The sequence below is a fragment of the Gouania willdenowi genome, chromosome 1 (genome assembly GCF_900634775.1).
Source record: "Gouania willdenowi chromosome 1, fGouWil2.1, whole genome shotgun sequence".
NCBI classification, from domain to species: domain Eukaryota; kingdom Metazoa; phylum Chordata; class Actinopteri; order Blenniiformes; family Gobiesocidae; genus Gouania; species Gouania willdenowi.
In genome coordinates this window covers 11,074,597-11,141,348 of record NC_041044.1, presented here as the reverse complement: position 1 = coordinate 11,141,348, position 66,752 = coordinate 11,074,597, and the positions used below count along the sequence as shown (strand labels likewise).

At 38.4% G+C, this 66,752-nt stretch overlaps 3 protein-coding genes across 3 annotated transcripts; 2 read left to right on the top strand and 1 right to left on the bottom strand.

Moving 5' to 3' along the window:
- Window positions 1–1,804: 1,804 nt before the first annotated feature.
- LOC114467852 (hemicentin-1-like) lies at window positions 1,805–8,339 on the bottom strand. Its single transcript, XM_028454328.1, has 7 exons — window positions 8,064–8,339; window positions 5,345–5,549; window positions 4,825–4,900; window positions 4,268–4,406; window positions 3,861–4,190; window positions 3,549–3,779; window positions 1,805–2,374 (listed from the first exon to the last, which is right to left on the bottom strand). Exons 1-7 carry the CDS (start codon window positions 8,116–8,118, stop codon window positions 2,304–2,306), a joined length of 1,107 nt encoding a protein of 368 aa, XP_028310129.1. The 5' UTR covers window positions 8,119–8,339; the 3' UTR covers window positions 1,805–2,303.
- A 21,175-nt stretch (window positions 8,340–29,514) lies between these two features.
- gpr108 (G protein-coupled receptor 108) lies at window positions 29,515–47,457 on the top strand. The gene is made up of 18 exons (XM_028449460.1): window positions 29,515–30,110; window positions 30,359–30,478; window positions 31,993–32,043; window positions 32,701–32,792; window positions 32,875–32,939; window positions 33,028–33,233; window positions 33,759–33,821; window positions 33,905–34,006; window positions 34,088–34,221; window positions 38,130–38,205; window positions 38,313–38,386; window positions 38,457–38,574; window positions 38,648–38,778; window positions 40,118–40,161; window positions 40,247–40,296; window positions 40,569–40,652; window positions 42,166–42,287; window positions 46,071–47,457. The coding sequence occupies exons 1-18, from the start codon at window positions 30,015–30,017 to the stop codon at window positions 46,156–46,158; spliced, it is 1,716 nt and encodes a 571-aa protein (XP_028305261.1). The 5' UTR covers window positions 29,515–30,014; the 3' UTR covers window positions 46,159–47,457.
- Window positions 47,458–55,452: 7,995 nt separating this feature from the next.
- Window positions 55,453–66,376, top strand: soul5l (heme-binding protein soul5, like). The gene is made up of 7 exons (XM_028447856.1): window positions 55,453–55,553; window positions 58,997–59,056; window positions 62,116–62,197; window positions 62,278–62,398; window positions 62,469–62,608; window positions 63,353–63,516; window positions 64,090–66,376. Coding segments are annotated over exons 1-7 (1,158 nt in total). The 5' UTR covers window positions 55,453–55,551; the 3' UTR covers window positions 64,679–66,376.
- Window positions 66,377–66,752: the final 376 nt, after the last annotated feature.

Genomic DNA, 66,752 nt, shown 5'->3' with positions numbered 1-66,752 from the left:
TAGTCCTTCTTGCCTAGGGCCCCCAGGGGGTCTAGAAACGCCCCTGGCGGGGGTGATCGTACCAGGCGGGGACGGGAGGCGATTGACGTATTGGGAAATGGACTTCACTTATAGAGGCTTTAATACCAAAGCGTTTTCCACAGAGTCACATTTACCTGTTACACATTCACAATTTCACAGCCTGTTCAACGATCAGATGGAGACAGAGACAAACAAGGCTGATGTGTGCAATCAGATCGTCATATTTTGCTATTAATATTATCATTATTATATATCGCAGCATTTTCCATAATTTCCTTAATCCGCTTTCAGCCGACTATGTGTCTATATTAAAGTTTATATTAATTTCAGTGTCTTCACTGTTGAATCATCTTCGTCTTACATGATACTGTTTGTCTATTAATGTTTTTAAAAGATCTCTTCTTTCTTGTTACTGGTGGTAAGAGCACAGCCTTTTCTTGTCTAGCTGAGGGGAATCCTTGTGCTGATCTCGTTTAAATATAATTTGCATATGTAAATGGTGGCGTGGACATATGTGCGCCCCCATCCACGCTGATTTAGATGTTCAAAAGATAGGTGCATGAATCCAGTCCTACGCACAGATTTAATCTATAGATTGAGACGTACTCTTTTTTCACACCATTTTTCACGCGAATCTTTGTACATGAGTCCCCAGGTGTTTCCATGCAGGCAGACCAGCTGATACTGTATCATGTTTTTCTGCAGCTTGTGCTTTCTCCTCGCCCTTCTCTCTCTCTCTTCTGTTTCAAGTGTCTTGATGCTGGAGCTGGCAGTTCCTGATCTGTGGTTCACGGCCAGTGTTGGGCGGCAACGCATTACTTGTAACGTGTTACCGCCCCAATGTTACTTTTAACAGTAACTAGTACTGTAACGCAATATTTTTTTAAAAAAATAACGCTGTTATCATTACAATATGGTGCGTTTGTCCGTTACTTTGCTAGCTACAGTGTACTTCCTGTTTACAGTGGCGCTAAATATTTTTGCGGGACGCCGTGCCAACCACTGTAAAACAGAAGAATTGTCAGCAGTGTTTATGTTTATATCACGTGCGCCAATCATGGCGAGTCACATTTATTTTTCTTAGCATTTTCAACAGCAGAATGTGCACAGCTTACTTTATATTACTGGGCTAAGGCTGAAAATTTACTGTTTTAATTTTGGAGCAGCTGTTTTGTGCTTTATATGCACATCATTTATGGCTGTTTTATAGCAGTTTTTATAAAGCAGAGTTGGTAAAAAATGTATTCCTAATGTTAATTAAGATTGCTTTCATTTATTTTAGAAGGTTTTTTGTGTTTATGTTGAACATTATGCTAGTTTTTGTACTTGAGCTGTAAGGGAACATTCTAAGGCAAAACACAACCGTTTTATGACGCTGAAGCCACTTTAATTCTGATCTTTGATTTTGAATAATATTCAGGTTGTTTTGTGTTATTTATTTCACAATTACTTGTAACATTTTCAGTTTCTGCTGGTCTCAGGTAAATAAACTGGCATTGAAAGAATTCTTAGTGTTTCAGTCAGATTGGTGTTTGTAAAGACTAATACTGAGCAGAGTTTAGTACAGTGAATGTAAATGATTAGAAACTGTAGGATTGGATACAATAACATTTCATTTATCAGAAGCTTTTATCCAAAACAATGTTAATACAGGGGCACAGTTGATCAACAGTGGATTATTATATTAAAGTAGCTAGTAACGGTAACTAGTTACTTTTTTTCAGTAACTAGCACAACATTGTTCACTCAACTAGTCTGGGAAACTGATATTTTTTCTCTCTATTCTGTTCTCCTCTTTCAGTCAACTAACCCCAACCAGTCGAGGCAAATGGATGCCATCTCTGAGCCTGGTTCTGCTGGAGATTTCTTCCCGTTAAAAAGAGTTTTTTTCTCTTTCTACTGTAGCTGATGAATGTTCATGTGGAATTGTTGTTTTCTTAAGAATTTTATATTTTGATAAGCACTATGAGATGGCTATTGTTGTAATTGGCACTATATATAAAGTTGAATTGAGATAAATTAGAATTATTGTGGCAAAGACAGAAAAATTTAAATACAATTATAATTGTCCAAGAACAAATGGAATTTTTCTGAAGAGGCCATGCAACTTATCAGTTAACTGTTTATTTATGTATTTATTTATTTTTGGAAAAACATGTGGTTTACGCTAAGAAAACCCTCCAAAAGATTGAAATTCACAAGAGATGTAGAAATTACATTGTAGTGAGTCCACCTTGATGACAGGAGTTGTTCCTCTAAAACGACTGCTCAAAACTGTTGGTTTACAGTTGGGTAAAGATCTGAATGAGCAAAAGTGTGATTGAGAAATGTCCATTGTGGATGTTTGTTTTTCCTAAGGGGAAATAAAAAGACAACTTTATTTTGACAGAAGATTAAACTTGAGTCAGAGGATGGGTGAAGATAATTGTATACTGAACAAAAATATAAACGCACAAACCCAAAATGCTGAGTTAAATTGATCTATAGTTAAATATGCTCACAAATAAGTGTTTTATTGATGTACTGAATGATTTGTTTTGCTCAATTCTAGTGACCCACTTCCCATTGACCACGCCCTGCGAGACTATACACTCATTGAATGTTCCAACTCTGAGTTGCATAGAGCAGTGGTTCCCAAACTTTTTGTGCCCAAGGCACACCAAAGGACAAGTAAAAATATGAAGACGCACCTATTGTGCAAAATAGCCTTTATAAGACGTATTATCACTCATATCATGTACAATATCTGTAAATGTGCATAATTATTTACTAATGCCAAATAAAATGTGACAAAGACAATTATATTACTCACGAAATATTTATTAATGAAATATAAATGTAGGTAAAGAGTTTGCCTCTGTATTATGAAATTAGTTTATTACAAAGTTGTAAATTAAAAATATATATATTTTTGTGTAGTTGTATATTGCAATAAAATGATGTATAGTTGTCACAAAATCCCACGGCACACCATTTGGGAACCACTGGCATAGAGCATAACACAGAGTTGGTCAAGCAGCGTGGTTGAGAAGTTGATTCAGAGAGACTGGCAGCACTGTGAATTGTCGTGAAGAACTTTGGGATGTTCTGGATCAGCGAGTCAGACAACGTGTTGCGGTTCCAGGAAACAAGCTCAAGCTTGCAGGAGGAATGGGACAACATTCCACAGGCCACTATTGACAATCTGGTTAACTTTATGCGCCAGAGATGTACCGCTTTACGTCATCCCAATCGTGAACATACTTGGTACCAAGTACTGTGAACTCTACCAACTGACTGCTGGTGCGTTTAGGCTGTGATTACTCATGGATTGTGCACAGTAAATTGTATAAGAATAAAACAATTGTTCTGTTAAAATACTTCCAAATTGATAAAAAAAAATATATATAATTTAAATTTACGTTGTGCGTTTATTTTTTTGTTCAGTGTACATTTAAGACATGAGATTCTGTGACTAAAGAGTTCTGATTTCTAAATAGAAAATATTCTGAAAACAATATTCTGGTATTAATGTGACACAAACTTACCACTGTTCACAATGATCTCAACGTCCACTGTGAAGTTCTTTTCTCCAAACAGTCCTTTAGTCCAGGCTGTGTATTTCCCAGCATGTTCTATTTGTGAGTGAGCAGGAAGGTCAACCACCTGTCCATCTCTGATCCATGTCACCTGAGGATGAGGATTTCCCATCACCTCACACTTCAGACCCTCACCCTCTTTCACCTGCAGCTTTCTTGGACAAATCAAATGTGGGCCATCTAATGAAGTAAAATACACCAGTGTGAGCAGCAAACTTCAGTGTAAGAAAATGCATTGAAGACATTATTGGATTTACTGACATAGAACTTTGGCAGTGAGCTTTTGGGATGCCATGACTGGAGGAGGCTGTGGTCCTTCAGGTCCAAGCTCTAGCCTAGCTTCACACCAGTACTGAGCTTTATCATCATCTTTACTTGGTTGGATGTCTAAAGTGAAAACCTCTGTTACTGAAGACTTTCTGGTGTTGTTGGACTTTCGTTGTCCCAGTATCATCTGCTCTCTGTAGTAGATCACAATGAGTTTTTCAACAGGTGCCACATCATGAACTGTGCACTGCAGAATGTATTGATCACCATCAATCATCATTCCCCCATCATCACTAAAGCTGATGGACACTCTGAGTGGAGGCTCTGTAGAGACAGACTGAAGAATCAGGAGTAGGAAATACTCAATGCCCATTACAATATACAGCATAAGGTTAACTTACTGTATACTATCACAGGTAACTCAATGTCACACTTCCCACCCTGTTCAGATAAGGCATAGCAGGTTGGTTTGATGTTCCACTTATCAATCTTGTCAACACTCCAAACCAGAAATATATTCATTGTGGGTTGAGGAGCTGCCTGCAGTGTGAAAAGTAAAAAAATAAAAAGCTGCAAGTTATGGCAATTTAAGTGTGCAATACAAAATTTTCCTGTAAATGAAAGATTTTAATAAATACATTTGCCAAGCGTAAATACACTATTGTCCTCCGTAGCTCATCCCACCAGTACTTGTTTCTGACCAATGTTTTCAACAATGAAGAAAAAGGTCATTCAAGAATTTATTTGTATCAACTTACCACTAGAATGACACTCAAATGTAGGCTAATGTGTATTGTAAGCTGAATGTACGAGTAACTCTTCATATGTATTCAGAACTGCCTACTGTATGCTTCACTCAAACAGTTCATTTGGCAACACCTTTATCTTTCACTTGATAATTGTCATGTTTTTTCATTCAAGCCATATAAAGTCATTAATAAATGTGAGTTTTCATTACCATTGGAACTTCCCAGCCTAGAAGAGGAAAGCCCACCCCAGATAATGAGCAGTTAGCTGTTAGTGGATCTCCAAACCTTCAAAATAAATGAAAAGAAATGGACACGTTTCTGGACTTGTTGCAAGTCTTTCAGAGTGAGAAAAAACACATTTTACACACTCAATCACATCATTTAGATTAATTATTTGATTTAACCTACAAGACAATGGACAAAAAGAAGAATGATGTATTTAGAGAAAATCAAGCAAGACAAAATCCACTGTAAGCCCTTTAATATTTGAATATATTTTTACAGTATGGTTGCAAAGAAAGCCTTGGGATCCCTTGAATGATTATTAGACATAGGGTTATATGTACATTTTACATGATACCATCAACATAAGATGTAAATATTTACCACTATTATATCACTTCGAAAGTCCATCTCTAAACACAATGAATAAAATTGAAGCTTTACAGAATTTCTTTTTATTTTTCTATTTGAGTGGTTGCATCATCCCAAAAACTACCATTAACATACCTGATCACCATGGCCGAGGGAGATATTGTCAATGAACAGCTTGCATTTTCTCTTGGCTCTGCAGAGTTGCTGCTGTATGGAAGGATAGAGGATGGGATGCTGGCAGAAGGAGCAGGTAAAGATTTGTGGGTTGTTAGGAAAGGAGTTGAAATTTGGGATGGTATATGTGCAGCATGTATAAAAATGGAAACTGGGAATAAGGTGGCTGAGGTCATAGGAGTGGTCAGAGAAATAGAAAGGAAGTGGGACACAATAAAGTACTTAGTCAAGTAAACACAGTCATTCTCCAAGGGGGTATTCTCAGTTAAACTTTCAAATCAGCCTCTGGGCAGTTGGATTACACTTTCCGTTTGCTTTTTGGTAGAACATAATGTGAATTTTTAGCTTTATTTAAAAAATATAAGTATTTGATTAAAATTTTTTAGAGGGACAATATGAAGTGCTTAGCGGTTTGCATTTTATTTGTCGGTTTTAACTTTTTTTCAGCAGATAAATGACTGAGAACCAGTTCTTATTTGCATGTTCCCCTAGAGCCTGTTTTGGGTTACTGTACGCAGTTTTCCCCCCTTGATAAAAACACATGGATGTCAAATTCACTCGTGTTTCTCAGTTTATACAGCAAAATTGGCATGTTTGGGATGAGTTGTCTTTAAGTTTGTAATAAAGTCTGAGTTGGGCTCAGTTCTTAGAAAACCTCACAACCCCGGATGGAGAGAAAAGATGATTCAGATTAACATATGAAAGTTATTTCATAACATCAATATAATTGGTTATCTAGTGCATTTATAAAAATTCACATTAAACGTTTAAGTAACCATTTTTATTTTCTTTCTTCTGTATTAAAGTGTATGTGTGTGTGTGTGTGGGTGGGGGGTGGGGGGGGGGGGGGGGGGGGGGGGGGGGGTCAGGACAATTACAAATGATTCAGTGACTTGTGGGTCCTTTGGGTGGTAAAATATGTCCAAACTAAAACACAGGGAACAAAGCAGAGTACACATGGAAAATATTTATGATGATGATGATAATAATAATATAATCATTTTTAGAAGGGCTTTTCATGAATAATTACATAATTTATGCTACTTTCTTTTTGAAAACCAGAGTACTACCCCAAAGACACCCTTACTGTTAATCTGTAATATTCAGCTTTTTAGAAAAGTATCTTTATGTTTCAATCTACCTCCTGTAATAAAAAGCTAGACATGGGTGTGATTCATCGGCTACCAAAAAAGTTTGGTATTTTTCTTTTGCATTGCTAATGTATGGGTTTGCTTGGACTATGTAAATGATTTCCATAGTTTGTTTACAAGGAGAAAAAATGTCTCCCTTCATGTCTATAGTGGTGCATATAGAGAAACATGGGAGTCATTTCCCCCAATTTTACACAATACAGGCAAAGGCCAGTTTAATTGTGCCATCTTGTGAGATAATATTCCTTTCAGCTGATTTTTGTTAACCATTGTTTCATCGTGTACTGAATACACCCAGTGTGTTCCTTTAAGGAAGGAAGGACACCCTGCCCAAGTCAGAAGAACTCACTCCTCTTTTCAATTGACCATTGTTCCAATGAATTCTGAGGTCATTCTCCTGCCTATCAGATGATCTCATTTTCAGTGGGCACACCATCTGTCACAACTCAGTAAATCTTTCCCATGATGACCTGTAAAGTTGGAGGGCTGAGAGATCTGCTGTAAACAGTGAGTCAATCACCAAACAAATTATACCAATTATTTTATCAAAAGAGAATTTGAGGTCTGTTGCATAACCTTATCATCGGGACTAGATCATCTGATTCATCTTATTTTACTCTTCCCTAAATAAATGAGCTTGCATGATGTCAAGTTTAATTGAGCTTATCACGACTGAAATCTATCTGGCAAGTTTTTATATCTGAGTAAAAATGCTAACCTTGACCTTAGTAATATATTACAAAATCCTAGGACATATTACAGCCAGATTTCACTGAAAACATTTTCTTAATTGCTTGAGGGGACTGATTAGATTTTGAAGTACACTCATATAAAGTGTGTGACTTTGATTGCCAGGCACTGTGATGACATGCAACAAGTGATGAACTAACAATGAGTTGAGGATATACACAACCTAATGCTAATGACCAAAGTGGGAAAACATAGTCTCACAACCTGGAGCAAGCTTATATAGAGGATAGATGCCATCATGAATTAACAGTGAGACAATTTTAAATACAGCACATGTATTGCATAAAATGTATGTTTTTTTCCTCCTGAAAGCTTAATAAGATGAAATGATAATAAATCTAACGCTACTGTTTAGCAAATAACCAACTGGGATAAAGATGTATTTCTTTTAACATCTAGGAGATTGTTCAGAGTATCATCATGTCTGAACCAAAACTGTCATTAAAAAAATCAGAATAGTTTTCTGATTTGAAGATCTTAGGGAGAATAAACTTTTCTGCAGTTTTTGTGTTGATTTGGTTCCAACCACCAGCTTTTTAAGTCTTAGGTAAATCTTAAATAAATATAACTCATATGTACCAGTAGTTTTTTTCTGAGTTGTATGGGATAAACTTCCTGATTTTTACCTCTTCAGTCATTATGTCTTCATATCATTAATGCTATTTGATTGAGTTGTCCAATTATTAACATGTAGACCTAAAACCCAGAGCCTTATAGTCATTCCAGAAAATATTGTGTGAATTATTAGTTCAACATCAGCAGTTTCCATGTTTACTCACCTGAGCCAAAGAAGTGACCCATCAAAAGTGTGATTGGCCATCCAGGAGCCTGCATCCTTCCTTGGCTTCCCTGCAGAGTGTGACTCTGATGTGGTTTCTCTAATAGACTCACTGTGATCACTGTGTAATGTTGGTAGTGATACAGCCAGAGAATTCTGAGGAAACATAAGGTACTTTAGCTTTTTGTAGATGCATGTGCACGTGTGGGTGTGCATGCATGCGCGTGTTCAAAGCTGATGATCAGGCAGTTCCTTTGCTTTGGTCTCTAAAATCCACCATGGGCGTTTGCTGCTGGAATATCGAGGGAGGAAGGAAGGGAGGGTCAAGAATTATGTGGGTTGTCCTGGAGTGTGAAGGACCAGTACGAGTGTGGGCGTAAACACATAACTTTCAGCTTCTTAGGGAACAAGAAATATCTGAACCATGGCATTATCTCAACCTTTATACTTCTTGTTAAATTAGTATTTATCTGTTTTTTCAATGCCAGAAAAGTATGAAGCTATAGATTCACTACTATATTAACTCAAACTTTTCAAAACTGCTGTGTTACGCCCCTGGTCTAGAAGTTTAACATATTTCACGAAACACAGGGATTTGTAAAAACAACATACAAAACTCCCATATAAACTTGAACACAAAATTACTAAAAAAAAAAAAAAAAAAAGTGAATAAAATGGCAGCTCACCCCTACAGCTTCTTTACAAATAAAACAATAATTCCAGTTAAGGTTTAAAGCACTGGGTAAAACAGGTAAACCACACACTAATGCAGAACTGAAAATGCTTGATAAACAAGAAAATTACACAGCACTATGAAGCCAGATAATCAAAATGAGGACAACAAGCAAGGGAGAGCCAATGCAACAACTAATGCTCAATTCTCTTGTAGGGCCACCACTGGGGAGAACCAATCAGCTTCCTCTGCATTGGTCAGTCCCTGCTGACCTGCTGATTGAGGAAACAATGTTAAATTGTGGGAGAGCTCTCACTCTCCCACCAACACAGAAGACACACAATACGGCACGAGCCATAACATAAAAATTATGAATATCTTTCCAACTTCACCGTCAGGTATCGGACTCCGAGTTAAATGGAATTAATCTTCACCAGTGACTTCAATGCAGTCGCCAATTGGAGGGGTGGTACTTTCCACACTGATGGATCAGGACCTTTGTGAGCCAAACTTCATTGCCTTTGTCTCAATAATGAATGCACACACAGGCCGATGCTCAAACACACTTAAGACAATTCACAAGCAAAATTTAAGATTTACACGATAATTCATGATAAATACTCACACACAAATTATAAAACACGTAATTTGTGGATATATTTGTGGATCTGAAAAGCATGTGAAAATCTTAAAAACATGAAAATCTGAAAAACACATTTGAAAATTGTTGATATATTTGTGAATATTTTTAAGACAAATCTCTCCCCATAGTGAAGAGGGGCGAAGGCCTTCTTCGGTGCAGCTTGTTGGAAGTCCACAATCGGAAACAGACACAGCTCACCTTCAAAATAAAGCTGCACATTTTTAATTGTGTTAGCTGCGTATGTTTTCATTGAGGAATCTGAATCTGACAGCAAAATAAAAACTTACAGTAAAATGGTCAACACTGTAAATCAGTATTTACTTTGATATGAAATGCAAATATTCTTCTGTCGGCTAAATGGTTTATTAGCTTTATTAGTTTGTTTTAAACTAGTTTCCTGAAGCCTCGCTGACTTTAAGTTATTTTCATAATCAGTTAGCAATAATTATATCTACAGTAAAGGATGCTTGATCAGCACACCATCTGTTGTAAAAATAGGTAGTTAATTAAAAATAGCAAATTTATGCTAAATGTATAGGAGGTGTTCATGTAATGATCAGAACTTTTTTTCTATTAAAGCATCAAAATAAATAGTGCCAGGTGTAGTGGTTTAATAATAAGTTACCATTTATATCCAAAATAACCACATGTTGTCAGGTCTATCTGAAATTAGTGGTTGTCAGTAAAAAGGACATAATAATGGCGCTGTGCTGCGTTTAATTTTATCAGCGGATTGTATTTTTCTTGATGCTCATGTGGCCATACCAGCCTGTCTCATTCAATCTCGAAAGCTAAGCAGGTCTGGTCATGTGTACAGATCCCAAGCAAATTTCAGAAGTTTACTGATCTATACACTCCTTCAAACTCAGAAAGAGACTCACCGTCTCTTCTGGACAGCATAAAACACAAGATCCTACTCATTGATGCAAACTTTAAGGATATATGTGACTCAGACATTGAAATATCTGATCTGGTTTTTGCAGTAAAACAGCTGTCTCTCGGGAAATCACCCAGTCAGGAGGGGCTCTCATCACACTTTTACAAATACTTCTGGGAGGACATTAAATTTAGACAAATACATTTCTGAGGACCACCATAAAACAAGGCCTTATTTTGCTGTTTCCTAAAAGTGATAAGGACAAAAAATATTTGGACAATTTAAAACCTATAACTTTACTTGTGTTATTGCCAATAGACTGAAAGATGCCCTGTCACAGATTTTTGAAAAGGTTGTTCTATACTTAAATACATCAGGCTCGTACGAGATTTATTAGACTATAAAGATAAATAAGAAGTTGGTTATATTTTATTTTTGGATTTCTGTAAAACATTCAATCAGGTGGAACACCCATTTATGTTTGATACCATGACCTTACACTACTTTGGGTTTGAAGAGCCTTTCTGTGGAGTAATAAGGATGCCATATACCGATATTAACAGTTCTGTTTTGCTTCCCTTTCGAACACACACAAAATCAAACAGTAGCAGAATTTTAAATAATAAAAACAGATCATTTAAAATCAAAAGGACAAAAGTAAATAACATAAAGCCTGGCCTGTGTTCCACAATATCAGTAAGTATACTGTAAATGTAGTGAATATTGTATATTATTTCCTAAATGTGGGACAATCTTGTTATATTTCTTTCTTTTTTTCTTCGAACTTTCCTTCTGTTTTCTAAAATACAATAGATTAAAAATACTTTTTTTTATTATTGATTTAGATCAACAATGAACAGCAACCTTGGAGTTAAAAGCAGTGCCGTTTTAGAGTTACATCTCCGTTCACGCCAATGGACCGTTTTTTGGTTTTTTTGTAGCAGCTACAATTAGCATATTAATCAACATTTGAATAAAGAAACTATAAACATAAATATAAACAAACTTTATTCGTGGTTTAACAATGTAATGAGACCCTTGTTATTAATTTCTGATTCAAAAGTGTTACGCTGCAAAAGCTTCATTTCCTTTGTTGTAAACTCTTCATTTCCGTTGTCGCTGCCACAATGAGCTGGATCAGAGCCGTATAGAGAGAGAGTTGCGACAACAGAACTCCAAAATGCGTAACATCACGTGATTCATGTGAGACTAAATTTGCTCCCGGAAGTTAGTGGCGGGTCATTCGAATGCATTGATTCCTAGTGACATAACTAGGATTTTCAGTAATCTGTCATCAATAACTGCACTGATTGACAATATTTATACAGTAGACCGTCATATATATATATATATGCTTTTTTTGACATAGTTAAGGCAAACATCAATTTGGTTAAAAAATGTGTTCATATGTATGTAGCTGGGGTGTCCAAACACGGTCCTCGAGGGCCGGTAATCCACCAGGTTTTCACTGTGTTCGTGCTCCAACACTTCTGAAATCCTGAAGCAGATTTGCAGAAAGTCTGCTAATGAGCCTCTCAGCTGTGTTGGAGCAGAGACACATTGAAAACCTGGTGGACCACCGGCCCTCAAGGACCGTGTTTGGACACCCCTGGTATACAGGATGTATTGCTTTGAATTCTCTTTAATTTTCTATAAAAAAAAAAAGGGTCATCAAAAAACACCACATCCAGACAGGACACTGAAGACAAATTTATGATGTTCATACATATATAAAAATAGACATTAGATTTTTTACTATGCACTTATTTACCAAGATAAATTCATTAAATAAATGTTTAACAAAGTCAGAAACATGAATAACTTGTCATGCAGTTTGCTGTGCTGCATAGGGATGCTCCACTCGCTCCGAAAAAGGAGTGAAAATGTATGGCTTCCCAACTGAACAAGAGAGGAGAAAGAAAGTCAGCAGGAGCAATCTATAAAAAAAAAAAAAAAAATCAGGATTATAAAAGAAACCTGTGAGGCGAACATATTCAAACACTTCATTTGCACTTTTTCCACAAATAACACAATTGAAAAGCTTATTGTTTGATATAAAAAAAAAGAAGATTTGTAGCCTATGTAGGTAGATAAAACTGTGTGAAGTAAACACTGTATCTGTAAATGTGATGACATGTATAGCCGCATGTCATCATTTAACCGCTGGCTATCGAGGTGGTGTCCAGAAAACGAGGTGGGCTTCATTGATAATTGGAGATCCTTCTGGGGAAAACCGAACCTGATAGGAAGAGATGGAATCCATCCTACTTTGGAGGGAGCATCTCTACTATCAGAAAACATGGCACAGTCTCTGTTATGACATCTCATGAATGAGACCATGTTACAGAGGCGGAGTCCTCCACGCCCCTCTGCGCTTGCCTTAGGACAGTTTCCCTCCCATTGCTATTATGATAACTGTGTTCATCGCCATGACAACTGTTGTGATGGTGGTGAATATTATTTTATGGAGACGGTGTCTGTCCCCCGACCCATATTTCACAATGATTTTAACATAAAATCAAATAAAAGAGCTATCAATTATAAAAATCTGAAAAAAATTAAAATCTCAAATCTAGAAACACCAAAACATAAAACCATTTAGATGTGCTCTATTAAATATTAGATCACTGAGATCCAAATCTCTACTAGTAAATGACCTTATCTCAGAAAATAACTTTGATTTATTCTGTTTAACTGAAACATGGCTGTATCAAGACGAATATGTTAGTTTAAATGAAGCCACTCCTCCCAGTCATTTAAATACTCATATGCCACGAGACATAGGCCGTGGAGGTGGTGTAGCAGCTATTTATCATTCCTCTCTCCTAATCTATCCTAAACCAAAGGCCAACTACACTTCCTTTGAAAGCCTGGTTCTAAATTTATCTCATACCAAATCAAAAACCTGCCAGCCAGTCTTATTTGCGATAATTTACCGTCCTCCAGGCCCTTATTCTGAATTTCTATCAGAATTCTCTGAGTTTATATCAAACTTAGTCCTCAGTTCTGATAAAATACTGATAGTAGGAGATTTTAATATCCATGTGGACAAAGATAGTGATAGCCTGAGCTCAGCCTTTATGTCCCTAATAGACTCAGTTGGCTTTTTTCAAACTATTAATGAAGCTACTCATCGTTTAAATCATACTCTTGATCTTGTTCTAACATATGGCCTTGATATTAATGAACTAAAAGTCTACCTTGAAAATCCTCTGCTATCAGATCACTTTTTAATATATTTTAACATTATCCTAGAGGATCTCGCACTGTGCAATAAAATAGTTACGAGTAGAAATCTGTCCAATAGTGCTGTGGCTAAATTTAAAGAGGCCATTCCTGCTGCCTTAAACTCAGTGCACCATCCAATAAATAACTATGATATTAATTATAACCCCTCTCAACTGGATCTGCTTGTCGATAGCTCTGCTAGTCTACTAAAATCAACCTTGGACTTAATTGCCCCATTGAGAGAAAAAACTATTAAACGTCAGAGGAAAGCTCCGTGGTTTAGCTCTGAAACTCACACACTCAAACAAACAACCCGTAAATTAGAGAGAATGTGGCGCTCCAATAAAACAGAGGAGTCACGAATACTCTGGCAAGAAAGCCATAGTAAATACATGACAGCCTTACGACATAGTCGATCTACATACTATTCCTCACTAATTGAAGAAAATAAAAATAATCCGAGGTACCTTTTCAGCACTGTAGCCAGGCTAACACAAAGTCAGAGCTCTATTGAGCCCATGATTCCTCTAGCCCTCAGCTGTGAGGACTTTATGACATTTTTTAACGATAAAATTCATAAGATTAGAGATAAAATTAGCCACTCCCTGCCTTCACCTGGGCCTGCTGTACCATTAAATGTAAATAGGCCTAACCTAAACTGTTTCACACATATAGGACTTCAGGAACTTAACTCTATTATTTCATCCTCCAAACCATCGACCTGCCTTTCAGATCCGATCCCAACTAAGCTGTTTAAAGAAGTTGTTCCCCTAGTCTGCCCATCTTTGTTGGAGACAATAAATATATCCCTATCAATAGGCTACGTGCCACAGTCCTTTAAAGTAGCTGTAATCAAACCCCTTCTCAAAAAACCTACTCTTGATTCCAGCACTTTAGCAAACTACAGGCCTATATCTAATCTTCCTTTTATTTCAAAGATTCTTGAGAAAGTTGTGGCGGCTCAGCTCTGTGAATTTCTTCAAAACAACAGCCTGTTCGAGGACTTCCAGTCAGGTTTTAGAGCTCAACACAGCACAGAGACTGCTTTAGTTAAAGTAACTAATGATCTACTCTGGGCTTCAGATGAAGGACGACTCTCAGTGCTGGTTTTATTAGATCTTAGTGCAGCTTTTGACACTATAGATCACTATATTCTACGAGAGAGATTAGAGGAATTACTTGGAATCACAGGGACTGCCCTAAACTGGTTTAAGTCCTACCTATCTGATAGGTACCAGTTTGTACACGTGAATAATAGGTCTTCTGTGTACACTAAAGTAAGCTACGGGGTTCCTCAGGGCTCTGCGCTAGGTCCAATCCTCTTCTGTATCTATATGCTCCCCCTTGGTAATGTTATGAGAAAATACTCTGTTAACTTTCACTGCTATGCTGATGATACCCAACTGTATGTATCAATGAAGCCAGGTGAGACTAATCAGCTATCTAAACTTGAGGTCTGTCTAAAGGACATTAGGGCCTGGATGGACCAAAATTTTCTTCTTCTCAACTCAGACAAGACTGAGGTCATTGTACTGGGCCCACGACACCTTAGAGAAACCTATGCTAGCCTAACTGCCCTAGATGGCATTACTCTGGCATGAAGCACAACTGTTAGAAACCTTGGGGTTCTATTTGATCAGGATTTATCCTTCAACTCTCACATAAAACAAACTTCAAGAACTGCCTTCTTTCATCTCCGTAACATTGCTAAAATCAGATCTATCCTGTCTCAGGGCGACGCCGAAAAACTAGTCCATGCTTTTGTTACCTCTAGACTGGATTATTGTAATTCTCTTTTAGCAGGCTGCCCGAACAAGTCACTTAAGACACTTCAGCTGGTTCAAAATGCTGCAGCACGTGTACTGACTAAAACTAGGAGAAGAGATCACATTACTCCTGTATTAGCCTCTCTGCATTGGCTTCCCATAAAATATAGAATAGAATTCAAGATTCTTCTTCTCACTTATAAAGCCCTAAATGGACAGGCACCAGTCTATCTCAAGGAGCTTGTAGTGCCATACAATCCCCCCAGAACACTACGCTCTCAAAATGCTGGACTACTCGTTGTTCCATTTGTCTCTAAAAGTAGTATAGGAGGAAGAGCTTTCAGTTATCAGGCCCCACTTCTCTGGAACCATCTACCAACCACGGTTCGGGGGGCAGACACCCTCTCTACCTTTAAGGTTAGGCTCAAAACATTCCTCTTTGGTAAAGCTTTTAGTTAGGAACCAGCTCATAGCTCATAATTAAGATGCAATAGGCATAGACTGCCGGGGGGGGGGGTCTGGCATGCTCGGTTGGAGAGAGGTTGGAGAGGGCGTTAAGAGAGAGGTCAATTAGGTTAGAGAGGGACCGGAGAGGGTCCCATTCCTCTCTCAAACACTCCCTCTATGTCTGCTTCTTCCCTTGTGTGCTTGCTCCTGTACTCTTTCTGGCTTTTGTCTTGCAGGTCCGTGGGATCCTTAGTGTGGAGTTACAGAGTCTCAGCGGCTCTGTCTCCACCCTTTCCTCTGCACACACCCAACACAGCATAACGTGGATGGCTGTTCATCATAGGAATGGGATCCACACAAGGTTCCTGCTGCTTAACAGAAGGTTTTCCTTGCCGCCATGATGAATTCATGTTGGGTGTGGGATACATATGTATGTGTATATACGTATATATGCATATGTGTGTATCCATAAAATGAAGAGTCCGTCCTTAAGACTGCTCTACTGTAAAGTGCCTTGAGATACCATTGGTTATGATTTGGCGCTATACAAATAAAGATTGATTGATTGATTGAAATGATCCCTTAATTTTCTAAGAAGAATTTCGAATTTTTTTCTTTTGGACATAAAACAACAGTGTATTTCACAATGAAAAAAAATTATAATAATAGTAATTAAAAATGAATATAAAAACAAATTTACTAGTTTAGCGGGGGACAATCAACTAACATGCCTTAATGCACACGCTAATGGGTTTAGACGCGCTGATAATAACAATAATAATAAATATAACGTCTTACCGTTCAAAAGTGCATCACAAACCGTCTAATCCGCTCTAGCTCCATTGGCTACAATAGTAAACTGACCACTTCCGGGAACAATTGTGAGGCTCCATGAACCATTGCTGTAAAAAAAAAAAAAAACGAACCATTGGAGTGAACGGAGTTGTCCCAACTCTCTCTATATATTGCTCTGGATATACTGTTCATGAAGCCTCATGTAACCCTTGTCCCATATAGCTATGCTATATTTTCGTAGAGTGTGAAGTAGAATGGGACAGGGCCTGAGTTTGTTTAAACTGTTTGATTTTTTTCTATTCTCAGATGATTTAGTCAGTTAAAATAAATAAGGACACCACACAACCATACTTTAAATGCAATAATCCGCTTACAGATATTTATTTACAAAACAGAAAATAAATCTTTTTAAAGGTCTCTCTTTGGAAACAAAATACACACACTTAAAGTGTTCTCTAAAACAAAATAAATACCTTTTAAATACCTAAACTCAAAATGAGTATTTTTGAAATACTTCTAGAGAAAAAAAAAAAATTCACTCTAAATAAAACTAATAGAATTAGAAAAAATAAAATAAAAAACACAAACACACGTTTTACCCAATACAAAACTCAAAAGAAAAACTAAATGTGGGCGTGTGCACACACACGCACACACACACACACACACACACACACACACACACACACACACACACACACACACACAGCGCGCTTTCCCTCAGAAACTTGACCGATGCAGGCCTGAGTCGAAGCTAGGGTGCGTTGAGGCCTAAAACTAAAATGGCCGCTTCACTCGGACATGAGCATAAAAAACGGCACCTGCAACTCAGTTCAGTTTGTACTCACGAATCCCAAACGAATTATTAATGAAGATGTGCAGTTCACGCTGATCAGTAGCACACAATGTCACCAGAAATCCATGAAAAAAAAAAAAAAACAGCAGAGTCCGTTCTCAGGAAACCAGGGGGGAAACTGCTCCAATCTCTCTCTCTCCTCTTGCCAGTCTTCTCCTTGAGTTAACAGTTCAAGTTATTATCAGGACCACGAGTAGTCGACCTGCAGATAACTTTAGTGAAACTCCAGACACACGCTGCTCGTCTTTCCATCCTCCAGGCTACAGTCTGTCACCTCACCAACTCTGAGCTTCTCCACCTGCGCTACTTGTCCCCGCCCCTTTTGACTGGCTTCAGTGGGGAATGACATTTGATTGGCTACTAGTTTGCTAAAACATCCAATAACATTACAAGAACACATTGACTGACATCAAAACTGCAAACAGTTAGGTTACACTACTAATTTTATTGACTTTAGATTAGAAAAAACGCTGATTCTCCCATCAGATTTTTTTAAGGTGACATTTTACAGATACATTTCTTTAACATGTTAACCAAATCTGTAGTTTTATTAAATGTTTATTTTAATCAACTTCAGTATCATGAACTTATGGTTTTTATAAACTATTTATAGCAAATTTACAGCAAATTGCTGATTTTTATGCACTGTAGACTAAATGATTTTAGACAGGGCTACACTCTCCCTCTTCTGAACGTGTAGATGTATCACACCTTTTCCCTCTCTTGACGTTTGATGCTTTTTTCATTCTCTGAGAACCTCTTTGATAATTTATGATTTCTTCTTGGTTCACGACTCTTTTGATCTGGTGGATTTTGTTTAAGCTGAATCACCATACCATGATGCATGATGGTTATTGGTTCAATAGATGGGTAACCAGGTCTATCATAAGCCATTCTCATGGCTGGCTTTAGGTCTCTTTGAGATTTTCGCGTACTGGAAGATTTCTCACTCCAATTTTCACACGTTTAACTGAGTTTTCACTTCCATCTCTGCTTGAAGCAGTTGATCTTGCTCTTCCTGCCATCCATTGTTCTTCCATAGAGTCACAGTTTGTCTCTTGGGCATAATTCATTAAATGAGGTGGATCATCTCTGGAAGATCCTTCACTCTCAGTTTCTCTAACCGGTTGAACCTCCTCAGCTTCCATACTTTCCTCCTCTTCAGAATTATCACTGCTCCCATTCTCTTCTGGATTTTGATTCAATGCAGACAGTTGCCTCCTGATCTCATTTACATCAACATCTCTGGGATTATGGACAGTTTCAAACTCTGCATCTGAGGGCATACTGTCACTGTCTTCAACTAGTTCTGTAGGCTTATTTCTTGGACTTGGCCAAGTATGTTGTGATCTGGTGACTGGTCTTCGAACAGCTCTTGCATCATTTGGCAGGTTAGACATCCTGACCGGATAACCCTTAGACAAAAGGTGGTCTCGATGCAAGGTTTTAACTGTACCTGGGCCATGTTCTGGTTTAACCTTGTAAACTGGCAGATTAATCATTTTCACCATCACCACATACTGAGTTGACTTCCATCGATCTTGTAGTTTATGCTTGCCTTTCAACCCAACATTCTGGATGAGGACCCTATCACCTTTTTCCAAGGGCAAATCTCTTACTGAATGGTCGTAGCGGGCTTTAGTTTTCAGATGACTTTTTGTGGCAGCATCAGATGCTAGTTGGTATGCTTTCCGTAGCTCTTTCTTTATCCTGGCAACGTATTGCTGGTAGGACAACTCACGTTCACCGTTTGGTGAGATTCCAAAGCAGATGTCGATTGGCAGCCTTGCTTCTCTTCCAAACATGAGAGTAACCAGTGGCTTCATTCTTTGTACAATTGTACGCATGTACAAGGTGGGCAATATGTTGACTCTAGCGTTGTTTTTTTTTTTTACTGTGTTCATAGTACCGAGCATCGCTAGAAGGGTGCGAATGAATCTTTTGGGTTGTGCATCACCTTGCGGGTGGCAGGGGGATGTTTGTGTCTTTTGGACTCCCAGCATGGACAATAGCAATCCATCCTTTAACTACAGTTTGTTCCTTTCTCGAAGGAATCTCAGATGAGTCAGTTTTAGAGCAAGATAAACCTTTATCATTTTCAATTGCTTTCTTTAAGGGTCCAATGGTTGGGTCCAAATCTTGTGAGGTCTGGATATCCTTTGAACCTAGTTGGTTAAGAGTGTTTATGCTGAGATTTACTGGGAACACATAAGCTTCTGGTACGACTGTAGCAGTGGAATGATATGGCTACAATTAGCAGATATATTCATGCATGTTCAAAATGTATCTGAAATTAAACAAATACAATTCAAATGAAAACAAAATGGTGTCTGTTGTACAAAATGAAATTATCAATAAAAGTGCTGATTTTAACACAAAAAACATTCTCATCACCATGACAAGAGACAAAAAATAAATTGTCACCAAAATAAGACCAAAATCTTCTTGTCTGAAGATCAACTAAATCAAATCAACTGAGTTAATCACTATGAAACTTACAGCACAAAAATTTTACTTAACTAACACAGTGCACATTTTGTTGGGAAAAATAAAATGATGCAGATATGTTTGTGGTGTATTGTAAGCAGCTAGTTAACTGGCTGATAGTTGTTGTAGCGGCTAAACTATCATGTACTCAAGGCGATCATGTCTGCGCTGAGTTAATGCGTAAAGGGGCCCGCTGACGGCTAGGTTTGTTTTGCTAGTTACTGTGATTTTAAACATAAGTTGTTGTTCACAATGTGTTGTTTTTCATGGGAAAATTTAGGTGCGTCCCTGGGACGCATCGATAGTGGATTTACTGCGTCCTTTCAGATTTGTATGTGTTACGGATTCCAAGGATTTCAGACCACAGCAACAAAAGGATTTTGGTTTTGGTGTCTGGAAAACACAGGTAAAGGATTCAGAGGAATGAAGACACGAGCCGCACATTTTTCTTCCCAGGTTTTCTCTGACTTTATTACATGGAATTGTTAAACTTTCACTATTCAACTCAAATTGTCTTTTTAACAATTATATGTGTTTCAATATTCTTTTGTTTAAGTTACAGTCTGTTCAATACACTATTTATTTATTTATTTATTTATTTATTTATTTATTTATTTATTTATTTATTTATTTATTTATTTATTTATTCAGTACACTACAATATGGTCCTTCACACATTCACTCATCAATTTCCTCACAGATATTGACCAGATATTTATTTTATCTGAAAGTGTGTTTCAGTATCTATACTGACTTTATGGCTACTATGACATAGTGCCAAATATTGTGTAGTTCATACCAATAATCCATATTCTTACTGTTTAAAACTGTTTCCAGACTGACACATTTGACATAGAAAGATTACTATTAAACTCTTCACGGTTCTTACAAATTTACCTACTGCTTCTTTAAGCTCAACTTACTGTAACCTATTTCTGCAGTGAACTGAAACAGCGTTTTCTTACCAAACGTATTACAAAAATAACTCAGAGCAGAATATTTGTGTTCAGCATCTCAACATCCCAAATACTGTAAATACATTTCACAAATCATATTAATAACATGTACAGGAAGCCACAGAAACACAGATCACGGTATACGTTGCATTGTAAAATGGTGCGCCACGTGTGTCACTTCAACTTGCTGAACGGCGAGCTATCTCCGCTCATAACTCCTTATTCACTGACAAAACACACTCACAAACCATGGCTAACTATCTCTCTACAAGACATTTAGCTTTCAGTATTATTTCTGTGTGATTTTCAGAGCATACTAACCTGGAAAACACAGGTAAAGGATTCAGAGGAATGAAGACACGAGCCGCACATTTCTCTTCCCAGGTTTTCTCTGACGGAAGGGGCGGAAACCCCCACCTAAAAGGGACCGGGTTGAGCCATCACCTGCGCACATTAGTTCCGCTCTTTTTCCTTCCATTGAATCAGTTCACAATAAAGGTGAAATTAATTATTTTTGAGTGCTTCAATGATTGATAAATCCCACTAATGGACTGTTTGGCTCCTCTACATAAACAAAATAAATTGCTGAACAGTACACACACGCAATATCAAAAATAATATCTTTCAGAAATAATATCTCTAAGAAATAATATACAAAAATGTGATTATACATTTTGAATGGATCACATATGCGTCAGGGATGCAGGACGCATACCTAGCAACATCACTGCTACTGCACTGAGCTTGGCTGAGGTCAACACATAGGTTGATGGATTATTGTCAGTTCTTACGGTGAAGTTTGCACTGTACAAATAATCATGAAACTTATCCACAACTGCCCATTTCAATGCCAAAAATTCCAATTGGTGGACTGGATAGTTGTGCTCTGAGTCTTTCAGCTTTCGACTAGCGAATGCCACAGGTCTAATGCCCTCATGATATCCCTGGTTTAGAACCGCACCAAGACCATTCATACTGGCATCCACATGCAAGATGTATGTTTTGTTGGGGTCTGCAAATGCTAGCACTGGTACATTGATCAGGCACTCACAAATTCTCTCAAAAGCATCCTGACAGGCTTGCGTCAACCGCTCTCCAAAAGGCTATGATGGTTTGAAGTAGTTTTTGTTTGGGCCTGCGCTCTTTTTGGATTTAGAGTCTCTCCATGTAGGTGCGTAGCCCTTGGTGAGCTCAGAGGGGACGAACAATGGCAAAGTAGTTTGCAATAAACCTTTGATAATAACTGCAGAATCCAAGGAAAGATCTGAGTGGTTTCAAGTGAGTAGGTGCTTTCCAGTGTTTCACTGCTTCTACTTTTTCTGGGTCAATGGCAATGCCATCAGTGGAAATGATAGGACCCACGTACTTTACCTCGGGCTGACAGAATTTACATTTATCAATGGAAACTTTTAAGCCAATTTCCTCTAATCTATCCAACACCTTGAAGAGACGTTGCTCACGCTCTTTGAGCATCTTTCGAAAAATAATGACATCATCCAAGTACACAATGATTTCCAGAAGATGCATATCGTCAATAGCTTTCTCCATTAAGCGTTGAAACGTTGCAGGAGCTCCTGTGATCCCCTGTGGCATGCGGTTGAACTGATAAAAACTGAGGGGACAAATAAACGCTGTTTTTTCTTTGTCCTCCTCAGCAATCTCAATCTGATAATAACCACTACGCAGATCTAATACAAAGAACCATTGGCTGCCAGACAACAAGTCCAAGGCATCGTCTTTGCGCGGCATTGTGCACTGGTCTGGAGTAGTTTGGTTGCTAAGTGTTATGTAGTCAATGCAGATTCTTATAGTCCCATTCTTTTTTTGGACTACAACAATTGGTGAGGCGTAAGGACTACAGGATTCGGTTATGATTCTGGCAGACAGCAACTGTTGCATATACCTCCTCACATCATCAATGTCAGCTGCGGCTATCCTTCTTGACCATTCCCGGTAAGGCCTTGAGTCATGCAGGTGTATGTGGTGTCGAACCCCTTCGGCCAAGCCAACATCCCACTCATGCAGTGAGAAAACATTCTGTCTCTCAGCTAACTTTTGGCGAAGCGGTTCTTCCACTCCTCTGGGATAGGGGAATTGCCAAAGTCAAAGAGGTTTGGGTCTATAGTCTCATTTGGGAGATCGGTTGGTCGGACTGGAGTAACTGTGTCCACAGAATACATTTCAGCAATGACAGTTCCCACTGGTATAGAGGTTGTCTTATTTGACTCATTCTGAAGCGGCACAGTGAAACTGTTACTGTCTGCATCAGTATCTGGGAGCACTCCTGGCTGAACCAACACACTGGCTGGGAGTGACTGAGCAGCTGGTGCATCAATCATTACAAGATCATTGGAAGGAGATCTATGTCTGTCTACTTTGAATGTTGCATAATACTTGGCACCTGGAGCGATAGAAAGTGGATCAGGTCCTTTCCACCTTATCTGTCTGAGAACTTCTTCTTTTGCAAACTCCTCCTGTGCCCTGACTGGAGCATACACAAACTGAATCATCCTGCAGTGAACAGTTTTCTCATTGCCCTCCATCTTCACAAGCTCCCATAAACGGTGGAACAATGATGTATTTGCGCCAACCAGGACAGGGGTTTGCTGTGAATAGTTGGGCTCACGACAGATCAAAGCAAGTAATTCCACATGCCCAGACACGCCGGTGAATTCTTCAGTAAACGCCATCTCTATAGCAAGATAGCCTTTGTATGGAAACGCAGTGTCAGAAAGGCCCCAGAGTCCAAGTTTATAGAATGGTGTTTTTGGGATGTCGGACAAGTGCTCATTATACCAGCTTTCAAAAATATTAGTCACATTAGACCCACTGTCGATGAGAGCATCACAGGACACATCACTGACCTTGATAGTGTGAATGAAAGATGGACACACAAGACCCTCAGGTAGGTCAGTGTCACTTTCTGGGAATTCAACTTTGTGGATCCTAGCCACACATTGTTCTTCTGCCTTGGGCTTTGGATTCTCTTTGGTGGGATCAGACGACTCTCGGATTAAACGAAATTAAGCTATATGCCCACCTTCTCCACACTTGTAACAAAAATATTCATCTGAATCTTTGGAAGATGATGCTTTGAAAGGGGCAGACTTGTGACTTGTAGCTGTTTTGTATTGATTAGACTGTGTCATGTGTTCACGCTGGGGGTCAGGCTTGTAGTTTACCTGTCTGACAGGAAGCAGCACGTGAAGCTGGGAAAAACCATCTCTGCTCCCCGGACCATCAGCACTGGATCTCCTCAGGGCTGTGTTCTTTCTCCTCTGCTCTTCTCCCTGTACACCAACAGCTGCACCTCCTCTCACCAGTCGGTCAAACTCCTGAAGTTTGCAGACAACACGACCATCATCGGTCTCATCTCTGATGGAGACGAGTCTGACTACAGGTGGGAGACAGACCGGCTGGTGTCCTGGTGCAGCCAGAACAACCTGGAGCTCAACGCTTTAAAGACAGTGGACATGATAGCAGACTTCAGGAAGAACCCAGCCCCCCTCACCCCCCTCACCCTGGGAGACTCTACAGTGAGCTCTGTAGAGTACTTCTGCTTCCTGGGGACCATCATCACTCAGGACCTCAAGTGGGAGCTGAACATCAGCTCCCTTATCAAAAAAGCTCAGTAGAGGATGTACTTCCTGCGGCAGCTGAAGAAGTTCAGTCTGCCAACAAAGATGATGGTGAACTTCTACAGCTCCATCATCCAGTCCATCCTCTGCTCCTCCATCACCATCTGGTACGCTGCAGCTACGTCCAAGGACAAGGCCAGACTGCAGCGCATCATCCACTCTGCAGAGAAGGTCATCGGCTGCAATCTGCCCTCCCTCCAGGACCTGTACGCCTCCAGGATTTTGAGGCGTGCAGGAAAGATTGTGGCCGACCCCTCCCACCCCGGTCATAAACTGTTTCAATCTCTCCCTTCTGGAAGGAGGTTTCGGTCCATCAGGACCAGAACCTCCAGACACAAAAACAGCTTCTTTCCCTCTGCCACCATCCACATGAACACACCCCGTCACCCACTGAACCCCCCCACCCGATCACCACCTCCATGATGACATTATCTGCTGTACTGTATATATATATATATATATATATATATATATTTATATTTATCCTATTTATCCTTTATTCTCTATCTATCCTTTATTTATCCCTCATCCTTTATATTTATCATTATTATTATTATTATTGTTGCTGGGTTGTTCTTTGTTTTTTTTAAATTTTTTTTGTTGTTTGTTTTTGTGCACCAACTACGAAGACAAATTCCTTGTACTGTCCTTAAAACTGTACATGGCCATTAAAAACATTTCTGATTCTGATTCTGATTACACTATTCTTGAGTGACTGTAGTTCACTCTGCAACTCAATTTTATGTTTTTTCTTTTCTTTTTGACCCTTACAAGGTCAATTGGGTGCACGTTAATGGTACATTATTGCTGTAAGGTTGTGTGGTCCAGTTAACTTTAGATTAGTTTATGTTAAGTTTACATCAATTAATCCCAGCGGTGCCTCCATTTATGTGACCCTTGTCCCACGTAGCTATGCTATATTTTCCTAGAGTGTGATGTACAATGGGACAGGGTTTAGTCAATTAAAATAAAAAAGGACACCACACAACCATACTTTAAATGCAATAATCCGCTTACAGATATTTATTTAAAAATAGAAAATAAATCATTTTAAAGGTCTCTCTTTGGAAACAAAATACACACACTTTGCGTGTTCTCTAAAACAAAATAAATACCTTTTAAATACCTAAACTCAAAACGAGTGTTTTTTTTTTAAATACTTTTTGAGAAAAAAAAAATTACTCTTTAAATAAAACTAATAAAATTAGAAAAAATAAAATAAAAAACACAGACACACACATTTTACCCAATACAAAACTCAAAAGAAAAACTAAATGTGGGCACACACACACACACACACACAGCGCACTTTCCCTTAGAAACTTGACCAATGCAGGCCTGAGTCGAAGCTAGGGTGCGTTGAGGCCTAAAACTAAAATGGCCGTTTCTCTCGGACATGAGCATAACAAAAAAAGGCACATGCAACTCAGTTCAGTTTGTACTCACGAATCCCAAACAAATGATTAATGAAGATGTGCAGTTCACGCTGATCAGTAGCACACGATGTCACCAGAAATCCATGAAGAAAACAAACAGCAGCAAACAGCGAAGTCTGTTCTCAGGGAATCCTGCGCTACTTGTCCCCGCCCCCTTTTGACTGGCTTCAGTAGGGAATGACATTTGATTGGCTAATAATTTGCTAAAACATCCAATAACATTACAAGAATATATCAAAACTGCAAACATGTTAGGTTACACTACTAATTTTGTGTACTTTAGATTAGAAAAAACACTGATTCTTCCATCAGATTTTTTAAAGTGACAACAACCTTTTTACAGATAAATTTCTTTAACATGTTAACCATATCTGTAGTTTTATTAAATGTTTATCTTAATCAACTTCAGTATTGTGAACGTATGGGTGTTTTTCTTATAAACTATTTACATTGCTGATTTTTATGCACTGTAGACTAAATGATTTTAGACAGGCTACACTCACAATAGTTCCTGGAAATGAGCTGTGAGCTAGAGTGGAGTAGACAGTTTGTGATGCACTTTTGAAGGGTAAGATGTTTATATAATCATATTGGATATTATTATTATTATTATTATTATTATTATTATTATTATCAGTGTATCTAAATCCATTAACATATGCATTAAAGCATGTTAGTGGATTATCCCCCGCTAAACTAGTAGATTAACAGATGAGACTAGGATATGCTAATGTTACTGGATAAAGTTAGCAACACACAGCACTTTCTTTATTAATTTGTTTAAGTAGGGACAGTACATATCAATGAACATACAACAAATGTAAACACGTCCGATTATAGCCATAGGCTAATTTCCAGCGCTTCAATTTTATTGATGCCATTTCATCCAATGATGTGGAATTAGAGAAAATACTTTTAAACTTGATTTGTTTTGCTGTAGTAAATTAATTGAATGAATTAAATATAATTTCAGGATGTGTGATTGTACAGTGCTGAGTGTCAGCGGAGAAATGAGGAATGGATTTTGGAGAGCCAGCATGATAAAGTTAATGTAACAAAAACAGCAATGAAGAAAGCTAATTTTGTGATATTGCTATGAATTTAGAGTGCATATTTGAGATTTGTAAACAGCAAGCTTAAACAAAAAAGGTAATTTATTGATTGAATGTTGTAGGCTTTGTGTTTCTCTCAGCTGTAAATTACATGCATAAGCACAGCTAATTATGATCATGGCAGAGAGAAAGGGAAGTTAGAAGCCCTAAGTGAGATTGAAAGCACACAGAAGTTTAAAATAGCCCAACAATGTTTAAAATAAATTGTACTGGGCTAAATGGGGAACTATACGTAATACTATAAGTATTATACAAATAATTATACGAATTATGTAATCTCGTTAGGGTGTAAGTGACCAATACTGTTGGACCACAGGGCGTTGCGTGGATGAAGAGCAGTGATGCCACAGGGTTGGTTTTTATTTTGTGGTCCCTTAATATTCATTGTCTTCTTAAGAGCTGCATTTTCCTTCCTTATTTTTCTTACTGCTGTGTTTTTTTGGGTTTTTTTCTCTCCTTTTTAATTTTTTCAATAGATTGGATTGGGCTGTGACGGCTCGCCCTGTCTCTCCTCACTTGCCATGATGTCTCTTTCTTCACATTCATTTTCCCTTCACACAGTCTCCCCATCCCTTTTTCCTCAATCTTTGAAACTGATGTAAGTAGTAGACATAGCACTGTCAATTTTAAAGTTTTTAAAATAATGTATCGCTTCATAAAAATAGCTATATTAAGAGTTCATACTTGTATACCTGTGCCATCTTTAAGGCTGTAGCTGTGATCAACATAGCTATTGTTGTTATAGTTACATGTCTAAGGTTGCATCGTGGGCTCCTCTTTTTGGCCACAGGGCAATGCACACAAAGACTGTGGGAATGGCATCTTTTTAGTCTTGCCTTTTTGTGTCCTGACAAACTCGTCTAACTGAAAATGAGTCTGCGGAATAACTTGAGTTTACTTCACACACAACTCAGTTTTATCTACCCACATAGGCTACATATCTTTATTTTTTTTAATCAAACAGTAAACTTTTCAATTGTGTTATTTGTGCAAAAAAAAAAAGTAATTACAAAAAGTGCAAATGAAGTGTTTGAATATGATTACATCACATATTTTTCTAAAGTTATAATCCTGATTTATTTTTTAGATTACTCCTACTGACTGGCTAACCATTTCTTTCTCCTCTCTGGTTCTGGGAAGCCATACATTTTCACTCCTTTTTCTGAGTGATTGGAGCATCCCCATACCGCACAGACAATGAAAGGCACAGACAAACTGCATGACAAGTTATTAATGTTAGACATTTATTTAATGAATTCATCTTGGTACATAAGTGCATAGTAAAAATGTAATGTCTATTTTTTAATGGATAAACATAATAAATGTGTTTTCATTGTGTCATGTCTGGATGTGGTGTGTTTTTTAATGACCCCTTTTTCAGATTTCTGCACATGTAAGCCAAAGATATATTTTGAGCCTTTTTCAAAACAAAAAGTAGACAGTGAAGATATTCTGAATTTGTAAATATTGTGTATTCATGTACATATAGTGTTATGAAGGGCAGGGTTGCATACAAATTGTAAACAAAAAGAGAGATTAAATTCAATGTATATGTATTGGATTTCCTGGACAATGCTACCGCATCATGCTGCTGATGCTAAATCTCCTCTGACCCGTTGTGCTGTCAGTTGACGATCATTGATAGTCACCTGTCAGACTCCTTTTGTCCTAGTCTGTCCCAGAGCTCTTTCAAGGGCTCTGATCTGTTCTATCTGAAAGTCAAAGATTACTTTGCATCATTAAGATTACTTAGGCCCTTAATTATCATGGGATTACTGAAATGGAAGAAAATAAACTGAGCACACAGAACTCCTCTTGATTATACAAGATTTAGTTTCAATAAATGTGCTTTCATGTAATTTTAGCTATTTTTTATCAATAAATTAAGTAATAAAATAAGCAATAACTGTACTATATCATGTTGTGGTGTCATCAAACTCAGCCCACATAGAAGGAAAAATACTAAAATTACATGAAAGCACATTTATTGAAAATACGTATAATCAAGAGGAGTATATCTATGTGTGATGACACTACCACTCTACTGTCTGAAGTTATTGATTTTTTATTTGTGTATCTTTTTCCGGTGTTTCAATTTGCAGACGGTCCCTGCACCTTCGGGCCACAGTCGGCTCCGCGTAGAAGTCAATACATGTTCCCAAGCGTGGAGGAGGGCTCGTTTTGAGGAAAACCCGGTTGTAGCTTGCAGTCCACCATGCTGTGATTGCAACGAGGTATCGGTTTTGTAAAAGCAATGTTCTGCTGATGAGTTATTGGTCCAGTGTCACGGTCTGAGTTTACCTCCGTACTGAGATTATAACCCTAACAAATAAAACACGTGTCCGTATACTTTGAAAACAAAAATGATTTTTTTTTTTTTTTTAATGGATTTATTTATTTTAGCAAAAAAAAAAAAAATCATTTTTCGGTAGTGCGCATGCGCTTATACAACCCCAGTACGATTGAGGACTCAGTACATGACACCGGAAAAGACGAATCTGTGAATATCTTTCGAACTTTACCGAAGTGCTTCCGTCCTACGTGGAGGTTCACATATATCACGTGACCTGTCGAAGCCTGCCACAATCGAGAATAAAACCTTTATTTTGTGTGTTGTCAAACTGTAGTACTAACTGTGAGGCTCAAAATAACGCAGCAATCTGTTATTAGTTATTTGAATATTGTTTTAAAACCCTGCCTGGTAACGGATTATGTTAGACGTCTTGTTCCGGTTGTAGCTACGCTGCCGCCTACGTTGCTTTCTGTCCAATGTTTTGAGCTCGCTCTCTGACCAGGAAGAGAAGAGAGCTCTTACTCCTAAAGCTCGCTACTTCCTTCAGCGATGAGCGACTAGATATTTAATGGACATAAATAGTTGTAGTTTTACGGAAAAGAACCTTGAGTTACATAGCTAGACGCTGACAATCGGTGAGTAGGCCACTTCGTCGCAGCCGTCCCGGTGTTGGTCCATCTGACAGCGTCCTCGCTCGGCTACGTTAGCAGCTAATCGCCGTTAGTAAGTCTGTCGGAGCCTGGTGATGGCCGAGGCTCACAAAGGCTGGTTTGTGGCTGGATGTGTGTTCCTGCTCCTGTTGTGCGACAGCCATGCCAGGATACATAAGCTCACATTGATGGTAAGGTGGCTCTCAGAGCTGTGTAGAACACTGTAGATGTTAGCTCTGAAGCTAACGCGATGTGTTCGGACTACTGTCCCAGTGACAGAGAACCGTCCTGAAATGTTGGGGTTTTTGTGATAATGTCTGTACGGTGAATTTAAAACGTCTAACGTGTCTATAGACAAGCTACTAATAAATGATTCTGATTCTACTAAAGCTTTATTATTAATGACTTGTCTTAATGTATGCGGTCGCTCTTTACACAGAATGAAACTCGGTCCGTTATCGACCTGAACAATTTTGGTTTCTTCGTTAACGGAACTCTGGAGGTCAAGCTGTCTGCCCTCCGTGTCCAAGAGAGCTTGGTGAACTACAGCCTTCAACCGGTAAGTGGACACCTGCTCTCATCATCACACTCCTCACATTTCTGAAGAGTTTTGTGTCTGTTTAACCGTGGCAGTGAAAGCTCACAACACAACACAAAACGCCATGAGAGCTCACAACACAGAATGATAAACACCACAATGCAACACAAAACAAAAGCGCACAGAAATACAAACCACACAACACGAAAGCAGTTCGGTAAAAATCCACGAAGAAGTATGAGGAAAGGATCAGACACTGACGCCAATGTTAATGTCATTCTTCTTTGCGGATTTTTTGTCAGAAGCATAAGCTCATACATAAACAAAGCTCACAACTAGGGGTGTCCCGATTCAATATTGATTACAGATATCGGTTCGATATCAGCCAGAAAACGAATATCAGATTATATCGGACTACATCTAAAATCCACGCTATAAACACTCCAATAAGTTTTTGTCCCCGCCCTCAGTTTTTCCCACCATATACTGACAGTAAAAAATAACTGAAGTGAACTTGAATTGTTGACTATTGTTCTCTGTTTGAGTGACATCACTTCATCAAGCCTTTTCTAACATTCCACACTAAAAATTAAGTGATAAAAGTATGCATGATTCGTGCTGATATCGTATCGGTATTGGCTAATACTCAAGGCTGCAATATTGGTACCGTATCGGAAGTGAAAAAGTTGTATCGGAACATCTCTGCTCACAACACAGAATGACGAACGTGTTGTGTTGTGGGCCTTTATGGCCACTGTACAAAAATGACTACAATGTTGTTGAATCTTTCTCAGATGTTGCTACTGAAATATTAAAAAACAAAACAATTTTTTTTTTTTAAATAAACTACACACAAAAAACAACAAAAGCAAACAATCATATGCTATGCATACTAAGGTAAATGCTGAAGGATGAATTGAATATGGCAAATTTCAAGATAATAAGTTAATCTTTTGTGTTTGATTGATGAGATGGGAAAAAATTAACTTTTTGTTGTCATTGTCAGTAAATTTAAAGCCAGAATTTCCAGATGTTCTCTCTTCTATACCACAATATTCCTGTAGACCTGAGGCTCACAGGAAGAAGATTGACATTTTCTTTGTCAATTATTGTTTCATCTGCATGTGTTTGCAAACTATGATTTTTGGATAGAATGTATGGGCCTAACGCAATTCCTGTTCAAGATGATCATTCCCAATAATGTGTTTTGACTAACAGTTTATCAGACTCCTGCCTTGTTTATTGTATTTCATATCAAAATAATTAAGTGCTGAATGATGGTCTATATAATAATAAATGGAACAGAGTGGCATGAAGAAAAATAGTCAATTTGTTGCAATTTGCATAAATTTTTTGTTGTGGTCCCTCCAAGGAGGTAAACGCTGAGATGACTTACATTCTGTAAAGAGATCATTAGCACATGCTGCCACAGTTGTTCAGTGAGGAATGATCTAGTGAGAATTTAAGGATCGTTATCATGTCAGAAATCAGAGGTTTTTCTGTCAACTAACTGAACATATTTCCACTTTCTTCAGGTTGGTTTCAGCTTATCCAGGTCGCGTGTTAATGGAGTCTTGTCCTACACAGTAAGTGTATTATTAGGCTTTTTTCATGCATGTATGTTCTTTATTCCAACTGCTATTGTAGAAATGAATTTCTCAACCTCCAGTGTGATAGCGGAAGTACTGTAGTGTTAAGAAGGCTTTACCAGGAATGCAAACAAGACGAATGAGTATTTATTTACAGTACTTGCCTGTAATATTTCCAGCAATAAACTGAGTTTTGCAATTGATTTTGATTTCCTTGCCAATATTTTAGTGTATAGTGAAGGATAATCACATACGTGTAATAGATCACCTTTATTGACATATATAGGTACTGTACATAAACAGTGATCGGCCACTGTGGATGTGACCTGGTGACAGTCCAGTCAAAAAAGCTTGCATCTTTAACCATTAGGCCACCACTGCCTCATTATATTTTTATTGTCTGCTTTAATATTTCCTTAAGTTAAATATTTTTTACTCTTAGAACTGTATTTTAGTTATTAGTTCTTAATTATTATTATTGCCTGCATATATGCCTATTTAAATCTGTTGTATTTTGTTTTACTTCAATTTTATTATATACTATGATAATATAATTCTTGCCTTGCATTTTTTCATATCTTATATGATTGCTAATGCATTGTTGGAGTTTATGCATGTTTAATGTAACAATGTTTTTGTCTTTTTTTCTCCCAGGCTGAGGAAACAGAGTTATGTCCACTCACTCTCACAAAGTTGACTAACGATGAACCCCTCATCCTTTTTCTCATTGATATCCACAGTCTAAGGTGTTTAGATATAACAACTGCATTGCAATGTTTCAGGAGATTATGGATGCAAAGGCTGACTATAAAATGTGTACTTTGGTAGAGTCAAAGTCAACGCTATGGGTGTGCAGGACAACATTCTAATATCAAAGGCTGCAGGAGATGGAGGTCATTGTTCATAGTTTATTACCTGTACACATATTTATGATGATAAACTGATCTTTTTTATTAAAGACTGAGCTATTTTGTCCTTTAGGTCAGAGGAAAGCCAGAGATGTTTCTACCACAGATAAACCATCAAACAGTGATGCTAAAACCCTGAAACCATCAGAACAAGAACAACAAACAAAAAAGCCTAAAGAGGCCCAAAACATAACGAAGCCTGTTGTTCTGAAGAAAGACAATGTAACTGAAGAAAATCTCAAATCTGACGCCAAAGATCTGGAGGCGACTACATTCCATGTAAGTCTTTGTCTGCTTGAGGTTGTAGTAAAGCAGGGATGGCAACTCTATCACAGCAAGGGCAGCAAACGTGATTGTTTCTGATCTGAGGGCAACATGAGCAATATTCATGTCAGAATTAAAATAATGACCAGTCAAAGCACACATGGGAAAAGGAATTTTGTCCTTTTTTGTCTTTATGGTTTTGTTGTTTTGTCAGTTTTTAGTAATTTTGTGAATTTATTTGTTCTTGGTGTAATTTTGTGTATTTTTCTGCATTTTTGTTGTCGATTTGTGTGTTTTTGGGGTCACGTTTTGTTGTTCTCTGTATTGTGTGTGTACTTTGTGCATTTGTATACTTTGTGTGTTATGTTGGGCTTCATATTCTTTCCAACTTCTTGAATTACAATTTTTGGGGATTTGCTTTGGGGGCCACAAAAAAATTAGACTGAGGGCCACATGTGGCCCCCGGGCTGCCAGTTTGCCCATGTCTGTAGTAAAGCATCATGAAGTCAGTTTTAGAGTTTTTTTTTTATCTCCCTGTAGCTGGATGGACGGACCCAACCGTCATTAGCTCTGGACAAAATAAACACCACCTATGCCTTCAGCGTGAGTACACCATCCTGAGACAGCATGTTTCAGCAGCTACTACAGTATCATTACCTGTGATGATTACACTGTCTCTTCCTCAGTTCCGCATTGTGATCGGTTCAAAGGCAGAGGGTCTATACAGCCTCAAATTCCACTACTGCCAGAACAGGGTCCCTAGATTCAGACTCCCTTATTCATTTACTGTGAGTGGATTGGTTAGATCAGTGATTCATTTTATTTATTTATTTGAAAATCAGGGCTTCACCTGGAATATCTCGCTATAGGTGCAAGTGACTGAGAAGAACCCAGATGGCTTCCTGTCTGCAGCAGAAATCCCTCTGTCACGCCTTTACATCTGTATGGCAGCAGTCTTCTTTGCAGCAGCCATGGTCTGGGTATACACGCTCATGAAGCACAGGTAGGCTAACATGCACACTAACAGGAATGCTGTTAAACTTGTCAAATATGTACGTTTGTGAAGAAGCTGTGACTTGGACCTCACTTCTTTGTCCCCAACTTTCTTTCCCTCATGCAACCCCTAACCTTTTTTGTCATCCCCATGCTGTTGCTATCCATTATTTTAATGGCATCGGCCGGCCGTTTTTTGCGTGTTTTACGTGTATCGACATCGGCCGATGCTCGCTGCTGCGTTCGCTGATCCACTTTATAAACAGAGCGGCTGCTTTGTGTTACTGGAGACAGAGGCTGCAGAGCCCCTCCCAGGCAGGTTTTAAACTTTCAAAGCATCTTTTAACTGTTTAACTCAGCGTTTGTTGTTCCGTGGGTCCACGTGTTGTGTCGCAGCTGTAATTAACAAGCAGCTGGCCGGAGGTTTGGCGTGTGTGTTTCTTTTACTCTCTCTGTGTCTCACTCAGCGCTGTGCTGAGAAGTTTTTAACTTTGAGAAGCAGTTTACTACTTGTTTGAATATTTATTGTTGATGCAATGTAGAACAGAAACTTGAACACTTTGTTGCTTAATGCGCATCTGACATCACGTTATTTTCCTCTGTTAATTTATGTTCTGGGGTTGTGTTGGAATGGACTATTTTTCATGGATTCTTTTTGTGTTTAATACTATAATTATATATATTTATACTCAATAACCCGGTAATAAAACATATCTTCAGCCAGGCCAAATTTTGTCAAAGCTGTTCTTAGGACAAGGACGAACAGTTCTTTCATAATTTCATGAGATGACTTACTTAATTTTTACTTGTTCTTGTTCTACATCCCCTGTTTTTTTTATTTGTTAAATTTTTTTACTTGGCGTTGTTCTACCTCACCTTTGTTAATTTCAATAAATGTTCCTTTTTTTTAAATTGAGACTTGTACCATTTGTTGTCATCATTGTGTAATTTTTATGATGTAAATTGTTGGAGTAAAAGTAGTATCGGCTCCAAATATTGGCTCAAGAAAATCGGCAATCCATATTTGTCATCGGCTAAGGCTGATGGAAAAAAAAAAATCGGTATCAGCCCTAAAAAACCCATATCGGTCAATCCCTAGTAGATGGTCTATTATCAAACCACGGTACCAAATGCAAAGCAATCTTTTCAAATGAACAGCAAAGAAAATCTAGGGCTGGGCGATATACCGAATACCGGTATATATTTTTGTTATATGAAATTTTAATATACCGCCGTACCGGTGTGTTTAGTTACACAACTTTTGAAACGCTACGCTGCCCCGCGTTTCAGACCGGACCCTTTTCAAGGTTGCACTTCTAAATAGGAAGGTAAACAGTAGCGCTCTGCTGTTAGTGGCGGTGTAAATCATACGTGTAAATGGATAAGAAAGATGCAATTGAAAGCTTTGAAGCTGCATGTGCCTGCGTGCGCATGCCTCTGCTACAGGAGAACAACACTCACGGACACAGAGGCATGGTTAGCTTAGCATGTCGGCAGTTCGGCAGTAATACACAAAAAAAATAGAGCAAAGGATCGCAATTTGTAATTCCTATAACTCGGAAATAAGTCCTGGTGGAGCTGCAAACAAAACACTACCTTATTCACCATAATAAACCACCACACCACTGAGTATGCAGCATTTAAAGCTAGAAATCAAGCTAATGCTAACGCTAACTGGGCTGCTGTTGCAAACTTGTATTACTACTAGTTTGGAATTATTCTATGATATTCACTCAGTAGAATACACCATCCTAACTCATTCTACTGCAGTAATTCCTCTCTCAACCAGTAGAAAATGCTGTGAACACCTGATTATGCATTGGAAAAAAAAACCTCATATACCGTGAATACCGCCCAGCCCTAAATAAATCCCATTTACGGTACTGGCCAGGACAAACCACCATGTGCAAAGCTATTACATACAGTATGTTGATATAGTGTATGTCAACATACTGTAGGGATGTTGACATACAGTACTACTGTACGACTACATATGGCCCTACTCCTATGTGCCTGTCTTCTGGTTGATCATGCAAACTTGTAGCAAAATGTGGTTAAAACTCAAAGCTTCATATGTTTCTCACTTTTTATGGTAAAATAATGAAAGTTTGGGAAAATAAGTGTGTGATGAAATTTTGATTTTGTCGAGAGTTGTTTACTTTAACAATGAGTTAACAAAGGTAAATCACTGAGAACCAGTTCTCATTTACAGTGACGATGTGGTTTTAATGTACAGTACATATCTCGTGTATATCGATGTGCTTATTTCAAATATCAACCGAGATATTGGCTTTTTTAAACCTTAATATCTGTATTGGCTTTTAAGCAAGGTATGATGTCACAATTAGGACATCCTATCTTTTACTTAAGTATGAAAGGTTTTTACGGTGTCGGATTCATGTAAGGTTGGGTGTGAAAACGAGATGGCTGAATGCTAGTGGAATGTGGAAGTCTCTTTGATATGGGACGTTTCATGAACAGAAACAAACAAAATTAAAATAACTCAAAACACAACTGAAATAAGTGTTGTTATAAAAAGCCCTTCACTAACTGTTAAATATTTCAATACCAGACATGATTACGTTATTTAAATCGCATTAATGACAATGGATAAAGTTTTGAGTTCTTTTTAAAATCACCTAACCCAACTGTGATTTCTTTTTTATTTATTTTTTTTTATCTTATCACATATGAGCTCTGGAGTATATTTAATTGGGATTATGACAAACTGATAAATGAATAAATTAAAGTTACAAGAAAAATGACATTTGGAAATTTGTGTTAATAGTCAAATTTGTGTTTTTATTATATGGTTTGGAGTTTGTCAGAGTCAGTTCTCTGGGGGGGGGCCGTGTCTGGTCCTGGGGTGGTGGGGGTCCGGGATGGGTGGCTCTGGGGGTAGCAACTGCTCGGGGGCATCTCCTGCATTCTGGGTTACTTGGTAGTGGGGGGTTGCTGTGGGTTGCTCCGCCGAAACATCTAGGCGCTTTATCTTTGGACCCTGGGGCGCACCTTCACACTTTCACTGGGGATGCCGCTGGCACGGTGGACTGGGTCAGACTCTTTCTGGGGTTCACTTGGTCGCTGCTCATTGTGGCAGGGCGGGACGCTCAGGGCCGAAAATAAATACATTTATATAATTGCAATATTAACAAAACATGCATTGCTGTTGTTAAAAGATTGCACTGCATGTAGTGTTGACCTTCGACAGCATGTGCAGACAAGGCAAAGAAAAACATTTTTGTCGTCTGCGTTGTAGTTGTGGTTTCCATGGAAACCTGAGGGTACGTTTATGTTTTTTATGGCTGGATCTGATTCATTTTGATGCCTGTAGATCATCACTTTGGTAGTTTTTAACAATCAAGAGCTTAGCTGAAGAAGGGAGGAGTGGGGTGAAAGGATGAATTAGGTGTTCTTTGGATCTAAGTACACAGTCTGTATGTGAAGGAGAGTCGTCATTGCTTAAGGGTCTCATGAGTCAAAGGTTTGATGAGCACATCCTGTGTGTCGAGACAAATTTGTGTATTTGAGGTCTCTGCAGAGATCTTTGGTAAGGAGTTGTGCATCTTTTATTGTCACAAGTTATGCAGAGTTAAGAGGAAATGATTAAAGAATTCATATACAAAAAGGGGAGAATTCAGTTTGAGTCTTTAGATTAATAAGAGGAGTTTTGGTCTCCTACAATTACTTATTTTAAGTCATCTAACTTTGTTTGTACTACTTTCAGTCCCTTTTTTCAGGATTTTTTCATTATCATGAACAACAATCTTTTAATTGCTGGCAACCTTTCTTAAAACTAATATGTTGTCTCTTTTATGGCACTAGAAAGTTCTACATAATGTCCTTGATGCCTGCCAACATTGATAAAGATTTAGTTCTTTCTAAAATGTATGGTTCCTTGTTTGTGCTCTAACACAGATATAGCGTTTTTAAAATCCACTGGCTGATGGCAGCCCTGGCATTTACTAAATCCATTTCCTTGGTGTTCCACAGTGTAAGTGAGCTTGTCTTTTGTCTAAGGTTCTACTTTTTTACTTTTGCTGCTTTTATTTTAGGACTGAAATAATTTTTATACACTGACTTTCTCTGTTGGTCTATTAGATCAACTATCACTTCATCAACACCGAGGGCCATCCCATCGAAGGCTGGGCTGTCATGTACTATATAACGCACCTGTGAGTACAGCAACAGGACTCCGAGTAAATGAAGCAATGTTTGAAATTAATTCTTTACACATTTTCTCAGGCTGAAAGGTGCCCTACTCTTCATCACACTGGCTCTAATCGGCACAGGCTGGGCTTTTGTCAAATACATTCTATCTGACAAGGAAAAGAAGATCTTCATGATTGTGATTCCTCTGCAGGTATCGTATGCGTTTGTGGCTCGTACGGGTAATGTTTGTGTGTGGACTATTTTACTCCTATGTGGTCATCCAGGTTTTGGCCAATGTCGCCTACATTATCATCGAGTCCACAGAGGAAGGGTCCAGCGAATACAACCTTTGGAAGGAGATCCTCTTCCTGGTGGATCTTATCTGCTGTGGAGCCATCCTGTTCCCAGTAGTGTGGTCAGTACTTTTATCTGGTTTGTCTAGACCACACTGAACAGCAATTCACCAATGTCTAATTACCCTTGTGGTCCCAGAAACATTACAAATGTCAAAGCTTGGGGATTAACCACAATTAATGAATAAAATGTGAAACCAATTCATAATATTTAGCTCCCAAGAAACTCTACAGTAATAATAATGCTTACTTTTTGAATCTCCTGGAAGACAGTTAGTATTGAATAACTGTGAAATCACAAATAATCTTGTTTTACTCTCTCATGTACATGCATGCACACACCAGGGATGGAAATTAACTTTTTTGTCCACCTGCCTCTGTAGCTGGTAAATTGTAAAACTTAATATTTTTACAAGCCAATTTAAATTGATACGTTGATGTGTACAGTTACGGTGCAATGCACAGAAATATATTTTTCATGCATATGACATGCAGATACTAGTATTTCTCAATCAGTACTTGTGAACAAAGCTGCTTATTCAGTAATGATGTAATAGCAATTATTGATTACAGAGTGAAATTATCCAAGGGTTATCTACTACAAATAGATTGTGAGATAAGAGGAGATGAAGCCTGAATAGACAAAGTGGTTCAAATTGAAATTTTAGCGCTTTACAGGAATGAAAGATATGAAAAATAATACAGAAGGATCTACTATGTTAAAGCTGCAGTATGTTGAATTGTGAGACAAACCATGCTCCCCCTCCCCTCCCTGTTTCAAAACCTATTGTCCCTTACCGGTATCCTCGTGAACACACACAACTGTGGAGTTCTTGCAACTTTGTTTTTCTCAGTAAAGACAAATGTAGAGACTTTATCACGTGTTATTGTATACACACATAAACAGATAGCACCAAACAGCAGCAGATTAACTGACACACTCTCTTCCTAGCTGGCTAACCTTCTAAGACCATACCGGTCTGTCCGTCCCTTTTGACCTAATAAAACCTGTGTTGGCAACTGACCAGCAACCCTGAAGCTTCTATTCATTTATCCAAACTGCCATAACAGTTGCAATACAAATACACAAAACAATAACAGTTTTTATTTCACTATCAAATTGGGAATTCTGATATATACAGCTACATATTATCAAAAGCTTAATAAGATTTATAATAAATTCAATTATGTGACAGATTTTATGTATCTTCAGCAGCTTTAGGTGAAGTCGAGAATTTTATGTCACTTAGGTTGTTTATTGGAACTTCAGTTTGGAAAAGGCTGCAGTAAACCGTATTATAGGCTACTTTTAGTTGTTATGCTGCAATATATAAGAACATTTTAATCCTGTTCTGATTATGTGTACACATGTAATGACATCTTGTAATTTTTATTTTCAAGGTCAATCCGTCACTTGCAAGAGGCTTCAAACACTGATGGCAAAGGTGACAATGGTATTTTTTCCAGTCATGAGGTTTTCAAAAGGTTTTTAAAATAACTCTTTTTTTTTGTCAATTTTTTTTCTTACAGCTGCCATGAATTTGGAGAAGCTCAAGCTCTTCCGGCACTATTATGTGATGGTAAGAAGAATCATCATTTTGTGTGTATCTTCCTGCCAGATTGTCGAACTACCAAAATATAAATGAATCATTCAGTAGCTACATCACTCTCCTTTAATGTGGATTGTATTTTTGGAATTGTTTTGATGTTATACAAAAAGATTTATTGAATGGAGTCAGACATTGCAACTGAATTAATCTAAAGAGTGTTAACTATGCATTTTCTGTTGCCTAATTTGCATTGTTACCCTTTCTTTAAATGTAAGAAGCATATAAAATGTTTTTCTTTCCAGATTGTCTGTTATATCTACTTTACAAGGATTATAGCTATTCTGCTCAAGATTACCATGCCTTTTCAGTGGCAGTGGTGCTATGAGGTAAGTTCCTACTATCGCTGTGCAGCTACAGGGCTCTACACTGACATTTTTCCTAAGGAGCACATGTGCTTCTAAAGCAATATATTTGGAAGCACAAAAAAATATTTATTCATCGACACAAAAAAATGTGCGGTGCATCACACATTTTTGGTTTCTTTTTTATTTCCTGAATGAATGAAACACAAATGTTGACAAAATACTTTTATATATTAGCTGTCTGGCACGTATAGAAATGAGCCAGCATTTCAAAACTCCTCAAATCCCTCAACAGAAGCACACTCCATGCTGAATCTTATTAACTTGATCAGTTATAGGACTATTAAACCACAATGATGGGTAGTTTTTAAAATATGGTAGATGAAACTGCTCGGTTGCGGACAGGGCTTTATAAAGAGTCAAAGGTCATTTGTTATGTATGGCATTCAACCTATCTGGCACATGGCAAGTTAGGATTCTGTGCGGTAAACCGAACCATATACCAACAATAAAAGCAGTTAACCATTCAGTGAGTGTTTGTTTTGCCACAAAAAAAACTACCAAGGTACAGTATATCAGTATTTACTTTGATTTAGTTGATACATGCCGGCACATTTCCCTCACCTTTATTGCGTCTCTGTAGTAACTAAGAATTTATCTTTTTCCACTAGTTAATGTTTTCCTTACATTTTGGCTAAATAGACATTTTAAAAAGCTTCTGGTGTCTACCTTGACCTTGTGTGTAAAGAATATAAAATCACTAGAAAGGCACATTGATCAGTAAAAATCAAATAAACTTATATAATAAATGTTTTTACTTACATTTTGGCTTATGGTATGAAGAAAATGTATTATTTGCTGTTGACAAACGTAACTGACAAGGATTTATTTTTCAGAGAAATAATCATTGAACTTCCACTACTAAATCCAATAGAAATGGATACATTTTCCACAGTTTCAAAATTAAAATCAAATCTATCATTAAGCTCGGTAAATGAACAGATTGGTTGAGCCAAGCCCATCAACTCTGCTCCAGCCAAGACATATCCATCCATCCATTCATCCATCCATGCGAGTGCAATTCTCACTCTGTAGCCCTGAAAGGTCAAGATCATCTGTATCTGATCCTCAGGCAACAAATGAAATGATCCTTTATTATCTGCAGCTCTATGGAAAATGTAGTTTACTTACCAGTCAGTGACTGTAACACAATACCTACATTTGAATATTTAAAGAGTAACTAAACCCCTGCTTTCTGCTGACCTGCCACGAGGGGGCACATTCAAAAAATACCTTGATTATGACTGTTCCTGAAGCAGTAAGACACAAATGTAGAAACACACAACGTGTCTGTACATTCACATAGCTTGATGAACTCTTTGATTAGACCAGAATTTGCTCTTTATAGAAGCACAGAGTCAAAAACATTTGGAAATGTTACAGAAAAAAATAAAGTGTCAGGGTTTCATTTTTCAGTGTCTTTTTCTTGTTTATCCTACTGTGTGGTTAAGCATGCACATTGTCATGGTTCTTTCAGTTTCTGGTGGAGGTGTCCACGCTCATCTTCTTTGTACTGACCGGCTACAAGTTTCGACCAGCGTCAAATAACCCGTACCTCCAACTCCCTCAGGACGAGGATGATGTGGAGGCTGATGAAGTGTAAGTATATCATAAATCTCTCATCTTTTTTTGTTCAGGGGTTATTCCTACCATTATATGTGGCTGTGGCTCAGTGGGAGAGTGGGCCGTTCAATAACCGAGGTGTTGGCAGTTCAAATCCTGCTTTATCATAGTCAATGTGTCCATAGGCCAGGTGCTTAAATCACATCGCCTGTAAGCAGCCACATTTTTGTTAGTATGCTCCAGGGCAGCTGTGGCTATAATCTAGCTTATCACCACCAGAGTGACCTGTGTGAATGAATAATGAAAGCCCTATATAAATCCAAGCTTACCAGTAAAGGGTCAGTTGATTGTCAGCATCTTGGCTTGGCAAGACTTGGCTGCACATGAGGTTAAGGTTTTAGGTTGGGGCTGGGGGGGGACTCAGAAATTAACTCGAATTAAATTAAATACAATGAAATATACTTAAATTAAAATATATATATATATATAATAAGGTTGAATAAATAAATAAGGTAACTGTCCAACCGGTAGCAGCTGCTTGACACACATTAAGCGGTTAGCCTGTTGCCTTACATGACAAACAGCATGAGTTATTGATATGCTCGGGCTGGGCGATATGAAACAAAACTGAAATCTCAATGTGTTTTCTCAAAATGGCGATACATGATATAAATCTTGATGATTTAAATTAAAATTTGGTCTGACCAGAAATAAAATTCTTGCTTAAATTTGCTTTGGAAAATAATCTAATTGTAATTCTTTTTTTATTAATCTTGCGATTGCGATTTAATGTGCAATTATTTTTTGTCATATATTTTTCAATGAACACAAGCAATAAATCAATATGTTACATAATAAACAATTTCAGATTTATTTAAACTTTAAATAAATATAAAATATAAATGTTAAAGCACAGATTACAACAATAAAGCAAACAAATCTGTGGCTTTACCTCTTCAACATATCTAACTAACTTCATGTTTCATGAAACATGTCAACATGCGGACTGCACTTCTTAAACAGTCTCTGAACTTAACAGGACAGTCTATAAATAAATAAAATTAACAGATATTTCAAAAAAATAATAATAATAATAAAGCGTACTAATATCCAGTCAGTAACATCACACATACTGCCTGCTGATGGTCACAATTATGCAATAAAATACCATCACTTATTTAGTTGCAATAACAAAACATGCATTGCTGTCTTAGAATAATTGCACTTCTTGTAGTGTAGACCTTTGACAAAATGTGCAGACCTAAAAAATAAATGAATAAATAAATCGCAGCCTTTCCGATTAGAAAATCTCGTTTTATGATATTGGGATAATATCACAAATGCAATTAAGTGAGTTCTGTAGTGTGGCTTGTTTAGGGGAACGTCTGGGTTAGGACGCACTCATAAATCCATCTAACTGGGCTTTTTAATGTTGTCCTGAGAAGTAGTGAAAGCAGCGACTCCTAAAGCAAGTATTTTTATACAAAATAAGCTATACAAAAACGTATATCGATAGAGGCGATATTGTAATTTTCTATATCACCAAAATAGAAAATTCGATATATCTTGAATATCAATATATTGCCCAGCCCTAGTTTATGCACATGTAGAGTATCCAGCTACATGTTACGGCAGAATTTGCGGTTGACCTCATTTGGAGACATGATTTATTGCTCTGGTTGAAGGATGGAGTCCAGTCGGAGCATTGATGATTTTATAAAAAAGATTTATTAAAACTAAGTAAAAAAAAAGACAAAGATGGAACAAAGTGAAACAAAAATTAGTGACCGTCCTGGCGGACGTCCGATGATCGAGCGAGAGACAATTCTGACACATCACGTATATCCCTGCTCAGTCCCCCCTCCCTCCTCCCCCCCGGGAGATAAGCATAGAGAGAGAAGGAGGAGGGAAGGACAGCGGGTGAAAAGAGAGACAGTTTCTCCTTTGGGTCTAAACAACCAGTTCCGTTATCTGCTGGTTGTCATGGAGACGGAGGTGTGTGCGTGTGTGGTGTCTGTGTGTGTGAATTGATGTGTATGTGTGCTATGTGAGTGTGTGTGTACAGAGAATGCCTACGCATCTGGCCTTGAGGTTGTTTTGGGGAACTATGTGAGTGTGTGTAAGCATATCATGTGCTTTGGACAAGGCGGTCTGACCCAAAGTTGAAGACACAATGGAAAGTTACACCCCAAGGTTTAAGGATTAAAATATGAGTAAATATATTATTAAGCATAACTAATAATTTCGCCACAACATACATTTATATACACAGGTTAATATAACATGAGTTTGAGCTGTTTAAACTTCTGGACTTGTCTTTATGGTAACTAAGAATGCACCCAAATGAAAATTCTTGGCCGAAACCAAAAATGAAAAACCCAAGGCCAAAAGCTGATATACCCGATTATGCCATTTATTAAGACAATTGCATTTATGGCTCTGAATGTTACTAACCTCACTAAAATTTGAGCATTACAATTGCATAAATTATTATTAATGATTCTTATGCTACTTATTTAGCAGTCATATTCCAACAATGCACAAGATAATGTAAAATAAAATACTATACTGTACATGTTTAACTTGACTCATTCATGCAAACAATAAATAATAATGTACAGGCCTATAACTGACTGGGCTGCTGAAAGTGTCTAATTAAATCAGTCATAATGAAGTGCACTGACAGACAAGTTGAATTCATGCTGTATCTGTTGTTTCGGTGGGAAAAGTGTTTTGGTCAAAAACTGCTGAAAATGCAGTTTTAAGCCTCATCTCCTGCTTCTGCAACATCTTTTTCTGTGGCAGACCAAGGTCCTCCAGAATCCCGTCTTCCTCTTTGGTTTTATTGGCTGAGGCAATGCATACCGCCACCAAATGTACAGGAGTTCTAATGATATGCTACGTACACTGAAAGTGAGGACGAACTGCGCCAAAATCTGTTTTTGGCAGCCTGCAACTGTATGGTGCAAGTGCAAAACGAACACAAAAAACATTGCTGATATTTTAAATAAGACAGTACTACAAATAATGCAAAATAGTGAAAATGTTGTCAACAACAACTCTTCAAGAACAGAAAAAATAAATAATACATCTAGCAAAAAGCACAATCGTTGGCAATGCGAAATTACACTTATGCCATTTCTGTTCAATGTGGTGGAGTAAATTGAGCTTATAATGTTACACACTTACAAAGAGAAGTTTTAACCTAGTAATGGCGAGATGGAGCCTGTGACCGAAGCACTGCTGCCATCACTAGATTTGCGCTGTTGTCGGTGGTTAAAATCCCATGACTCCAGCACATCCTTTAATCCATCTCCTATCGCTCCACTTGTATGGTCATCAGGGAAATATGAGGTCTATATGCACAGACTGGACAGTTATGAGTTAACTCATTGGTTATGAAATGCATCGTGAGGCTGATGTAAAACTCTGCGGTGTGACTCGACAAAGTCTGTTTGTTACAAAACACTGCACAAGTGTATCGTAATGGCTGTTGTACCGCCAGTCTAACACTTACTCTTTTCTGGCTAAGTCTTGGGGGAAATTAGTTTCTATGTTCCTGTGTTCAGACACCGACTGCATTTGAGTCACACGCGTCCTCTGGCTCTCCTCATGTGACGTTTTGTTTTTAGACGGTAGAACGTCTAAACGTCGTGTTACCTTTGCTTTTTTCCTATGAATGTGGGTCTCATGTTTCTTTAGAAAGACACAATTTTATCTAAAAATGACACTTGTTTATAATATGTTTATTGGTTTTTGTGTATATTGTGTGTTTTTCAAAAAAGCAAATATTAAATGGTCTTCCCTGTGTTTATATAGAGTAACGGAGTCTGGGGCGCTAGAGGGAATTTCCAAAGTCAAGAAAACTTCCAACGGACGCGAGCGCCAAAAAGAGTCCACCTTGTGAGCAGGATACATTTTTGGGATCCACATGAACGCACACCTCCACCAACCACAAGACAACTGGTGTTGCAGGGTGTTACACTCACAACAGAAGGCTTCCCAGCTCCAGTGACTGCTATCCTTGCTGAAACTCTTTGAAGTGGTTGCAGTGGGACTGCCGGCTGTCTGACTATGCAAAACAAACACACCCCCACACATTTACTTGTTTGGCTGAACTGGTCAGGCGCTCTGAGGTTCCATTCACAAAGGTTTCACTAGGCTGTGTGATGGTGGCGGGGGGTGGCCATATGAATTGGTTGCTGATGTCTCTCTTTCATTCAGCTGCTCTTTCTCCAAAGATGATGTTTTTAGACAACGACTTTGCTACTGGGTGTGTTTCTATTGACTATTTAAGATGGTACTTCTGTGAGCTTCTTAGCTGTAACTTTTTGAGTGACATGAGTGGACAACAGTAACTCCAGATACACACAACAGTTTTTCCCCCATGCTTTGGAGACAAAAGCCTCTACTCAGGTAAAAAATGTAACTAATCATAATATTTAAGATCATGTTAGTGTCATATCACTCATGGGAGTTCTTCACCGTCACATAAATACAGTAAATAAATACAGTTTATACTTTTGAGAATTGAAATATCTGAATGCGACAGGCTGCATATTTGAATATCTTGTCTTAGTGCTTATTAAAAGATTCTACTTAAGTGTTATTGCTTATGACAGAGAGCTCGGGAGTTCCTGCAGCTGTAATTTATTGCTTTCATTGTTCAAGGCTACTTGTGTTTCCATTTATTTCCAGTCAGAGTGGAGGGATCATGCTTCTACAAAAGCCTTTTTCTGTTTTCTTTCATTGGCATGACCTTGCCAATTTGGGCCAACAAGTGACCTATCTGACCTAACAGCTTTTGGTTTTTACCTGGTTTTTGCTCTAGATATGAAGCTTGTTTTATTTTTAATGAACATTGAGGACTTCATGTTGTATGAAAGCTCGGCCACAGTTAGTTGAGATTCCAGAACCATTTGTAAATATTTTCCTAAAAGAGGCACATTAAACTTTCAGATTGTGTCAGAGGGTTTGGACACACTTTGGTTCAATGAGATTTTTCTGGATTCCTTTTTGTAGGCTGGGTGGCTCCACGAAGTGCTGACAGACAAACATGTCTACAAGCTTTCTCAACAAGAAAAGTTAGGATTTGTTTGTTTACCCTAATTAAGCTGTAAAGGTTGTTTTTTTGTTGTTACAGCTGATTAATGCCTCTATGAACTGTCCCAATAAAGCTGGAATCATGGAAAGCTCTTGAATGACACCAATGTGATTATAAAGAATTATTTTTTTATTCTTTTTCCCACTTCATCACTTTGAACATTAGCTCCCCATGGTTTGATCAGCAATATTTCTTGGAACATTAACAATCATCTTAAAGGTTTAGAGTTACCAGTTAACCTCGTGAACATTTGACCTATTGAAATAAAGAAACAGAACTATTTACTATTGGAAAGGCACAGTCCTGCTTGTATTATCAGGCCAGGTGTTCTGGAGGACAGGGCAGTAGTTATATGAATGGGTCTGTTAAAGCAGGCAAAGATAAACCATATTTGACTAACTATTCACAGAGAGGATGCAGTAAAATGGTAATTTACTGCATCAATTAGATGCTGTAAATAAGGCTAATAAAGGGTATTTGTTAAATGTCATCTCAGAGAGCGACATTTTGCTAGAGCACTATTTTAAATATTTAGAAATGTTAGTGTTGTGGTGGTCAAAACCGGTCTTGGTCTTGTCTCGGACTCTGAAGCATTTTGACTCGGGATTTTCCGTCAAGACCGTTCGAGACCAGCACTAATTCCTGCTATTTTTAAACTTTTTTATAATGTGATAACACGGAGAAGAACGGGATAAAACAATCCTTTATTCATTATTTAATCCACCCCGTACAATGACCGCAACCTTCCTTAATGTGACTGAGTGACGTGTGTGACACTCATACGTGTGTGTCTACGGTGTCAGTTTGGACCGCGGAGCGCAAGGGAGAAATGAACTAATCACCGGTAAAAATCCCAGTAAAACTCCAGAAAACAATCACCAGTAATAAATATTATGTCCCTGGTAAAGACAGTAGCTCTAACAACTGGTAAAATGATAAACTGATGATATTACAGCCTGTGAAGGCTGGATAGGGGATGCACTTAATCTGCTTCTGGGTCCTAGTGCCAGCCCTGCGGTGAAGCCTGTTCCGTTTACCGTGTTTACTGAGGTCCGTGTGTGTTTAATTTTTTTTTTCTTTTTTTTTTTTTTTTTGTGTTTAATAAGTCTGTGTGTGTTTAATAAGTCCGTGTGAAAGTATGCCTCTGTCCATCCACTCTTTTCATTATATCCATGTCATTTAAGGCTTTATTACATAATGTCGGCTGTAGTCCGGGCCGCCGCCATATTGGTTTATGTCGTCACCAGCGCGTCATCGCCGCAGAGTTGCACAAGCCAGAATGACTTAAATAACTGTAAAGAGGTCTTATATTAGTCTATTTTCTTTTTAAAGTGGTGTTTTTTTGTATGTGTTTAGACTCCATTTACATTTATGTATATAATATGTTCCCTACAATATAAACAGGTTCACAACATAATTATTTTTTATAGTTTCTGTTTCCACTGTATCCAGAATAATAATAATAATTCTCAACAAGAACTATTGATTAATTTGTTACATGACTTTTCCAGGGTTTGACTTTGTTTTATTTAGTTTCACATCTACCTGTAGCTCTATGTTTTTTACACAGCTGACAACTTGTTTGTAGTTTTATTTCAGAAAGTTTCACTTTTACAGTTACAGTTGGAAACCTTTGTTAATTGAATATCCTAGTTACATTACAGCAACCAAATTAAACTATATCAACTAAGTGAATTAATAAAATAACCTGTGTTCTTTTCAAACTAAAAAATTATCTTGTGAACTCTGTGACCTGTTGACCTGCACAACTCAAAGAAACAGAATCAAGAATCATTATTTCTTGGCAGAAATGCTTTTAAACACTTGCTGTACATTCAGCTGACATAAAAATCTTGTTTTCAAATATGTAGAATAATTGTGAATTTATCAGTACCAGTAGTAGTTTTAATATTTTAGTAAATTTTTTGAAGGCACCTTTTTTGTCCGTCAAATGTATTTAAAATAAACTAAAACTAAAGAGAGAATGTCATTTAACTGTTGAACCTTGCCATAATTTTATTTATTTTTTTTTTTTTTTTAAATTGGTCTTGGTCTTGGTCTTGGTCTCGGCTTGTCTCGGTCTTGGTCTTGACTCGGTCTCGGCTCCCAAAAGTCTTGGTCTTGTCTTAGTCTCGGTGCATTCTGGTCTCGGGCAAGTCTTGGTCTCGGATAGTGTGGTCTTGAACACAACACTAAGAAATGTAAGTCAATTCGACTTTATGGAGTGTCAAATACAAGTAATCTCAAAGCATTCCAAAAAATAATTTTTCCACGACTATACGGAAAAAATTCCGGTAACACTTTACTTGAAGTTTTATACTTAAGGCTCACATTATGCTGTCATTATTATAACATGACACCTGCTATTAGCATGATTAAGTTGTCATTAAGTGTCGTTCGTTACCCTAATCCCACTAGATCTTCCCAGATAACCCAGAAAAATGCCAACATGGTGTCGTAATTTAGCGAACAAGAGGACAAGAGTATGTTAGTATGACGTATCTCTATTTGTTTCTTTAAGTCATAATCAATATCCTTATATTAAATATCCGTGTAATAAGACAATTCAGACCTAGACTGGAGGACATTTCACCTCTTATTTCCCATGCCTGCTTTCTGGGACAATAAGGAGTTCCAAAACATCTGATTTCACTCAAATCTAGCCAACAAAAAAGTATGTAATGCCAATCCCAGGATCATTCAGTTTAGCAATGATAAAGACTGTTTAAATCAAATGGCAAATTCTAAAACGGTAATGTGCCTTTCATGGTGGTAGAGTCCGAATTTGGCTGGCTGGAGCCGAAACGCACACTTTTTGGAAACAATAAAAAACCTACTAAAATTTGTTATGTAGGATGGCTACATTCATGATTCAGATTCTGACGTAGGAATTAGTAATAGAATGTGAGAAAGCAGTGACCATGATGAGTCTCCTCCTGAAAACACATGAAGTGCTTCAGATTAGGCATGGAAATGCACAAGAAACAGCAAAACAACTCAATAGCTTCTTGACATATACAGCTGAAGGTATGGACATGTATGGAACATTAACACTGTATGGAACATTAACAGTCATCATTTATTTATTTTGTTTTATTTATTTCTCTTCTTGCTCTCAACGAAGAAGGACAATATACTGAGACCAAGAGAACTCAAGGCTGACAGAAATTGTGCTTGGCCTGGCCGAAAACAAACTGTTATTTTCAATGGCTCCCGCAGACAACCAGCCGCCTCAAGGTTGGCATATCTTTCTATTCTCCAGGATGTTTGTGACGAATGACACTCCGTCCCCTCCTCCTCTCCCCATCACCGCTACCACCTGGGAACTTTGTTCTGAATCAGATCTCTCCAAGGTCGTTTCCACATCATCAGACGACAGACTGTGAGAACTGTGCAGAGATGAAGCGAACAGGCTCACTCATACACACACGCACTCATCTACACTCACATCCCTGACTGAACGCCTTCTTTGCCCCCCCTCCCTCCCACATAGTGGCAGCAGGAGGGGAGAGGCAATGCACCTGCTTGCCCGCCCGCCCCCAGCGGCTGGCTGCAATCCTTCCCTCCACAACTACTCCTTCCCTTGTGGCGACCCACAGTTCTCCCGCCCCTGTCCTCCCATGTTATGTGCGATTCTCTTTTCAAGGTTCTTTGGACGGGATGAAACTGAAACGTAATTTAATAGTTCTTTTGCTCTGTAACAAGTGCAATGACAAATTAAGATTGATTGATAATAATATTGATATTTTGCCGTAGCTGCTTTTACGTGTATTGGAGTACCTTTGACAGGGAGCGTCTGTACTTTCACTCAAGTAAAAAAAAGCATACGGTGTGTGTGTATATATTAATTCAAGTATCTTCTGTTGGACTGTTGGACAGCAGTTGATTAATTTTAATTGTGTTTGTAAATCAGTAATGAAAAGCCCTGTAAGAGAGAGAGAGGCAGACCCACTCATATCACGAGTGGTATACTTTTGTGACACTGGGTAAATTGTGTGTGTTTTATTAAAGCTGCAGTACGTACAATCCTCCCTCCCTCCCTTTATCAAAATTTAACCGTCTGTATTATCCTGAAAGACCACAAGTGTGAACTTCTTAGTGACTTTTTTCTCAACAGATACTAGTGACAAATTTAGGAACTTCATCTTGTGTTATTGGAGAGTTTTTTGGTGTAGACTCTGACATGAATACATGTATCACTCTGTAGTTACTGCCCAGAACAGCAGCTTGCTGCCATCAACTCGTCCCAGCCAGAAAGCTCACAGAGGCGGCTGTGATCTCAGCTGCCGCTCAGGGCAAAGTGACAACCATCACTCCGCATCCAGACTGCGAAACAAATTGTGTCTGTTCTCTCCACCTTGGATAAGCTTCTCCCTCTGAAGCCAGAGGCAGACCCTGCGCAGTCCCGGAACGGAGAGAAAACCGCCTTAGACTCATCATTAACCTTACAAGAACTACAAAATACTTTGGATGGCATGTCAACAGGCCAGAAGGGTTCCCTGCTGAATTCCTAAAACATTTCTGGTCAATGCTGGCTCCGCTCTTTTTTTAAAGTAGTGACAGAGATTAGGTTACGTAGGAGGCCACATGAATACAGCGAACATTAAATTATTACTTAAACCAGACAAAAAAAACCATGCTACCCTCAAGCTACCGTCACATCTCACTTATTAGCACAGACAAAAATTATTTCCAAAGCACTCACTTCCAGGCTAGACAAAGTCGTACAGTCAATTATTTACCAAGAACAGACAGGATTTATTAAAAATAGACACTCCACAGACAATGTGAGAAGACTGTTTAATTTGATCAACATGGCACAGAACTCTAAAAAGAAAACAATAATCTTGTCACTCAATGCAGAAAAAGCATTTGATCGAGTCAAATCCTTGCTGTCCTTGGCAAATTTGGCTTTGGAGAATCATTCATACAATGGATCTCCACCCTATACTCTAAACCTAAGGCCTTAGTAACCACAAACAAAACAACATCCCAAAGCTTCACACTACAGAGAGGAACCAGACAAGGCTGCCACTCTCATCTTTACTCTTTGCAATATTTGTTGAACCTCTCGCAGCAGCTATACATCAGTATTCTGTTATTAAAAGACTCCACTCATCCATTTCAGAACACAAAATGAATCTTTATGCAGATGATATTTTACTCTATTTGGAAGAACCACAATCCTCATTAGAAGAAGTATTTAAACTAATAAACAACTTCACTAAATGATCAGACTATTCCATTAACTGGTCAAAATCATCAATCCTTCCATTAACAAAAAATTCATGGAATCCAAGCCAAAACCCACAATACCCCTCCCCCACAAATACAATTAAATATCTAGGCTTAAGTATATCACCAAACTTAAATGAATTAATTAAACTGAACCTAGATCCGCTGTTGGATAAAGTCACAGAAGATCTGAGGAGATGGAACAATCTTGTTGCCTCCACCTTGACTGCGTGGTGGAAAGCCCTGGACACTGTGAATGTTCAGTTAAAAACAAGCATGCTGTCTCCAATCTGACACAACCCCGACTTTAGAAACAGAAAAACACTGCTCTATCTAAAGCATAACTGTCAAGTTTTGGATTTGAAAATAAGGGAAATTTTCTAGTGCCCAGTATGAGTCGTCCCACTCACTCAACCAAGCTCCAGGATCCCTTATATTTTAAGATAGGTGTACAAGAAATCTAAAATACCCACTTGTCAACCACTTACTAAATACAATTATGTGATTAGAATCTGGTAGGCCAACCTTTATTAACAATGAAATGCTATGAACATTCCTAAGAGGGCTGGGTGATGTGGACCAAAACTCATATATCAATACATTTTCTGAAAATGGTGATATATGATATAAATCTAGATAATTTTATCAAATAAAGTCTGACCAGAAAAACAATTCTGGGTTAAATTTGCTGATGCAAAATGCCACACAGGAACATTTATTACCAAACAGCTTGGGGACCCTTGTCCTCCTGGCTGTGCTGGCGTCGGGGGGGTGTCCCGTGCATGGGTGACATTGATGGGGGTGGCGGTGCCTGGCTGGGGGTGCTTAGGTTCGCCTGCCTATTGGTCCGTGGCTGGTGGGATGGCCCTGCTTGGGCAGTTGGTGGCGCCCTCTCTCGTCGGGAGGGCCGGCGCCGCCTCCCTTTGAAGGGTGTTGTATCGTGGTGCCGTGCAGGCCTGTGTTGGCACTGGTCTGGGCGCTGGCCGCTCTCCTGCTCGGCCGCCCCCTGCTTTGGCGGGGCGGGCCGCTCTGGGCTGCGGGGGTTGCCCCCCGGAACACTGTGGGATGTGGCTGGTGCCCGGCTGTGCCTGGGGGTGGGGGGTCCTGCCGTGCTTTGTGGACGGTGGGTACTGCGGGGTGGGTCTCCAGCTGTTTGGCACGTCCCTGGGGCCCGCGGTGCCGTGTGCCCGTCTGTGCCATTTACCCTCTCCGGTGGCCCGCCATGTGGACGGGCCGGGCTCATACCAGACAGGCCTCCTACATGGACACTTCACTTCACTCACTCCCAGCTGGTCTGGCACACCCACTTGGTGCACCACACACATATACCCAACCCTTGGGGGGCTGGATGGTGGGGCTGGGGGTGGAGGGGGCCGCCGCCTGTGCTACTAAGTAGTGGCGCGGGGGTGCACTCCCACCTCTGGTTGCCCTACTATTCCCTCCAATTTTAATTACACCTCAACACACCACCCCCGGAGGGTGGGACCACCACTTCCACCCTCCAAAACTATTGCACCACATACACATATATACACATAGGTTAGATGGGGAGCACCACTCCCCTCCATCCACCATTTTTAATAGCACTTCATACATTCACTAAACACACACATTCATGCAGGGGATAGGGAAGTGCCTCTCCATTGGGGAATAGAGAGGCACCATAACAGGGTGGTGGGTAGTTTCACACAATTGGGCCTGTTGGGTGGGGGCCCGGCAGTGTAGCGTACAAATACATCAGGATGGTGCAGTCGGACGTGGCGGGGCGGTGGGTCTCTGGGGGGCATTGCTGGTGGCTCTCTTTGCGGGGTCTCTCCGGGCGGTGCCGGCCTGGCGGGGCGTGGGGGTGCCTCTTCCCTTTGGGTGTGGCTTGGTGCTTGTCTCGTCCAGGGCGGCCTGCTGTGCTGGTGTAGGCGCGCTGGGGGGGTGCTGGCATCTGTGCTGGGGTTGGGGCTCCGGGATGATGCTGTTTGCTGGGGGACGGCTCTGGCTGTTCCGATGCATGAGGTCGGTATCGGCCGCTTGGTAGGTCTGTCCTGCAATCTGCGGACTGGTGGGTGGGTCCAGGGGCGCCTTTGGCAGATATAATGGCCATACCAGCCTGTCATTGCCCGATCTCGTTAGATCTCGGAAGCTAAGCAGGTCTGTGCCTGGTTAGAGGTGGATGGGAGACCACTGAGACCACCCCAGTGGTATCTGTCATTGTGTCTTTGGGCAAGGCACTTCACCCACATTGCCAAGTATAAATGTAGTGTGTGAGTGAGTGAGTGTTAGTGGTGGTCGGAGGGCTTAATGGCGCATTTTGGCAGCCTTGCTTCCGTCAGACTGCCCCAGGGTAACTGTGGCTACAATAGTAGTTACCCACCACTAAGTGTGGAGTGACAGAATAATCGCTTAATTCTGTAAAGCGACTTTGAGTGTCCAAAAAAGCGCTATATAAAACTGATGCATTATTATTATTATAATGAACACACCATTGACTTATCACATTAGTTATTATAAAAAGAAAACACCTTTATTGTGAATTGCTATTACGGAAAAAATAAGTACAGTTTCACAAGTGGAGTGTGTGTCCATTCCTGGTTAATGAGTTCCTCAAACATTAACATGGCAACCAAACATTATCTCAAATGGGGGCTTAAAAAATACATCATCGCCACCTGAAACTAGCTCTCATCTATTGGTGCAGCAAGTTTACTAAATGTGCATAAATTAGTAAAAATGTAAACACATTATCTGGGAAGTGATCAAAACGCTTACAATATATAGAAGAGAGTTTAGTCATGGGCTTTGCAAAACTAACATTTAAAGAGGAACACGAGCCGATATCGTAACAGTCAGGTGGTCGCTCAGCCCGGCCCCTGTACACGCCCATGCAATCCGCAGTGAAGCCGTCAGTGCTGCAGACGAGCCCCACACAGCACTGCTCCACCGCTTCACCACCCGGGACACAGCACAACAATGTGAGTAGGCTGCTAGTAGTGCTCCTTAATCTGCATTTTCAATGTAACGAATGGGCTGCTCTTGTTTGTGACTTTTTACAATGATGGTCTATTATGTAATGCAAATCTTTTTTATATATTGATGGCGCATCATTGTTTGCCTCCAGAACCTTTTTTAATCTTTCTGCAAACGCACAGAAAAACTAGAGCTTATTATTTTACCAGCCGTCACTTTATTATTATTTATTCCATCAACTGATCGGATGGTGATGCGCAGCATCTCAGCTCAGGAAGCTGCACCTCTTTGACCTCAAAACGCCTTTGAACAGTGAGCAGCCAGTGTGATGATGCAGCACATCTGCTCTCTCTCTCTCTGCGTCGCAGTGTGATAACTATCCTGTTTCATTCTGTGCCAAACGTCCCGTGAGCTCCGGCTCACCTTCAGAGACAAGGTTTTGTGCGTCTGCAGAGGTGTTTAGTACTGCTGTATCCTACTGAAGTAGAAGTGCTATTACCTGATGGAAATTGTACTCAAGTACAAGCTGTCATACAAGTAAAAGTAGCTCAATTAAATAGTAAAAGTTACTTGTTACTTTCACCCCACACGTTGCCATGGTTCCCTTGCATACAGTAAACATCTGTGTAAACTTCAAAAGGATTAGAAGAAATCTTGCACAGCTGGAGCATAGTTTATTTTTCACAAAGGCATCTGTATTAAATAAAAGGTTTGTCAAAATGTACAATTCTTTTTAAAATAAAACACCACCAAGAAATTAAAATTAATATTTAAAAAAAATTCTCAGACTCTAAGTGTTTCTTACATTTATGAACTAAAACAATGCCATGCCAAATGTGCCATGTGGGTAACATAAGAGGAAGAAACCTCAACCTGAACCAAAGAAAGTGGCTGGGCGTTGATCAGAAATGCACGACTAAGAACTTATGTTCAATTTTCAATGAGACCATTCTTTTAAAAGAAGTAGAATTACTGATTTAGAAATATACTCAAAAAGGAGAAGTGGTAAAAGTACCCATAAAAGCAACTCCATTACAATAACATGACTACTTGTAATCCATTACTTTCACCTCTGTGCGTTTGTACCCCATTCAATGGAATTTATGTCAGTGAAATCTAAACCCATCTACAAAATACTGCCTTAAAGCAGTTGAAAAAAAAAAAAAGATGGAAAAGCAAGTTAGTGATAGTTTAGTGTGAAGGTTTAGCATTTAAAAAGTAGCCTAAAAGTACTTTATTGATCTATTAACTCATGCAGCCACGTGGTCTCATGTCAAAATGTTACAGTAAAACCAGGATTGAGTAAGAAAGTGAGTGTTACGACCCCCTCTAGGCTTGAGGGGCTGCAACATAAACAAGACGCCACACAGAAATCAAAGGTTTATCAAAAGTATTTATTAACAAAAATCCTAAAAGTAGCAACAGAACAAACTAAAAAGGACTGGAGACCCTGGCCAAACTGAACAAAAATACGGAGGACACTGGGCCAACCCTATACAGGGCCATCGTCCCAGCGTCCACCCTCTAAACTACAGAAACATACAAAGGACTAAAACTACCTAAAGACAAAAACAGGACTACCAGAAATCTCTAGTCCAAACTAAAATAACAAACATCTCCAGTGGGGAGCTGAAGAACTCTCCCCACATGTCTGCTGCTGGTCAGTTGTTGTGCCTCCCTCCTTCTGGTCCTCTCAGCCCTTTATAAGCTCCTCCTCCCTCTCCTACCTGATTGCTGATGTGAGTCAGGTGTGTTAGGAGAGAGGAGGAAGGACAGGCTGAGAGGCCATGAGGCACCAGCCGTAACAGTAAGTAATTTATTTATAAGTCTATATATAAGTCTTCAACAGTTTTTTAAAAGTGTCCACACAGTTGAGCTCCAGGTTATTTCAGGTTCTGGGGGCCACAGCCTGGAACGCTAGGTCTCCTCTGGTTTTAAATTTAGTTTTGGGGTCTTTAGGAGACCCTGATCTGAAGACCGAAGGCTTCGCCCTGCATTGTAGGGGCACAACAAGTCCGAGATATATTTAGGGGCCTGACCATGTAACGCTCGGAATGTAACAACTAGGATTTTGTATTCTATTCGAAACTTAACTGGAAGCCAGTGCAGAGTAGAAATAATGGGGATAATGTGGGATGTTCTAGAAGCACCAGTTAAAAGTCTGGCAGCAACGTTCTGAACGATCTGGAGTCTGTTTAGTGTCGACTTATTAAAACAAGTAAAAACAGAATTACAATAGTCAATATGTGATGATATAAATGTGTTTATGACCAGTTCCAGATCTGATTTTGATAATAGATGCCTCACTTTAGAGAGATTTCTCAGGTGGTAAAAACAGTTTTTGGTCAGTTGACGACAATGACCCTCCAAAGACATGGACTGATCAAAAACAACCCCAAGATTTCTGAGGCTGGTTTTAACAGATGAGCCCAGATCACCAAGAGAGTTTGTAATCAGTGGATTGACCTAAAGCCAGATTGATATTTATTATAAAAATGATGCTGTTCCATGTATGAGGTTAGCTGCTTAGCTACCACTTTCTCCATGATTTTAGACATGAAGGGAAGTTTTGATATGGGACGGTAGTTTATAGGCTCCCCTGGATCAAGATTGGGTTTTTTACTACAGCCTGTTTAAAGAAGCAGGGGACCGAGCCAGATAAAAGTGAGAGGTTTATCAGTTTTACCACCCAAGGACCGACAACATCAAAAACATTTAAAAGCAGGGAAGTAGGAACATTGTCTACAGAGCTCGATGAGGGTTTCATCTTTCCTACTAAAACCTGAACATCCTGTAGGCTGACAGGAGTGAAGGAGGACCATGAGCTCACAGGGGCTGATGCAGTGCAGAAGCTAACCAAGTGATAGCTTGAGAGAGCCTTCATTGAACCAGAGCATTTCAATGACTTCTTCCTGAGTATTTAATACCGTACACTCTAAATTAAATATTTCATATTTGTAATATTGAATGGGATTTTCAAAAATTAGATCAATGGTAAGGTTAGTGCACAAGTGTAAAGAGCATTTCTGATGCATTCTTAAAGCTGAATGGAATAGTCCAAACATGTTGGTTTTCATAAATATGCCACTCCTGCTCTCTGTATACTGCAACAGTGTGTAAAGATGTGAAAATGCTAGAGATAACTGTATATATATATTTTTTTTAAAGTATTTTGAAGTGTGGTCAGATCAAGCCCTGTGGCCTTATTATTCACAGCACTTTTCCATTTGCTGAGTGCAAAAGGTGTGTTCTCTGTTGCAAAAAATGTCAGCTCTTCTGTGAGTTCTGATCTGCAGATCATTGGTTTTATGGTAATGTTTGTTTGTTTATTTGTTTTAACATTTTCAACTTCCTATTTGTTGTTATACCGTTTTCAGCTTTTGCAAATTCAGTTGTGGATCAATGAACTTAGTATGAACAAACTGATCATGTCTGTGTTCTTCCTCAGGGCTTTAATCCCAGTCTTTGGACTTTTTGCTCTTTTGGTCTCAGTTGGTGGCAGTGTTGGGTGAGTTCACTGTTTTTGGCTGATATACAGTTAGTTATAGTGAGCTTTTGCATTAAATTATAATTACATCTGTTTCCCCAGTGTGTGACATTTACAGATAGCTTACTTGCTCATATTTGATGAATATTTCAGTGCTCCTTAATGTTGCTGTAGACAACTTTATCTTCCTTCATCTAGAACAGTGTTTCTTTAATGGGAGTACGTGGAGAGATTTCTTTTGGAAAAACTTGATCAGATTTTGATAACTCCAAAACAAAAATCTAGACAGCCCAATGCACAATCTAACTGCTGGAGACAATGTGGTGCCAACATGGCAGACTACACACATATTTTGGGCATGTCCAGTTATTAGACCCTTTTGGGATGATGTCCATAATGTAGTTACAAGCGTTTTGGGAAACAATTTTGTATTCTAATTACTGACTTTTTACCTTGTGAAAATAGATCTAGAACTACCCAAAAAAGATAGGTAGCTTCTGCAGATTTTTATGGCTGCGACAAAAATACAATAACAAGGCGTTGGCTCTGTAAGGAACCACCCACAGTCAATCAGTGGATAGACATTGTTAAAAACATACAACATATTGAACACAGTCTAAGGCTGCGAGGGACAGATGTGAGGCTCTTTGGGCAGGGCACCCGTGGGGTGATAACCAAACTTAAACCTGAAATACTTTGTTCTCAGTGAATGTTGTGGATGATACTGAGGTTGCTTGTGGTGCACATGACCCCCCTGTTGTTGCTGTTTGGGTTGTTCTGTGGTTTCTATTTGTGTGTAATTGTATAATTGGGTGGGGGGGAGAAAATTAACAAATAATGTGTCAGTCTTGGTCTGTAAATGATAAAAAATATACAAATACTATTCAGGAGTCACTAAATATGTGTTTTTTGCCTTGGGATTTCCTGGAGCTAAATGGGGTTGCCTTTTCTTAAAAAATTAAAATAGTTTTTGAAATTTTACATGATATCAAAATGGGGTCATGATCCAAAAAAGGTTGGGAACCAATGCACTAAATACTGTTTCTTTCCGCTTATTTACAAAATGTGATTCTTTAAAATGTGTGTTATCACACAGCTCTTTAGATATTTTTTATTCAATTTCAAAGCAAAATGTAGTCTCTCTGGCACCCTAGGCGAGATTTTCTTTTGGCGCCTCCTTATATGCCATTTTCTTAAACCAAGTAATTGATATTTGCATCATTGTTATATTATTATTATCAGAATAATTTCTAACAATTACATAGTGGTCTTCACCATATCCACAAAATTACTTTTTTGCTAATTTTTTTTTTTAATGTGTGTATGTTAAATACACATAAAAGAACACAAACAAGTAAATAAAAGCCAATTTAAATATCTTAGTTACACGTTCAACTTACAAATTATTAATAATATTAGAGTAAGAAATTGCACAAAAACAAGATACAAATAAACAATAGATAGTGGTGGGTTGGCTCATCAAGTATTTTTTTTTTTAATTTAAATACTTGTGACTAAAATGTTTCACTAATGACATTCACATTTTGTCAAAAGATACAAAACTTCCTATATATATATATATATATATATATATATATATATATATATATATATATATATACTGTATATAATTAATTGCAGTAATGAACACACATCAACTCAAACAATTGCAGTTCACAGAGGTATTGCACAAAGAAACAATTTAGTAAAAATAGTGTAAAAAGCCCCACCCATTCATCTTTCAGTCCAGCCTTACTAGTTCATTCTCGTGGTTTTTCTGCCAGTGAAGTCATTGATAACATTGTTACATTTCCTCAGTGAATCTGAAGAGGGGGAAAAAGAATGTGAACCCACTAGCGAGTGTATCAATCAAACCAAGTCATAGGATATGCATGATGTGATTAGAAATTGATAAATATTTAAATATATATGAATGGAAAAAAAGCTGTACAAATTTAAGATGTAGCACAAAGCAGATAAAAGTAGATGAAAGTTATTTATTATTTATGAAGTAGATTGACACAGAATACTAATAACTTTTACATGTACAATATAGTTTTATTTAAACTATAAAGGTCTCGGCTAAATTAGAAATATTAACTTTCTTCTTAATAATTTATGCATATATAAAATGTTTACCTAGTTATAGATCATGTCAAGTCATTTATACACACATATATATATAGATTAAATAAATAAGGCCCCCTGTGTAAAACACAAACTGTGATGTCACTGTACTGTACATAATAATACATAGTTCTCTTAAAACGACGTTAAACTACAATGTAATAAATTAATAGACCGCTGTTGCCATGCAATCAATGTTTTTGTTAAGCTAGTATTTTTTCTGTTTCTGTTTAGCACTAGCTGCTAACATACATGGTCGCTGCTAACATGCATGGGCGCTCTGCTAGCTTGTTATTGATATTAAAAAAAAATACAACTAAAAAAATGTAAAAACTAAAATTAAAAAATAAAAATATATATATATTTTCTCAATTTTGCGTTCCCTATGATGGCCGGCGCCCCTAGCATTTGCTTATACTGCCTATGCCACGGGCCGGCCATGGTAATCGGACAAAGGGGGTACTTGAATTCAGAAATAAAAGAAAGGGGGTACTTCAGCCAAAAAAGTTTGAGAACCACTGGTCTAGAAGTAAAACATTTTTGGGGGGTATACTTCTAAATAATCTGATCATCAAATTTTAATCAACTATACACGGCCATAAATACTCAGACTGTTTCAAATACAGACACTTTAATATGGTGTTGTTCCCCATTGATTGTTTCTGTGGAAATCTGTGCCGATTTATTTCACGTTGAGTTTTCATGAGCAAAAGTCAATTTCATCATAATTTATGTCATTATGCATCTGTTCACATTTAATCTTGACTAGCTTCAACAAGAGTCTCCTACATGTTAATGAAGAAAAATATAATTTTTAGTCACAGAAAAAAACAGTCTTCTTGGATTCACCCTCTTGATGTGTTGTAAAATATGTATAGTTCAAACTTGATGTTTAAAGTTATACTTATTCGGGTTTATTGGCTGATGAGCATTGTTTTGTGTTCCTGCTGTAGACCAAGCACCAACACCAGCTTCTGCACAGAGTCGAAGGAGTGTCTGGAATATGAGTTAATCTGCAAAACAGATGAGTATGAAGTGTGTAAAGATCCCTGTGAACACACTACCTTCCCATGAAGTTGGTAGCTCTCACATGGGAGTCTGTATGTGTCTGTTAGGTGCGACAGTACAGTCCCACTCGCTGGGTGTCAACAGATGCTGAAGCTTATTTCATGGGTGTTGGTGCAGCCATGGCTTTCAGGAGACTTTTCCAGTACATTACTGGAGCAAACGAAGCAGGTAGAGACCAGAAATGACTAGATAACCAGCATAGTCGTGTGGTTTGTTTTAATCCACTTTTGTTGGGCAGGTATCCAGATGGAAATGACTGCCCCTGTACTGGTGAAGATACCAGAGGAGACCAGGATGTGGGAACCAGCAATTTATACTCTTAATTTCCCGCTGCCTGCAGCCTATCAGAAAAAACCACCCGCACCAACCAATGAAAAGGTGAGCTGAGGGGTCGAATGGGGTGAAGCCTACATGTTTAATTTAATCCATGACTTTATTTTGATGATCAGACCACAAAAGTGTCTGTGATTTACTCATTCAGCATTCTCAGTGAATATCTTTCATTTTGTTATTAGTATTTTTTGGATGTTTCACTCATTTTCATTTTTCATTCAGCAGTATTTGTGCAACAATCATTGCAAAAGGCAATTATTTTAAATTTAACCTTCAACTCTTCTTCACCTTTGGCAAATCATTCATTCAGTTGTTGATATTACCAGGTTTTGAAGATCTTAGAGCCACTTTTAGATTTTTTTAAAACTTTTTTTGTACAGCTGTCAAGCAACATATTTAATTGAAAGCCTTTGACTGATGATTCTGACCAAATTCAATTGACTTAATTTTATTTAACCCCTTCAGTATATATATATATATATATATATATATATATATATATATATACAATTAACAAATGGAAACATGATTTTAAAAAAATCTGTTCAAAAAACACTTAAAATTCATTATTTAGTTTAAAACAGAGCCTTTTTTAAGATAGTAAAGCCGTCAGAACATTCAAATTAAAACATTTTATTTAAAAGTTTGTCAGACTATAGCTCTTTATTCCTCCTATTATTACTTTATTCCTCACAAAGTGTTAGTAAATTTGTTTGGAGCATCGTCTGCATTCCTACTTAATGTCAACGCTATCCTAATTTTGTTTTCCTGCTGTTTGTTGATATGCAGCTATATTTTACTGAGATGCCGGAGATGAATGTGTATGTGAGGAGTTATGGAGGCTGGATGCTGTCGGTCACCTCCAGGCTTCACGCTCACCTGCTAACCAAAGAGCTGGATAGAGTTGGAGCCTGCTACAACCACAGCTATCACTACGGAGTCGGCTATGACAGGTGTCATGTCTTTTACTGCTCTAATGATTTATTTTAAGTTTTCAAGTCATACTCCTACTTACTTTCACCAGACTTGATGACCTGCCAAAGCAGAAAACTGCTTTGATAGACTCCAAATGAAGACAGTTCTGTTCAGATTGCAGCACACTGTGTGGTTAGCATTAGTTTTTATCAAACCTTGCTTCAGAAATAGGAAGTTAGATTTTTTTTTTTTTTTTTTTTTTAAGACCTTGAATTTAAAAAAAAAAAAAAAAAAATGTGCATAAAGAAAAGCAAGGAACATTTCAAATAGTATTTCAGATGTAAGAAAATATATATTTATAGCATTTTCTGTTTATGAAAGCCAGGCTGTCTATTATTATTATTTATATTATTATTAATAATAATAATATTAATAATAATATTTAGTAAGACTGAGGTTTTTCATAGCTTTGCTGTGTGGAAACATAAATAAGTCTGTATGTTATCGTTAGGAAAACAGTAGAAAAAAGCTTTTCCTATTTAAGGCTTTAAAAATAGTTGTTCCCGTGTGTGTGTGTGTGTGTGCGTGTGCGTGTGCGTGTGTGTGCGCAGTCCGTTGAAGCTGTTGAACAGACACAACGAGGTGTGGTATGTGGCCGAGGGCATACCAGTCTGCACTGACCCACAAGAGCCGACTCCAGCACACATACCAAGGACAACTCTGACCGACACAACCACAAGCTTGCCTGCAAACGCCCCGACACGCCCAGCCTATGACGACCCATCTAACACCTCCACTAACCTTCCAGCAGACACCTCCTCTGCCTCTGTAGCTGACCCCCCTGCCAGCCCCCTCCCACTGACTCTCTCTGAGTCGGCCCCTTTGCTTCCATCCAACCTGTCCTCATATTCAGCATCCAACTCTTCTCTTCAACCTCCTGTCACTCCTGCATCCTCTGCTACATCTGACACTTCCCTCAGTGCTTCCTCCAACTTGTCCGCTGAACCCGCCTTCAACCACCCTCCAACAGCCCCCCACATCCTGCTGAATTCAACCACTAATTCATCTGATCCCACGCCAACAAGCTCTTCTGTGGAGCTGCAGTCCGATGTCGCCATGGGGAACAGCACTGCCTACATCTTAGAGAACATTCAAGCCAACAACTCCCTTGTTATAAAGCTGGATGAAGCTGACCAGTGACAGTAAGCACCTGTTCCAGGTACATGAAGATGAATCTTTATCAGAGCGCAAACATCAGAGGTGATCAGAGGATCAAATGAGAGCAAAACAGACAGATGTGTTGTCTTCCTTTTTATCAAAGCAATGTTTCCTCATCACATAGCGATTTATGTTCTACCATAGCTTTTCTCTTTAAGCTTCCTGTATCACCAAACATGTATTTCCTATTCATAGTGATCAAACAGCATTATGAAAGGTTCACAAAGGAGTAACAACTTACACTTCTGTTCATAGCAAAGCTCTTAATAGGTCTTTAGTGGAATCTGTAGATTACTGTGAAATATCATGCTATAGGACTAAAAACAGTAAGTCTCAATTCTGAGGGGTGTCTTAATGTGCTGTCTGATGCTGTAATTAAGGACTTTTAAACTAAAGCATTCTCAACATCCATTGTGTCAATACTCACTGAGATCTTACAATTACCGGTGGTTATTATTACAATTTCTCAAACTGCAGGAGTAAAGCCGTTTCATTCCAGGCTCCTCCCACTTATCAACACTCTGAAGTCCTGTCAAAAAAAGTCTTTTTAAATGTTTATTCTGCAAACACACAAGTTGTCATTTGTATCACATTTTGTTCACTCAGTAATGGAGACTCTAAATAGTGCTTTTCAAAGACAACCTAAATGATAAGTAAAAAGAACAATGATGTCAAATGCTCATGCTCCTTAAACAATACAACAACCAATGATTTTCTGCAATAATAATAAATGATGCATTTCCTGAAGAAAATGCAAAAATGTATGCTCAAAGCTGAAATGCAAACGCCAAACACTGCAGCATTTAGCATTACGTAGTTGGAGAAACCACGCTGTGGAAACAACAAACACCACCTCTTTGGTGGTGTTTGTTGTTTCCACCCCAGAAAAACAACCACGCTTACAAACAGAAACAGATACTTAAAAAGCAAGTCATTCAGCTTTTGATGAGCATGCTAATAGCAGAATGCATCAGAAAGCAGTGGAAACTATTTTAATAGCTGTTCACAGGCTTTACTGGGGAGAAAGAAACAGGCCTTGTACATCCACATTTTCTATTGTGTTTGAAATACACAAAGACATCAGGACGATGATGATGATGATGATGATGATGATGATGATGACGCCATACTGCAGGATAACAGAACTTTCTGTGCTAAAAAATAGTTATTGGTTTTAATGTTTAGAAAGCTGTTGAATCATTTAGTTGTATTTAATGTGTACATTACATTTACATTATTTAATATTTGTACATAACATTTGTATTATTTAATAATTATACATTTACTTTTCAGTCATTTCTTTAGAAAGTTTCATATTCACTGAGACCATAAAGAATGGACATGCTGTTGTGCTTCTTGTAGACTAGAGGAAAACTGTCAAACTAATTAAGCATTCTGGGTTACGAAAAACATAAGCTTTGAAATCAAGCATGATTGATACATATTGCATTAATCTACATTTGGTCTGAGAACTGTAAATACAAAATGTCCATACATCAACAAGCTTCCTATACATTGCATTGTTTAGTACAATGGTGATTGGTGTGTTTTAAACATGATATTATGTATATACAATATCACAGTTAGTGGATTAGTGAGTAATAATGATTACTCTCCATATTAATTTGCTATGATTATTGTAAATCATTTTAATGATGCAATAAATGTGAAATATGCTGATATATTGTCAGAGTACTTATTTGTTGTGTTTGAGAATAGTCATCACGGCCTGTACATCCAACATATGCTAAAGATATCTGGTTTAATTCATTATGAATAAGAAATTTGAAACAGCTGCACTTTTGGCTTTTTCTCCTGTAAGAGACAGCACGTGTGAGTGAGTTATGTAGTGTGGCTCGTTATTAGGAAGGTCTGGGTTAGGGAGCACTCAGAAATCCATCTAATTGAGCTTTACATTCTATTCTGAGAAGTAAAAGCAGTGACTCCTAAAACTAGTATTTTGATACAAAATAAGCTATTATATATAATATATCTCCATGGGAGACGCTAAAATCTCAGTTACTAATCTTAGAGAATGTGCAACTGTATATACAGT

Coding starts and splice junctions, on each gene's coding strand:
- LOC114467852 (XM_028454328.1), bottom strand. CDS start 8,118: ATGCAGGCTCCTGGATGGCCAATCACACTTTTGATGGGTCACTTCTTT. Junction 3,780..3,860: donor GCTCACTGCCAAAGTTCTAT/GTCAGTAAATCC, acceptor TTACTTCATTAG/ATGGCCCACATTTGATTTGT. Junction 2,375..3,548: donor TGAGATCATTGTGAACAGTG/GTAAGTTTGTGT, acceptor ATTTCCCCTTAG/GAAAAACAAACATCCACAAT.
- gpr108 (XM_028449460.1), top strand. CDS start 30,015: ATGGCCGAGGCTCACAAAGGCTGGTTTGTGGCTGGATGTGTGTTCCTG. Junction 32,044..32,700: donor ATGGAGTCTTGTCCTACACA/GTAAGTGTATTA, acceptor TTTTTCTCCCAG/GCTGAGGAAACAGAGTTATG. Junction 32,940..33,027: donor AAAGGCTGCAGGAGATGGAG/GTCATTGTTCAT, acceptor TTTGTCCTTTAG/GTCAGAGGAAAGCCAGAGAT.
- soul5l (XM_028447856.1), top strand. Junction 59,057..62,115: donor TCAGTTGGTGGCAGTGTTGG/GTGAGTTCACTG, acceptor TTCCTGCTGTAG/ACCAAGCACCAACACCAGCT. Junction 62,198..62,277: donor GCAAAACAGATGAGTATGAA/GTGTGTAAAGAT, acceptor TGTGTCTGTTAG/GTGCGACAGTACAGTCCCAC.